At 37.0% G+C, this 72,089-nt stretch overlaps 1 long non-coding RNA gene across 1 annotated transcript; it reads right to left on the bottom strand.

The window, feature by feature from the left end:
* Positions 1-55,652: 55,652 nt before the first annotated feature.
* LOC146442036 (uncharacterized) lies at positions 55,653-60,719 on the bottom strand. The gene is made up of 2 exons (XR_014849554.1): positions 60,574-60,719; positions 55,653-55,875 (listed from the first exon to the last, which is right to left on the bottom strand). It is a non-coding gene; the product is annotated as an uncharacterized LOC146442036 (long non-coding RNA).
* Between the last annotated feature and the right edge of the window lie 11,370 nt (positions 60,720-72,089).

Raw genomic sequence — 72,089 nt, 5'->3', positions numbered from 1 at the left:
GTAGGCATGTCATTTTATCACAGTTTCCCTAAAATTCCCTTAATTCCATGCATAACAAAGTCACCATGGAGTTACAAGAGGATTCATGTAAGGAGGAAGGTCCCAGTCATTCCAATGAGAATATTGTTTGGGTGAAGAGTTCATGGTTTGGCCTTCAAACAAGAATGATCTTTTAGGTAAGATATTAATGAAACTCTGGGTTTGATTGCAGGGTATCTCATAGCCTCTTGGGTGGCCCTGAATAAGGCTCCTTATTTTTCTGTGTCTTGGTTACATACTAGCAATGAATCCTTCTCTCGCAGAAGTGTTCTGAAGAGTTCATTAATATTTGTCAAGTATTTAAATGAAGAACTTACTGAAGAAGAAATAATTCAGAGCTGGGTGCCTGGGTGCACACTATTATTCCTAGCACAAAAGAAAACAAAACAAATCCCTAATTGACTCAGAGTGTTGAGGAAGTGTTCTTCCACGTTCTCCAGATGGGAAAAAAATCTCAGTATATACAAAGTATCAATAGGACAAGCAATTGTGCTTGAAGCAGAAACTTTGACGCTGTGCCTCAACTTAACTAGAACCATCTGCTCGCATGAACAGTAGTAAAAGACTTGGAAAAAAATCCACAAAGCAGAGCTCATGCACAAAAACAGGTGATAAGTAAGTATCACTAGAGTTCAGTTCATTGCAAAGTGATAAGAACAAATTTATCAGATGTACTCAAGAATAGGCAAACAGGTCCAATTAAAAAAAAATCCTCAGCAAGTTTGACCCTGCAATTAATCATCATAGTTTAGCAACGTAACAATTAACTGCATCTTAAGTGATAGTCAGAAGAGCAAAAGGCTTTCTGTGAGATGAAGGCATAACGTGAAAATAAAACTTACTAATTTGATCCCTGGTACCTGCAGCTAGTACCTTGGAAAATAATGTTTGTAATGCCTTGCAGAACCAACATGGCTAGCTCAATTACCAGATTGGACAGAGGTTCCTTTGAAAATTTGGTTTACTGTCACTTTGAAAAGATGCACAGTACGTGATCAGAAGGGAAAGCAAGAGATGTGAATTCTAATATAATGCTCAAATTTTTGATGTGTTTATTACTATTTTCCCTTAGATTGCCTTCAATGTTTTAAATCTTCAGCCTTCGATTTACAGAAAAAAGTATTCATGGAGGTGAGGGAGCAGTCAATATGTATTACAAACCAAAAGTATTTTAAGTTTTAGGTGGATCCTCATGAGATGCAAGTGGCAAGCAAGCTCAAATGAAATGAATACAGAATCTGAATCACATACAATTTACTTCAAGATTCTAGCAATATTGTCAATGTGCTCTGGTACATTTGATTTCGAGTAATATGTTTTATATTTCATTATTCTATTACATTAGAACAGTTACTCTACAATTAATAAGAACTGATTACTTTCTCTAATGAGTCATTGTTTACCACTGTAGACTATTAGTTTAGCTTAAGGTCTTGAGCCTAAAAGCACAATTTTTGCAAAACACTTAAGGCAATCATAAGTCCATAGAAGCCTTCCGTATAACCTATTTTACTGACAAACAATTACATTTTAGATTGAAGAGGTGAAATGATTAAGAATATTTGACTTAGTTGCCATGACAGCATGCATTTTTCATCAGGCAGAGTGTAATTACTACAATTTCAATGATGTAAAATCAAGAAAGATGATAACAAACAGCAGAACCATGGAGATATTGCCATTGCAACCAGGTTGCCATGGCAACAGTGATAATAATCTCAGTGATAGATGTTTTCTCTTGCTCTTTCCATTTTGTACGGTTATAACATTCAGAGCCAGTTTTTACCACAGCTTTTTATAGTTTATTAGACTGTCAAAATAGTTTATGAGATGTTGTTGCAAAGGAAATGACTGAGTTCCGCAGCCTAATAAAAATGCCAAATACTCTGTTTACATACTGCTCCAGCATTTAACAAACATTAAAAAATTGTATGAAAAATGATTTGATATTGTATCTGTATTAATCAATTTGCAAGGCATAAGCTCTGTCACTGAAGGTCAAATGAATACCTTCCAAGCATTACTTTTAGAGAGTCCTTTTAAAGTTTATTCTTGACACCATGCTGCCAACTCCTTTTACCTGAGCTGTGCAAAAGAAGCAGCTCACAGGAAATGCTTCATAATACTAGCAGATAGTTAGCTAGAAAAATCATATTAATGATTTAAATAATTTGGGAACGTTTATTTACTGGAAATCAAAGAATTGGTCAATGAAGATTAAATAATACTTTATTTACTGAACCTCTACCATAGGCAGGGGATACTGCAAAAAAAAGTAAGGTAATGTATGCATGTTTTTTATAGGTGTGTATAAGTATACATACACACAAAATATTGTGTGCATGTGCTATTTTATGCAGTATGTTTGAAGAGTATATATGAAGACAGAGAATAAATAACATCTTCACACTGTTACCTCATATGGTATAGAGATATCAGAAGGCATTGATTAGTAGAGGAAGCATTGAGATTTACCTCTGAAACAGAAACAACCCCTCTTTTCCATTGTTTTAAAGACTGACTTTCTAAATCTGAAACAATAACTCTCAACAATAACTCAATAACTCAGAAATAATAAACTCATAGGGAGCAATGTCATTTTAATTGGAATTTTTAGAATTGTTTGCAAAAGAAATATTTATTATTATTAACTATATCTAAATATCTATTTCTATTAACTAGAAATATCTAGTTAAATATCTATTTCTATTTTTCCCTATCTTTTTCTCCCAAAGCTTAGCAAGAGTCACTATCCATCTCAAAAAATAATTGTGTATATATTTTGAGAAATAAACACATTTAGAATCTGAATAATGACTATTAAAAATTACTGTTCTTCATTGAATTTACCCCAGATTTACATACACAACTGAAAGAATTGCTAGGACTGCAGCTTTTCCTACCACCCAGTTTGGCCAGCTGCCTTATGCATTTGCTCAACTGAGACCTTCACTAGACAACAAAACTCAGAGAGAGGAAGGGAGAGACTCTTAAAATATTGTGGTTAAACAGGTGGATAGGGGGACAGGAAGATGCAGAAGGGACATGAATGATTATGAACTTCTCTGAAGTGTTAATGTGGATTTGTTAATGTGGACCAGCATGGGAGACTGTTGCCATAATACCAAGACACTGATGACTGATAGCATCAGTTTTGGCTATGCTGCTCCCCAAAACTCTTGTGTAAAGGAGTCCAACTTCTTCATCATTTGGACCTGGTTCTGCTCATCCCAAAATATATAGAGGCAAACGTGCATATCATGCTTCCTCAATGAAAATGTATATATTTCCAGTTTCAAGAACTTTTCACTGGTTCTAAAGTCTTTCTTGGGTGTTTGAGACAACTATGACCCACAGTTATCAGTCACTCTTTAGTCTTGGTTATCTCTTTTCAAAATAGAATAAAATAAAGCAAAAGTAATAAAGAAACCCAAATAACTTGTTAATTGAACACTGCTAAGTTCTACTGCTCGCTTTTTCTTTTGGTGCTTATACTTTTGATAAACTAGAGGTTTTCAAATCTTAACTCGTGCTTGGGGGAAAAGAAATGAATAGGCATCTATCTACCCCAAGCCAAATATGAATTTAAATGTATACACCTCATTATAGCTAATGGATAACACATGTTTACATTTGCTATGTTGCTTGGAGAACTTTGCTGTAGATGTTAAATGTGTAACAACATGCATGTGTGGGTGAGAGAGGGTATGAAGGAAGTCTGGTCTCTGAGAAGATCCACTATAAATGTTGACAAATGATACTCATTATCTGAGATTCATACTTGTAGACAAACTCTGAGATGTTTTAAGACTTACTAACTTTGTTGAGACTACAGGACCAATCCTAACAGCACATTTCATATAATTTCTTCAGTTCAGTTTTATCACATTCTGAGACTGGAGCACTTTTTTTTATTTCAAAAAACTTTGCAGTGAGAATAGAGTCCTGGTATTCAAATAAAATTCCCTTGTCTCAATTTCATATTATTACCCTTAATTATGCTTCCTTGAAATTAAATAATTTGGGTTTAAGTCTTGTTGAAGATCAAATACTTGTAGCTCAATATTCTTATTTATGATTTTATTAAACTATATGTACTAGAAGACACAGTTAGCTTAATAGAAACTTTTTGCCTGGATGTCCTTTTACTTTGTGTTCTTATTAATACTAAATATAAATTCTACCAAAAAAAATCCCCAAAAAGGAGTTCAATAAAAATTATCTAATTGGTAGGGTGAGTCAAGGGAAAGAGTAAGAATACTTTAAGCTGCTTTAAATCTTTATTTGAACCTAAGTGTTTTTCAGGATGGTGACATCTCTTTAAATAAGCTTCTCTACCCAAAGATGCCCATTCCTCCATCCAACTCAACATTTCTGCTGCTGCTCTTTAAAGCACTTTCTAGATTCATGGTATCTTTTTTTTTAATAATGTGCAGCCAAACAAACGTACCACCATGCAGCAATCTAACTGGGATGACACAGAAGATGCAGAGATACTGTTACTTGCCTCCTCTACCACATGATGTCTTTGTGCATGCAGCCTAAAATTGCACTGCCCTTTTTCTGGCAGCTGTTACACGTTGCAAACTGATGAATACTTTGCTGTCCACAGTTAATCCTGTGTGTTTCTTGCATCATTATTACTTCTCGGGTTTGCCTCCTTCATCAAGTGAACATTCTTGCATTATGTCTGCCAAATGTTATTATACATTACGCCAAATTTAATTTTTCTCTTTTTTTGTTTATACAGTTAGAGAACACAGTGCTTTTCATATATTTCTTCTTGGCCTCTGAGGTGTTTAAACTTCTTCCAGTCTTTGAATTTCAATAATAGATCTGACTACTAATGACTTAACAAAAATTATAAATAACTTCCAGCGACCATCAATCCTGCTTGTGCCTTGCTAGACTTTCTCCAACTCAATGCATTTCACTTATCATTTCTTTGGTTTTTTTTTTTTTGGTCACTTTTCAAATCTCAGAACAGTCTTCTTTTTCGAGCTTAACTACATTCTCAAGTCTTTGTATCAAATGCTAGGTGTAAATGCTAGCTATCACCCATCCAGTTTTGCAGTTTGAAGAAAATAAAGAATGAAAGAAAAAAAGTTCATCTGTAAAGCCATATGTTTGAGACTTGCCTCATTTTTAAAATTAAATTTCTTATGCATTGGGATTATGTTGGAGATTCTCATATCTTCTGTTTGGAATATACATAAAATTTTCACTAATTGTAATGAACTTTAATTATGGCCTTTAGGGTCTGCCTCTGCTTTCTAACATGGCAGAAAACTCAGCACATACTGCCTATCATTCTGTTGACAGCCTCTTGTAAGGCATGTCCTCAGAGATTTTAAATGGTGAGAGAAAGCCTTTTCCTGGTTTTCCAGACAATGTATGAATTGCACTAATGTGAATAAACAGAGGGAAATTTAGACACAGAAACAGAAATTACAACTTTATTTCTTCTCACGTAACTTTATTACGTGAAAACTTTGCAACTTTATTATTTTTCACGTAAATGAAAATTCAGAGACATTCTGTAAGCTTTAAAAGTTTCTGAGTCTACAGATAGTAAATTGGATTGATCACCTACAAAAGAAGCTGCAAGAGATTTCCCAAGACTGACCTGCATGCCAGGGAATGGCATAACCCTCTGCCCTTCTGCCCCCCAGTTTTTGGTTCTGATTGTCAGTTTTGGAGTAGAGATGAAACAATCCCTTTTTCTGGGTGTCTAAGCCATTGCTTCTTTTGAATGGAATTGCATTATAGAATGTGGGATTATCACTCCCAGCTTCCCTTGAACCGGGAAGGAATTGAAAGCACTGAGTCTCAAGAAGCAGTACCCTTCTTCAAACAGAGGAAATGAAGGTGCCTGAAAAAATGACACAAAGCACTGAAAAAGAGTGTATCCACACCAAAATGGTGATCACAAATTAAAAACTGCAGGCTGCTCTGAGTCGCTCCTACCATGTGAGCCTCTATCCTTGCCTGTGAGAGCTCAGAGTCAGAAATGCTGATGTTGTTTTGCAGAATATTCCCCACCTACATAACACAGTGAAGGAGAGATGCTGTTTGTCCAGGGCAGCCAGTGATCCCTTGGACTTGGTGGCCATGCTGACAACTGATACACCTTGAGGCATTTAAATCTTCTGGCTGTGTGCCAGCACCTTGCTCTATCTAAATGCAGGACACATCTGCTTATGGTGGGTGTGTGACAAAACCTGAGTCACAGTAATTGAGTAAGATAGTGTTGCTAAAGATCTTACAATGGAATTTCTTTTTAGAGAGAATTTCCTCTGTAATTAAAGTTCCCACCTGTCCACTGTCCCTTCTTTTAATTATACCTGATGCCTCTTGTCCCACAAAATGCTGATATATGGAACCACTTATTGTCCCTTAATTTAAAGATTAATTAGTTGTTGCCATTGTGTGCTATCTCATTAGGAACATTGCAGGAAAAAAAAAATCACAATGAAGTGTGACTAGAAATTCTAAAATGTTATAGGTGAAGTTCTCAGTTGATATTGAGCACAGCATTATTGAGCAAAGCATTGCTGATATCACCTATAATAATTTGATGTGCAAGTTTTAAAACCCTCATCCCAATTGCCCAAGATACAGAAGAAAAACGAATTAAAATACAGATTGAAAATGTCTTTTGATATTAAAAATCATTTTCTGAGGAACATTTTAGAGCAATTTTCTGTCTTATGCATTTTATCTTGCCACTTTTCCAATTGACTATTATTTCCTTTGCTCTCATGTGGATATATCCTGAATAACATTCTGGAGTATATTAAGCCATGCAACAGTAAGAAAGAGCTCAAGGAAACTATTGCAGCTTAGTCTGCCCCTCACTCTACTTTGGATTTAAATGACCATGGTATTTAATTTTCAGGGATCCCAGCTCAAATTTCTTCTTCCAACTTATAGAAACTTTCCATGCTTTCCATCTGCTAGCCTCTATAAAATCATACATACCACTGCTAGTTACAAGTGTGTTTTCCAGGCATTTTGTCTTTACTTGTTAAGACTTCTGTATTTTTTTTCCTTTGTTTTTCTATCAGAAAAAACGAAATGCATTTAATGCACAGCCCACAGAAAGTCTTCATCATTGGGATTAAATGCAGTCTGTTTCTTTTTGGATCCTAAAACCCTTGAAAACTTGATCAAATCTATCAGTTATGCAATGTGTACACTTTTTGCTATGTAAAAACCCCCGAATTTGGACAGATTTAGCTGAACTGCTTTTTTTAAAAGACCCCAAATTACTAAAACTGCTTGCTGTGTATTTTTATAAGAAGGTTTTAAATTTTCCATTACTGGTTTTATACTGGTTTTATATTTTTTACATTTGCAAATGATATATCTCTAAACATTTTTACGTAGCACGTAAGCTTTGTTCTGATTTGATGTGTTTTTCACTATCAAAAGTTACCTAGGACAATACACATATTGCAAAGTCTAAATTACTTTCTTTTGAAATTATATGAAACAGCAAAGAAAAAACAAATGGATATCATACAGGACAAGGCAATCAGCCTTTTAGTAGCACTGCATGAGTCACATTTGAATTTATTTCAGTGACTGTTTTTCCTGTTGCTGCTACACATATACTTGTGCTGTGTGTCAGTAGACCATGGATGTAAGTATGCCAAGGGCATCTAGGGAGCAATTTTCAGTGATCATATACCCTTTGCTCTATCCCAGCAATCCAGGATGTCTATGACATGTTGTATTCCCCTGCTGGATGCTTCTGGGGGAAAAGTGAGCACTTCAATACTTCCTGCTAAGATTCACAGCTGACTGGGCAGTCATCTCTGCCCAGTTTCTATAGAAAGCTTCCAAGCAGTTATACTGAGGAAAAGGACAAAAGGAATAGGAAATGAGATGAAAGAAGAAAATGGGTGTGCACCTTTCTGATAGCAAAATTTGCAACATAGAACACACTACAGAAATACTGTAATAGTAATCAGTTGGCCATGCAACCTCTGAATTACATGGATGCAAATTGCTGTGACTATTGCTGGCCCATCGTTATTTTTAGAAAACAAAACATTTCTGAAATTATTCTGAACATTTCTTCTGCCTCTGAGACACTCAAAAGTCTGTTCTCATCCAATTGAATTATACACACTGAAGCACCAAAATCAGCATTTTCCTACGTTTAGGCTGCTACTAGAAAAATGGAGTGAGGTGGATACATCCAGGAAGCAACTCAGGTCACCGCAGACTTAAACCATCATTTTAAAGGTCTTGATCTTTCTTTGCATAGGATATTAGGTTGGGTTGGGCTGATTGTTTCTGGGTGGGTTTTTTTCGCCAGCTGTCTGCAATCTGGATAAGCACTGTTACTGAGGAAACAGTTTGGTACACATTTGCTTCCAGATTTTCTCATAACTTAAAGTTCTATACACTCTGTAGACACAGAGAAGTTAAAATACCAGCACTGCCTAAGGAGAAAATAATTGTGAAGTAAAGGAGTAAGGCTAAAAGGGGGATGTTCATCAAAGGAGCTTAGAGTAGCAACAAATGTTGCAAAAAAAATACCACATTCAAACATTTTGCATGTAAGTCCTATCTCTTTACCCAAGCCTCTCCTTATCACAGTCTTGGCTTCTTCTCACAACCTCTTCCTTTGTCATGGGCACTTTGTAGTGTAAGCTGTTTCTTAAACTGTGCTTAAGACCTTGCCCACAATGATCCTAAATTATTTACCTGGAGAAGGATCAGCTGTCTTCAAAACTGCTAATGATTTTGTAAACACTTCTATCCTATTTGCTTGAAGGCAGTACTACCTGACTTCAGCTTTAAAGCCATTTGCTCACAATAAATTAAAATAATGTACTTAAAGAGCCTCTTCATTAAAGCACTGGAGAGTAAAAGTTCTGTTGAAGAGACATGTTTAACTCTCCCTCTCTTTTAAAACTTCTATTTGTTGCTGATCTCTTCCTAACTCCCACTGTTTATTGTACTAAATATGGTATAGAGATAAAATCATATTCCACTCCATAGGCTTTTTCTAAGATTTCTACATGCAGCAGGAGGTAAACAGAAGAGTTGGATAAAAAGAATTACAATGGGATGTCATTTATATATTAAAATATGTGGAAGAACAGGGAAACAAGAAGAATACACTTAAAAGAAATGAAAATTGAGCTTGACAAGAAATACATAATTCTTTAAATGTTTTTGCCAATCTAAATGTTGGAGTTTACCTCCCATTTCAAAGAAAAATTATACTTAGAAATATTTTTCTTTCACAATAAAATAAAAATAACCTGTGGGAGGTGAAAAGTCATTGTGGAAAAGCATAACAGAGCTTCTGAGACACTATCCCACTCAGACAAGGAAGAGGTAAGCTGTGTATCAGATACCAAGTGGGGGAAGTATGGAGGAGCTTCACCTCAGAAATAACATGGAATCATACAATACTTTGGGTCGGGAGACACATTTAAAGTTCATCTAGTCCAAATATTTCAGCTTCCATCAGAATGTTTCACAGGATTCAGGACTTAATGTAAAATGCTACCATCCTCTTCCCAAGGCTCTGCAGCTCCACATTATGCCCTCACAATCTTGTATGCCAGCCTAAGATACTAGAAGTTATAAACTGGCATATTCAATATTTACCAACAAAAAAGAAGAACTTAATATTATGTGGTCTTACTTTTATTTTATTTTATTTTATTTTATTTTATTTTATATTTTATTTTATTTTATTTTATTTTATTTTATTTTATTTTATTTTATTCAATTCTAATCACTCAGTTTCCCAGTTAGCCCAACCCTCTCCATGGGTTCAAGAAGGACCTTTCACTGCCTCTCCAAGTCACTTATTACTGTTCTCATCTTTTCTAAGTCACTCAACAGCAGGATGAAAACCACTCAATATTGTCCTTTTCTTGTTGTTTGAATTTTTTTTGTCTGCTTGTTTTTTGCAAACCGTAATCATAAAGTCCTATAAAAACAGTTTCTGAAAAGTCTAATTTGTAGATTTTTTCTAAATTATATAAATTGGTCCAAAAGTGCTCAGACTCTTCGAGAAGGAGTACTGAAGTCAGTAAAAACCAGTCTGACAAAACCAGAACTGTTTCTGCAATAGCTCTAAATAAGATCCCACAGGTAGGGATATGGATATCTAGAAAAGCTTTAAGCAAAAATCCAGTTATTTGCATCTCTAAATGAGTTTGAAAACTCAATTGCGTATTATAGGAGAAGAAAGGCTCAATCTCAGATAGCTTGACTCTTTCTCTGCTATTCCACTCCCTGGAACACAGGTCTTCTGAGCTCAGTAGCATCTCATCATAAATCTTAAATCTTTGGTTCTTACATCTTCTGGTTAGATACTGTTACATACTATTTTATATAGTTATTATTCCTGAAAATGGCTTTGGCACTGTGTTGGCCTGACTTCAAGGATTCCTGCTGTTCATTGGGGTGGGGAAGCCAGTAGCTGTACATCTTTGTCTTGCCCAATCCACAAGGATATGCATCATAATACCACACTGGAACAGAAAGAGAGCTCTGAATATTTTGATAAGGAAGGAAACTAGGTGAGTTTCTTAAATAAGTGTTGGCTTGTGTTGTTTCCCCCCTATTGGCTGCACATAGTATGAGTTTGCTCTGTGAGAGAAAGTTTCATTTAAACATTAGTAATGGACATAACTAACTTGTGTTATTTATGTGCCTGGAACCATGGTTATGAAGCAGCATATAGAATGAGTACAGTTATGTGCAAAATGTGGAACAATTAATATTAAAGTAAACTGAAATTAATTATAACAAAATGTAAAAATAATTTTTATGTATTTATCCATTTAATGTATGAGTTTAAACTCAAGAATAAAGATGAGCTTTACAATTAAAATTCAGCCACATTAAGAATCAAAGTTTCTTGTTTTATGAAACTTCTAGAAAATCAGTTTTTTCAAATATAAGACTTCTCCCACATCTGTTTTTTTTTTTTTTCTTCGTTTTATTTAATAGAGATGAGTTTTTTCAAAGTCAGACATATATCTGATTTTGATAATTTCGTATCTTTCTTGAATCTCAAACTCTGTTGTGGGAAGCCTGGTCTCTGTGAGACCAATGGGGAAAAACTCTTCATTTAGCTTGGGGGTCAGATTTCATATTGTCTTCTGCCATGATGCTGCTTTTTAATATAAACAAGTAAATGCTGTGTTAAGTAAATGAAGGACAAGTTAACCAATTATAAAGGCTGTACCAGTAGCATTAGCGATTTTTTAAAATTTTATTTCAGTATTAGATTACATATGAGAACCTTATTAAAAGAACATTACATTTGCAAAGTCAATTTCAGGAAAGTTGCTCAGTGCCAGGACGAGGGCTGCATAAAGAGATTCAGTCATAAGCAATACTATGTTTTAATGCTGCATTAACTGAGAAATGTGTACAACCCTCAGAATTCAAAATCCAGTACAATCTTGGTTTTTTGCAGGTCTATTACCACACACAGACAAATATAAAATCTCAAGAACTATTCAAGTAGGTACTATTTCAAGCCTGAATTTAAATGCTTTTCTCAAGTGATGTCTATGCCTCAGTTCTTTGACAAAAAAAAAAAAAGACAATGCCATTTTTTACTTTAATTTTCCTTTCTCTTGCATATGTTTTATTGAAATTGCAGACTTTGTGGCAAGGACTGTATTTTACTGGGTAGGTCTATTAAAGTGGTGCCCATAATTTAGGTAGTCCTATAATATAGATGAACAAATAAAGAGCAACTTTTTACGGCAACATAGTTTTTCAAGATAAGAACAATGCATCTTAGACCTCAAGAACTATGTTCCAATTCATTCAGTACATGGTACATGCTTAGGGATCTTATGACTTTTTAATGACTTTCCTAGAAGTCACTAGGTAGATAACAAACCTGAAGGTCTGGTTACTGCAATAATGGACAAGGGTTCCACCAACATTTGCTGTTAACAGGGTTATAAAATCTGGTTCTATGTGAAACCTCATAAGCCAGACACTGAATCTAAGCAAGCCTATTAAACAACTATTCATTATTTTAATTCAGCTGGAAATTTCTGAAAAGCTGGTAATGATAGCATACATGCTTATTTATGCCAAAATAAATTGCTGGATATTTCACTGTGTTTCTCTGCATTTACTTTTGTTTAAAATAGGATTTCAATGTTAAACTTCAAAACCAAATTAAAATCCAGGACAGATTCAATGAGCAATTTAATTACCAGTGTTCTGTTCAACTAATTGTCTCATGGAGACAGTGTGCTTAGTCAGAGGAGACTGCAAACAGATGAGTACACAGATAGCAAAGTAAATACATTTTACTGACTTAGCACCTTCCCTAGATTTTTGACAGTTGACTCAGGTTTTACTCCAAGTCTGTCCCTTTGCAAGACCTGAGAACTCCAATCATGCCTGAAACACATCTGAAAATTCAGAAATTCTGCGAAAATTCTGAAAATTTGTCTTTTTCACAGACATTTTTGAAATTCTTGTAAAGGTACCTTTTCTAGAGCAGTCCAGAGACAGAATACAATAACCTGAGAGCTAGACTGAAAATAGATTCTTTCAAGATAACTTTTCTTTTCATAGTGTCTGAATGGGGATACAAAACACCTGAATGGGTCAGGTCCCTGGTCCTTTCTAGGCACTTCCCTATGGACCCAGATCCTGGCTGTTTTGAGCAATATACAAGCATACAAGGTGACTGATCAAGAGATAAAGTATCTTTCCTGATCTACTGTGTCTGACAAAACACAAAGTTTGACAAAACCTATTTGAGGGCATCAGCAGATGGGAGTCTGCAGCCATCAGAGGAACTCTTTGACCTAATTCTGCCAGCAGATGACAGAACCAAACAAAAGAACAAGCACTTCCCCCAGCCTGTAGAGCTGCATGGGGCTGTTGTGACCCAAGGGCAGGACCTGGTGCTTGTTTACTTGAACATCCTACAATCAGCCTTGGCCCATTGATCCAGCCTGTCCAGATCCCTCTGCAGAGCCTTCCTGCCCTCCAGCAGATCAGCACTGCTGCCCAACTTGGTGAGGTCCACAAACAGACTGAGGGTGCCCTTGATCCCCTTTTCTAAATCATCAGTGAAGAAATTAAACAGGACTGGCCCCCGTTCTGAGCCCTGGGGAACACCAATAATGACCAGCTGCCAGCTGGATCTGACTCCATTCACCACCACTCCCTGGGCCCTGCCATCCAGCCAGTTTTTTATCCAGTGAACAGTATACCCACCCAAGCCATGAGCAGCCTGTCTGTCCAGCAGAATGCTGGGAGAGACTGTGTCAAAGGTTTGCTAAAGTACACGAGTACATCCACAGTCTCTCCCTAATCCACTAAGCAGGTCACCTTCCTCTGAGATTTCTCCATGGAAAGCAGTAGCAAGATATAATGGATATATTTCACAGGGAGAACGGGTGGCCTGATAAGGCTAGGGGGACCTGCGTGACAGAGTAGAAATCCTTCAGCATTTTTGCAACATGAGAAGTGCTGTTTTCTTAAAAGTAGTATCTCCTGAGAAAGAGTTGTCAGTAGCCAATTTTCTGCTTGGTAAAAAGAACAGGGAATGTTTGAAATTGTCAAAATATCCCATCTGAATTATTTATAAAGATTTCTTTTCTTGTTAAATAGCAAGCTTTAACTGTCACTTTAGAAAACACACAGGAGAAAGAAAAAATATATAAATCCAAATGATTTTTTTCAAGTAACCAGCAAAACACTTTCATTCATATGAGCCAATAGGGTGGGGTTTCTTTTGTTGTGATTCCCCAGAAATATTGAATAGTCTCCTTTTTTTTTTTTTTTTTTTTTAATCCTTAATGAGCTTGGAAAAACATTTGCCCTCATGAATTTTCACAGGATCAGAAAATTCCTTGTCCTAGAAATCTGCAGATTAGAAGACAGGCAGGTTGAGGATGCTCTGCAAGAGGAGGCAGTGATATTTTTCAGTGTCAGAGTTTATTTGTAACAAGGAGGTAGGTATGATAACAGTTACATTTATTGGGCTTTCAGGCAGAGAGATAGATGTAGATAGATACAGGTAGTTATCACATTATTTTCCAACTTTTACAAAAAGGAGGTATATTTTATACAGCTTATTTACGAATAGCCCAAAGAAAATATGGTTCTCACCCTGAAGAACTAGGACATTCATTTCCAAACACAACCAAATGGGAAATTTTACATAAAGTAGCTCCAAGAGTTCAATCTCAAAGCAGCCTTGAGTGGCTTTGTTTGCTTGTTTGCACGTATTATTGGAATGGAGATTTTCGTCATCTTCTTCTTTCTTAGGCTGGCAGTCACTGACAAAGCTTCACAGAAGGGTTTGTTAAGGGGGATTTGCCTTACAGGGAGGCACGCTGGTAGGAAAACAAGGGTATGAGTAAATATAGGGCTGCATGGCCCTAATCCCTCAATCCTAAAATTGAAAAAAAAAGGACTGTAACGAGTTATTTTTCTAGGAAAGGGAGAGGAGGAAGAAAGAAGGACATGGGGCACACTGCATAGGTGATAATGGAGGATATTTATGACCCAGAAAGCTATTTTTATTCTTCTGCTCCTCCCCCACTCTGTAGAGGCTTTTCCCACAACTGTTTTCTTGAACTATAAAATCCCATACTCTTCTTATCCCCAAGAACATTATTTAATCAGCTCTTTATAGCAACAAATACACATTCCTTCAGTGTAATTCAAGCAGACATTTTGTAATCCAAAACACACCAGAAATAATGTTGCCCATTCCCTTGCATTCAGGAGTCATCTTTTGTGTGATTACGACGAAAAACTGCTGGAAACAAATTGAAAAATGTAATAACCAGTTTGCTTCCCATGATTTACATGAAGAGTACTCTGACAGCACAAGAGCATTACTAATTATGATGATCCAAATCAAACTCCCTTTGAGGCTGGTCTCCATCTCATTGCACCGAACTGTAAGAGAGATATCTAAGAAAATCACCTATTACTTGCTACTTCAATGCAACCACAGCCAGCATTCTACTCTGGGCTAGTGGTGTCTCTCTGACAGCCTCCCAGACTATACAAATTGCTGGTGAGCACTGCGTAAATTCAGCCTGTCATAAACTCTCCATTCTACCTCTGTAATTCAAAAAGATGGAGTATCTGTGATCTCTTACAGGAAAACATTGCTCTGGAAAAACATCTCTCCAGGTGGATGCTACAAACTACCATGCAGTCTCCCTTCTAGATCTGCTGCAATTGACAGATGCTGTGACTCTCACCAAAGAAATAAAGGGCATCCTGGCAGATGGCAAGTCGAATATGAGTCAGCAGTGCCCTGGCAGCCAGGAGGAATAACTGTGTCCTGTGGGGCATCAGGCACAGCATCACCAGCCAGGCAAGGGAGGGGATTGTCCTGCATTCCACTGCACTGGGTGTCACCTCGAGTGCTGGGGGCAGTTTTGGGTGCCACAACATGAAAAAGACATTTAGAGAGTTAGCTATTAAAAAATGCTATTAGAGCATGTCCAAAGGAGGACCATGAGGATGGTGAAGGGCAAATCTTATGGAAAGGCTGAGGTGACTTGGTCTGTTCAGCCTGGAGAAGAGGAGACTGAGGGGAGACTTCATTGTGGTCTTCAACATCCTCAAGAGGGGAAGCAGATGGGCAGGCATTGGTCTCTTCATTCTCATAACCAGTGACAGAACCAGAGAAAATGACATGAAGCTGGGTCAGGGGAGGTTTAGGTTGGATATCAGGAAAAGGTTCTTCACCCAGAGGGTGGCTAGGCACTGGAACAGCTCCCCAGGGAGATGGTCACAGCACCAAGCCTGACAGAGTTCAAGAAGCGTTTGGACAATGCTCTCAGACACATGGTGTGACTCTTGCAGTGTCCTGTGCAGGGCCAGAAGTTGGACTCAAAGATCCTGATGGGTCCCTTCCAACACAGCATATTCTATGATTCTGTGAAATTCGAGCTTCCATACCCATGCACACACCCAAAACATGCCAGCAAATCTTGGAATGGCACAGGAATGCAAATCAAAACCACATCAGGTCTGTTATCAAGGGAGAGGAAGCAGACACTGCACACCACAGCTCCCAGCTCAGATGTTGTCTGTCAAGAACATTTGTTCCTCAGATTTTTCACTCCAGCTCGTCCTCTCTGGAGGGCTGCAGAACATCTACTCTATCCACTGTCCCTCTGCATGCCCCCTTTAGGTTCAATTCTCAAGGTTTTATTTAGGAGTACAATTCACAGACGACTTCCTTTTTAGTAAGTAAATGTTGCAAGATTTTTTCTGATCTGGAGGATTGCTAAGTACACACAGCACTGTAAACAGATTTTCTAGGAGACCATAATGGACTCAGGGCATGCTCATGCCAAAGTGGCACATAATTACCATTATTCTAGAAGATTTTTTACCGATTATTTCTTATCCATATATGTGTTCATAGCTATGCAGTGCAAAGTAACAGAATGACTAGCATTTGAGGAAAAATACACTATTTTCAGATCAGATACTAGCTGTCAAGTTAGATAGAGAATACTGCATCAGAAATTTTACAGCCCAGTTCACAAAAATTTTATGTGTCTGTAATTCATGTTTTTGTGTGAAATAGTTGTTCGAATATGCCATGCACGGTATGCCAAATAACTACATGCATAAAGACCAGTCAAGGATTGTCTTGGGTCAAAGAATGGTCAAATATATTCTAAAGAGAAGAAATACATGAAGTTAAAATGCCCTTTATTGCACTGGCGAAAAATCTGCATGTAAATTCTTAAATTGAGTTTAACTGGATCTCTCTTATTTATTTAAAAAGGAACCCTAAGGCAAACAGACAAAACCACACTTTTTAAAATTTAACTGAGTGTCCCAGAGAGAAGTGAAATAAAACAACCAACAGAGAAGTTAAACAGTTTTAAGAATCTCAGATTTTAGGACCAGATCTTTTGTTTCTCCCATGTTGTCCCTAGAACCCTCTAGATCAAAGACCTCTATTCTCTCTGAAGCCTGAAATGAAGTATAAACTCTGCATATCTCAGAAAAAAAACCAAACAGTTGTTTAAGTTAGTTATTCCTTAGGCAAAATGATAAAGAAATGTCTGGCTCAAAAACAAAGATATCAACCTCAGAAAACCTCAGTCACTTTCCTTTTTTTTTTTTTTTTGGTGAAAAAGGCATTCACATTATGTATAGAAGTATGCAACAGGTTCTAATTAGGAAATTATATATTACTTCTGCTGACCTCAAAGGTTAGATCAGTCTTTGAATTCAAATCACAAATAGGTTGAACTTAATAACACAAAGGCATTTTGAGTGCAGTGGACAAGGAATAAATTAATAATAGGGGATTTATGCTGAATGTGATTTTTTTTACTATAACCATAGCACACACTCAGAGCTACAATAAAAATGCTGTAGCAAACTACATTTTTTCATTTGCAACTGAATAATATTAATCTCATCTGAAAAGTAATGGTTCTAACAAAACTAACTGTAGTGCAAGCAGTCAGCATTTTCTACTCTAGCAGCTCCCAGAAGCACTGTATTTTGGAGGCAGCCTTTGTAGAATAAGATCAAAAATGTAGAGACATCTTCCAAGTCCTGATAAAGGTAGGGGTAACAGATTTAGTGGGTTGATCAGCTTTAACGAAGATAAACCTGTAAACTTGCATTCAAGCAAACTTGAAACTGGCATCACTATGCCCATATACATTTTATTTTCAGCTCTCCAGAATGCAAATACTGTTTTACTGGACTCATCAAGTCTCTGTGTCAATGCCACTGGTCAGCCTTTATCCCACAGATCCTTGCTTTTGGCCCAATACTCTTGAACTATCAGTCAGCTGCTCAGAAAAGTAAAGCTGTCTTTTAACCTTCAGTTATGAAATTAAGAAACATCAGCTTAGTTAGAAAATATTGTACAACTGAATAAAGGAAACATATTTCTGTTAAAAAATATGTTATTTACTGTGATGTTAACGTTGTATACATGTGATGACATTTTTGCTTTTTAAAAGCAGTTGAACAAGACACAGTGAGACAACTGTCAATTTATTAATTTATTCTCAATAGAGAGAGCTCACACAGCCACAATTTGTAATGGAAGCAGCCACATGCTCAAACTTGCTGAGCAGTAAGAATTGTAGGTCAAGTCCATACACTGGTTTACACTGGAAGATGAGGTCTACTGACAACTGTGAGAGCATGCATGTGTTTAAAGTGCTTTCCTGGACAGACGCCACCAGTGCATCCTAGAGGAGTAACATGCTCTTCCTTTCAGGAAGAGAATGACAGACAAAAGTTTCTAAATATGAATATTAATTCTAGATGGTGTCAAATAAGAGGAGCCCAACTCGTAAGAACAGAGATGTCCTGATTTTTATTTTACCAGCTGAGGGACTAGCTCACAACATCCATCCACTTGATCCTAAAAACCTACCCGTCTCTAAGCTCAGTTAATTGAATGCAGAACACTCTATGCTTTTCATTTCTCTTTTTTTCCTTGTTTTAAATTCTTTTTTTTCTTTTCTTTTTGGCAAAGTGCCCTTATTATTTTGTATCCTAAAGCACTGGAGGTTAATAAAGAGAGCAAATGGAGAAGGAGATGGAAAAGGAGTTTGTTTGTACTTCACTCTCCATTGGGCCATTATGTCTAAATCCATTATGTAGTTTACCTGATGCTGTGTTCAGAGCAACTGAATGCTGCAGTTCTTTTTAATACTGGTATTTTTTTAACACAATTTAAATTAAACCCTTTATTAGTCCAGAGAAGGCTGAAAACGAAACAATAGTAGCTCTGGGAGAGTAATTATTTCTGTTCCATTGTCTGAGATGCTAGGGCTTTTGATTAGTTACACTATACAGTACTTAACAGCTAACCAGCCTCACCATGGTTAACAATACATAAGATTTTCCCTGTCCCAGCAGCACTCCAAGTGCTTCTGAAATGTTGGCTCTGTCTTTAATCTTGTTATTCACAAATACCTCTAATTTTCTGGAGTGTGTGTGAAAACTACTGTACTGCCAGCAGCATAGAACATCATGCGTCAGGCTCTGTTGGGAAGGGATCTCTGTAAAATGGATGCATGAAGCTGTGGGTTGTAAGCCATTAAGCTTTCTCAGTACGCTTCTAATGAGCTTATGATAGCCTCACAAAATGACTGCTTTTACTGCAGCCTAGTAAATTACAGTATGTACAAATTAAATCAGTGGGACCCGACGCAAGCTGTTCCTCATCAGGTTCAACACTTCTTTTAAGAAGTGAAAAATTATGACATACTAGAACAGCTATATGTTTCAGTCATGTCATATGCTGAAAGTGTGTAGTATACTCAGCTAATTTCTACAATTATCTGTATAACACTTCTCACTCTGTCCCACAGAAACCAAGTACTTCGTCTCTTAGGCTGTTCCTTCATGTTTCAAAATTGGTGTTGTAATGCATGTGAATAATAAATTTGTCTCGGCTGTTACAAGTTAAATGCCAACAAAGTAGCTCTCTGAGGCCTTGATCCCTCTCCCATGGAGGCTAGTGGCAAAATCCCAACTGATTTTTTTTTGAACACTTGCAACCTTCTGCATTACATTAAAACCACTTTTCTATATTACCTCTTTGGCAGTCACAGGGCACCATTAAAAATGCTCATAGAAGTTATTTCTACATCTTTATGTATTGCCTCGACTCTTTCTTCTGTCAGTTTTATTTTGGTGTGACCTGAGTGGATTAGCTCCTGGTGTTCATCACTCCAAATAACACCCCTATGAAAGAAACCTTTTGGGGCACTGGTGTATATATTAATGGAAACACGTCTCATTTTCTTTCTCCAGCTTTCTCTTTTAGTACCATGGCATCTGAACAATATTAATTACAGTTTGCTAAACAGTCGGAACTGTTTTAAAGTTGCTACTTAAGGTCTGCTGGAAGTGGAACTGACTTGGCCCTGCTGAACCAATTTACCATACCTGAAGACAGCTTTGTGTATATTTTTAATGGAGTAGTCCATGGCATCAACATGTAAATTCTTCAGAAAGTATCCCAAGGTCAATGGTGACATTAATACTCTATAAACATGATGTACATTTGTTAAGAGGTGTGTGCAGAAAGCAAGATGGCTGTTACTACAGGGGCTTCAGTCTGGACAATAACCAGCAGACATCCTGCAGGAAGTGATGCAGTGCAAGCAAGCTGGTGATTCAGAAAAGTTTTCCAAGGGTTGCTCTCAGAAGCATTTCCCAGGCTCTGGGGCACATGCTTCAGCTCTGTCCAAGTGTGCACAGGAAGGAGCAGTGGCTGCTCCTCCCTTCAACACCATTCTCTGGTTTCAGAGGTGTCTTCCATCTGCTCACTCCTTGGCACTCCCAGCTCCGCTCTGCTGTGGTTTAGCTGAATGACTGTGTATGGACAAGGCAAAGGAAAGCTTGGTGAATTTCTAACAGAAGCCTCACCCTCAGGAAGTCCTGTGTGTGTTTCTGGATTCCTACTGAATATTATAAAAATCAGCATACATCCCCAAAGATATTTTGTGTGTATTTATGACCATTTTTAATAGCAGCATGAACTGATGAAGTTGCAGAACAAGGGCAGAATTAGCAACTTCCAGCATCTGAGAAAGAGTAACAGATCCCTTTTCCCACACGAAGTCATGAAATTTAAATACTCATAAAGAGAATGATGGGTTTTACCTTCCAGTTTTCAAGTCTTTTGCTCTCCATTCTCAAGCTTTCCCTAAAATCTCCAGACCTAGAACTCACCGTTAAAAAACTGAAAATATATCATCTTCCTATTCAAGCATCATGAGAAACAATCACAAATAACGCATTACTAATGAACTTTTCTGAAATAAAAATCAAAATAAGTTGGAAAAAATAACAGATACTTCATTAAAGCAATTCTGACTGCAATGAAGGGGAAAGATAAAATTAATATTGTTGCTACATTAGCATATCCCCCACCACACTCAAAATTAATACATGCATGGCAAACTGGAAACCTGTTAAGAAAACCATTTAAGACTGTAAACAAAAAAAACCCCAAACAAACAAACAAGCAAACAAAAGTACCGTTGATTATGCCTATAAGTTAAATTAACTAGTGCAATGAAAATTAATATCAAGTGATTTTAGGAACATCTAGGAAAACTTGGCATGGTATCATTTTCTGCTCTTATTGAAATGATGGCACTTTTCAGCAACTGCATTGCAGATGGCAGCAGTATTTGTAGCAGCTTTCTAGTATCCACAGTATTAAAAAAGTAGGATGTATTAGGTTTGTTAATTTTTCATTTACATATTGATCTGAATACAAATAAAAATATTGGAATATTGACTACTGTGTGACTATTTTATGTATTTATGAAAATACCCGTACATATACACTTACATGGAGAAAATGGGGGGGGGTTCTCTTTTTTTTTATTTGTCTGTCTCTCCACTGCTAGGCTGTGTCTGGCATTAATTGACTTCTGAGAGATCCTGTCCATCACCACATATAATAGGATGTTATATAGTTATAAACAGATAATTCAGCCTGCCCTCCTGCCTTCCTGCCTTTTCCTCCTTCCTTTCTTTCTTCTCACCTTCTTTCCTTTCCTCCTTTCTTCCTTCCTATTTCCTTCCTCAGCTGTGTTTTAAAACCTGGCATCATATACCATGCATATGTGAAACATCAGAGATGATTAGTACGGACAGGAGATCGGAAAATCATGAAGCAGTTCTGAAACCCTGATAGGAAGTGACTCTTCCTAGTTGTTGATTTATTGATGCTGACAACATGAGTTTTTTTCTCATTTTTAAAAAAACTGAAAGTACCTTGGTACTTGGAAAAATACTGAAGCCAAGTAAATAATGGAACAAACCTCACAAACCTCTGTAGGATTGAATGTCCCTGCTCCTGAAAGACCCTGCATGTGTAGCTTTTTTTAAGCTACACATGCAGCTACCCAAACAACAAAATCCAAACAAACAAAAAAAAAACCAAATAGAAAAAAAGAAAAGGTTAAAAATGAAAGGCTTTCAGAGATGCTTCTTTACAAGCATCCAATATAATTTTCAGATGCTTACAAAGATCCAGCCCAGAAGCTATTTTGTTTCTTTAGAACCAGAGCCAGTATTTTTCAACCTCAGTCAAGTCAAGGTCTGCGAATAACACCACCTTTTCAAAAGCTGTCTTCCAATAGCCATACACCAATAAACTGACTAATGAGGACATTTGACATTAAAGTGTCCAGAGAGAGCTGAACACTTGAAGCACTAATTTTAAAGGTGAAAATTTCGTAGAGATTTTCTTTTAACAGGCATAAGATAATTGCCCTTTTTAAACTAGCCCTTCAAAAATCACTTGCAGGCCTGTTTTAAATCCTGTTAACAAACAGAAAGATGTAACTAATGTATCAGTGGATTGTGAAAACTACCAAGAAACTAGAAGATTCCCACACTGTTTACTCTGGTAATTAAGTCCATTTATGATAACAACACAGAAATAAAAATTATGCTATTTTACCCTACAAAAAAGACTAGGAATGAATGTTCTGGAGTAAATTATTAAGGAAAAAATCAAATCAAATAGCTCAAGCTTTCATAGTATTTAAGTGAAGCATAGGATTTTTGAGCACTTAAACATGTTCACAGACAGAAAAGCTCAGAATCATGTGTGTTTGAAAAGGGTCTTGCTCTGGCTTCAGTGGTGACCACCACATATGCTTTCCCCATATTTCACCTCTGGTGGGCTTGGAGCCTCAGGCTCTCATTAGACCAGCAATTCAAGGAGTTCCAGACCATTGAAGTGCAGTTAATATTGCTGGATTTTTAGAGTCCTGGAACTGTCTTGGCCCCGGTCAACTGAGTAGTCCACCAAACTCTTCTCAGGCACATCCTGGGAGTGAGCATGTTCAGGGCAGCTTGCATGTACCCTGCCCTGGATAGCAAGAGGTTTGTGGAGTTGAAGTCAGCCTCTGAACAGGCAGGCCTTTGAACATTACATAGGCAGCCAGCTGGCCTCCTTAAGAAAAAATATTTGATTTGATAGCACAGAGAGGCACTGTAAATAGCTTCCATATACTCAGGCTTGAATGCAGTATCCATTCATCAGCAATTTGAACCTCATCTGTCTTATGGGTAGAAGGATGGCAAGAGACATCATAGTAAAATATATTGTCTAGGTTTCCATGGTACTCCCCATGAGATATTTCTGACAATAATAACCATTTCACCTTTTTGTGTTCAGGTGTCTGAAGAGCATGTTCAGATATTCAGTGTAGCCAAAGGACCCAGCTAAGACCATGTTTGTTCAAAAACATATATATTCTTTAGTTATTGTACTATGGCTTAATTCTGCAGACAGATACAGTAGCAAAGCTCTACAGCTCTCCTTATTCTTCCAAAATGTTTTCCCTAAAGGTGACAGCAGAGAGAAATTTCTGCTGTGTTCTCTACCTCGCTGATAAAGAATCCAGAAAAAATTCCACTGAAATCAGTGCCTGAATTCATTATGTCCAGTGGGTCGATGAATTTGCACATGCAGCCAATGCCGCTGAGAGAGCCAAATTCTCAGCTGGTGTCCATTGACTTTCATGGAGACAGGCCAGGTTGCATTGGCTGGGGATTTTGCCAGAGCTGTTGACAAAAGGACACAGATGAAGAGTCAGCTAAGCGAGGCTTATAGTTAACTTGGCAAATCTAAGAGTAGACAAAGCACCACTACAAGGGATATATTTACTGCAAAGTACACCAGGGGAAAAAAAGTATATTCAGAAGATGAATGTTTCTAATCCTCTTAGAGACCATAATGATATGTCAGAACAAGATTTTCCCATGTGGAAACCATGGTAATGATGCCTTAGTTTTGTCCTAAAAGACTGTCTTTGAATTGCCCCCTTTCTTTCTGCACTAAGATTAATAACCGTAGCAGTAACCCAAGAAAATCACACGCTTTTTGGGAAAAATCACACTCAACAACACAGTAGACCACTTCAGCCATATGAACTTCATGCCTCAAAGTATGGCATATCACTTGTAGGCTGCTGAAAAGTAGGGCAGGGCCCTGTGCTGAGAGCTTCATGTGCAGAACTCCCTCATAAGCAATTTCTCAGTGTTCAGCCTAACAAAGGAAAACAAAGGTGCACTAGAGATTTCATATTGAATGTACATATGAACTTGACTACGAGATAAAATTTCCCAAACCATAAACGTACATATGTCTTTTGATTTTGCATTGACCCTTTTCAAATGAAGACAAACTGAAAATTGCACTGGATAAAACCAGTCATACTGTAGCGCATAACCAACCTGTGTGTTGGGAGTGACAACTTCTCTCAACCTAAACACTGAATGTGGAACAATTTCTGGAAGTTTCTAAGCAGACAGCAGATACTGACATCTATTGGAAACATGATACTGAAGGGAATGGGTATTGGTCTCATCCAACATGGTATGCATGTTGGTGTTGAGAAGCTTAATGTAAAGAAATATATATGCTTGCACTGATTTGTCTTTTATCAGTGAAATAGTGGCTGTTAACAACCTAACCATTTAATACACTGCTGTATTTATTAATGAATATTTAATGAAGCATACATCATTAAAATTAGCCTTTGGTGCAAACAGAGAGGAGGGGCTTGAAAGTGCCATGCCATGCAATCCATGGTAATGGGCTGAGGCATTTACTCACCTCCCTTTTTCCTCTCATTAGGTGTGTGATATTGCTTATGTGAAGTTTCTGCTATAAACAAAAAGTAGCCATATGTACAGGTTATTGTGCCTCTGCTACAAATTAAAGTAGGAGATAGGTTTGCCCCATTTAAAGTACAAGCAGTGCTTTATCGTATTGAAAGTTCAACAGCCTCAAAGAATTAATAAATAGAAAATAATTACGAAATTTGTTTAAAGCCCTCCTTTTCCCTTCATGTCCTATGTGTGTACTACTTAGGCTTTAATGCAGGTTTTTCACAGACGTTTTCCCATTTTTGCGTGGTCTTCCCAGACTTGCATTAAAGTTGCATCCTTATGACTTACATGACACTTCATGATACAAAAAATTGATTTGCTCCTTTTCCCCTCCAGACAGCCACAAAAGGGATCAGGAGCCACAAGCACGTATTTGAAATGTGTCTTGTCTAATGGTGCAGGATCATTCTTGAAATGAGCATCCTGTAAATATTCAACATTTGCAAAAGTCTGCATTCACCACTTTCAGCAGCCAAAATATAGATTCATATGCACAATTTAAGGATGTGTTTTGTTCGAAATCACATCACCAATCAGTTGTAGAATGAATCAGAAGGTAAAACAGCAGTGAACTTGACTTTGTACATGTTAATATGGGCTACACAGATTTTTTTTTTGTCTATTTGCTCTCCAAATAGACTTGCATAAATCTTCACAGATGTTTGTACAAATGGCATAATCTCTGTGTATAATATTTTTGATGGATCCAGTCCCTCTTCTAGTTCTACTTGACTTTACTTATAACCCATCACCATTGTCTTTGTGACTTTATTTGAAAACCAATTATTTTTTAAATAAGTGAATATCAAAGCTCACCAGAAGAGGATATTAGTCCCCAAAAACATTGGTCTTCACTATTATCAACAGTCTTTTGAAAATACGCTGCTTTGAGGTCTCCTAGTTTGACAATAATCCTAGAGCAGCTGCCTTCAATCGAGGCTAAAAGAATAAACAGAAATGTCAATCCTTCCAAAATATTTTTCCTGGAGTTTATTTTTAAAAAATTATTATAGAAAAAGGATTAGGAATAATCCTTTAATTTTTTTAAGTTTTAAACTAAACAAGGGTAGATCCAGACTGGGAACACTTGTCCAGCAAGGTGGTGGATGCTCCATCCCTGAAAACACTCAAGGTCATCTTGGAAGAGGCTCTGAGCAATGTAATCTGGTTGAAAATGCTCCTGTTCATTGAAGGGGGTTGGACTACATGGCCTTCAAAGGTCCCTTCCAACCCAAACTTTTCTGTGAATATCATTCATAAGAATTCACCCTGCAGTTTAAATGCACTGTGAAATAAGCAAGGCACCCATAGTCTTTGATATAGATAATGCTGGTAAGCATTCTTTGTAATGCTCTATACTTTCTAAAAAATATGTAAGTAAAAATACATGCTGAACTGCTAAACTCATAAAATTATTGCAAAACAACTGTCACTCTTAGTTGCAATTAAATGTCATGTTACTGACCTCAAAAACCTCATTTTTATTTTAAACTGAAAGACAGAGCTTTGTAATGGTCAAAGTATTAGACTAAAAAGCAGGAATCACTAAGTTTTCTGGATAGCTTTGAAGACGAGCCTTTCTTTTAGGAAAGAACTGAGCCCCTTTATAATATTTTCCCTATATCTGATACCAATTTCTTGTTGATTTCCCAGCAGTGCAATTCCATTCACTTCAGTAGAAGGCTTTATGATTTATGCTAGCATAAATGAAAATACAATCAGGTTCCGCATTTTAAAGATGGAAATCACAGTTATCATTCTCCCTTTGGGCAATGTAAGGATTAATTAGTATTACTCTGTGCTCATGAGGTGTTTTAAAAATATATAGTAGTAACAATGATAAATATTATTCCTTTTGTGCTGAAAGTTCATGCTGACTTGCAAAAATGTTTCTAAGTCAGGTCAACATAGCAGTAATTTGAGAAGGTGAAGGTCTAACTTCTTGATAATGGAGATTTACAACCTTGTGAGGTTTCTCAACCTTGAAATAATATTAATTATAATAATTCATTCTTTAAATTATACTTATTACTTCTTCCTAGTTAAGAAGTTAATAATAAATCTATTTTAAACATTTTAAATACATCTGAATAAGAAATAACCATATAACTTAAGGTAACCTTCTCTTCCTGAATTCAAAGGCAGTTTTTATTCCATTCTGGCAAAGAGGCCTAAAATTGTGAATTATTAATGCCTGCAACCATTTTAAAGTCTCTTTAGAAAAAAGATAAAAGAGGCCTTGTTGTAAATGACAATTAGATCTACCATCTACACAAGATCATAACCTTATCAAGTGGTAGTAATCTTTGAGAGGAAAAGAAAATGAACAATTTTGAAAAAAAATTGTTAAAATAGACACAGATGTTATCCATCAATTTTCTAATTACTTGAAAGAACAAAATGTCTCTGCACATAAATTTGGACCTGTGGTGAGTTGAAAACACACAAACCTATCAGGATGGTACACAAAATACTGAAATAATGGTTTTTACTGTGAGGGGTCTTTACAAGGATTTTAAACCTGACTATATCAAGTTAACATAAATCTTCCATACTGCAAGTGAATATTAAAAGTCATGAAGAACAAGGCACAACAAACTTGGTGGCCTTCAAACAAGATCTCAAACAAGCCATAAACATCTGCATTTACCTGCTCAACATGGAACTCATCCCAGGACACATCTTTCACCTGCCCACTTTAATTAACTTCATCTTAAGTTAAAGCAATCAGAGATGAAATATGCAACTGTGCATGGGGAATATGCTAAAACCCATATTTTATCATAAAACCTTGTAGTAGTCATCTAAACAGAAATCACAGTTTTGTGTAAAGACATTTGAAAGAGATAAAGTGAACTTTGATATTGTTTGTACCAATACAGGAGATTTGTTCCCAATTGCCTGGCTTTTGTCCATCAATGTGTCAGCTGATGATCGGATGGGTGTTATTTTTTCAATTCTGCCTTTTTGAAATGGGAACCTCACATACCAACAAAGCTTTATATTTGGGATTTGCATAAGTCTTGGGAAGATTTGCATCCACAAGTGAATCTCAAGTCAGGAGTCATGCTCTGAGCTACATTCTGCACAGTTCCCAAGATAGGAGCATTTAATTGCATGTGATGAAGAGCTATAAAGGCAAATTCTGAATCCTATCCTAGTTTCTGAGTCACTGAAAGAAGATAGAGCACACCTGTATAGTTTGTCAGCTGCATGAAGCTAAAAAGCTGAACCTGGACTTTATAGCACTTAAAATGCTTTGCATATCAATCATCTTATTAATGTCAAATTCTTTCTTTTTCAACATTTTTTAGTTTAAAAGGTCCTGCAGATTTTTATAGGCTTCATTAACTAAGGTATGTTTAGACAAACATTTCAAATTTTGCAGACATGCCTACAAAATTTTATGCTGATGCATAAACATACTTAAATGAAATTAATTCTTTCAAGAACATATATGTGTCCATTGTGACTGGGATTAAAGTTGCATTGGGATAGATTTCTTTCGTGCATACTGAAAAGTTTGGGCACTAATGCAGCCTGGACATTTAATAGAGTTCACAGAGAAGGAAAATATGTGCAAAATCAGTTACTGTGGGATGCCTGAACCTTGATCTAGTTAATCTAAAAAACTCCTCCTCGGTTTTCATGCTGCCAATAAGAAACAAACAAACAAATAACAAATAACAATACAGTACAACATAATGAGAAAATCGGACATCCTTCCCCTGCGCTATGGAAAGAGATCTATAGAGGACAGAGTCATGACAGAAAGGATAAAAATTCTACCAACACTCAGAAAGTGAGTGTGGTTTATGACCCCACTGAGAATAGGTGCAGACTTTGCATTTTTTATTCCAATTTCATGGAGAATTTCTGTTACATAACTGATTTCTCCCCCTCTGAATTAGAAAATATATATATATATGAGACAAAAATAAATACTGATCTGTCTGCATTTATTATTGCACTTTTTCCCTAGAAAATGTTAGTTGAAAAAAGATATTTAGCTACAAAATACAATCATAGAGGCTCATGAGGAAGGTAATTCACATGTTGAATGCTTTAGTTATCTTCCATGGCCAAGTTCATCAGCAGGACTATAGTTTCCATGAGCCATTTCTTAAGGCTGGGAAAGAAATAGTGCAGGCATCAGAACTTCTGCCTACATGTTACCCACAGCCACTCCCATCAAGCACCTGAGATGCCATACTAGAAAGGAACTTTAAATCCTAATGTCATAGAGATACAACCCTATATCAGCAGGAATATTTTGTTGTTAGAGTCTAGGTCTGCACACCTGTAATAGCAAACTCCATGGATATTTTGGAAGCTACTGACAGACTCTGTGCTGTTGTGTACTGCACTGTTGCCTGGGCTTTTCTTGTTGCTTGGAAGCCACTTATATGATTAGGTAACTGTACATTCTTCTTCCAGTATTGTCAAATATGGGTTTCACCATATGAAAGAGAAAATTGACAACTAGCTATGGCTGATAGGACTGATAGGCTGATAGGAAAATGAGTGAAGGAGATTGGCAGATCTATTAAATAAGAAAACTTCAGCTGAACACTGTGTTAAATCATTGAAAATATACATGAAGCTTTAAGAATTGGTCATAAACCTCTCCAGGTTGCTGAATGTAATTATTAACTATTGTTATTATTATTCTCTATCCTGTTCTTAAAATTTTATTAAATGGTAGTTCACCCTTTATTACTAGGTATTTAATTAAGTTAACAGATTTATTCCACACATTTTTAATAATTGACCCGTGTCAGGTACCTATAAGGAAAACGCAGGTCTAACATAAAGCTCTTTAGCTTTTAAATGTCAGCAATAGAATGATACACCATTACAACACTTAGCATTTTTCTTATTAACTTCTATACTCTACCTTAGCCCATAAATAAAACAGGAGTTACCCCTAATACATAAGAGAATGAAGTCGAACTCTATTATCAAACGAGTAAGGATATAAGCTAAGAAAAAGAAAAAAGAGAAGAAAAAGCAAACAAATTAAAATAACATGATACACTGATTTATATGACATGTTAATCATCTATTATTTATCCTAAGTGCTTTTTGAGTTCTCATCTAATTTCACTACAGCATCACAGATAGACTTTAGTCACCTTTTCCTGAATGTTAATAATTGATAAGTGATATTTAGCTTGCAAAGCTGATGCATACTCTTTGGAAAGCCATGCATTGCACTGGCTTCTCCCCTTGGATGAAATCTGCTCCATCTGCATAAAATCATTGTATAAAGCTTTGAGGGCTTTGGGAAGCAGAATCCTTCCAACCAATACCTACAGTCCTCACAGCTGATCCTTACATTTTGTTCCTGGCTTATCTTCTTTGTGGCTTTCAACACCCATTTACAGAAAAAGAGTCTTTTTTTCTGTGCATGTTGCTGTTTTGTCTCACCCTTTTTGCTTCCAAGGGCATAGAAAGACACTGAACACTGCAAAGAGTGTGGTGGATGTTTGCACTAATATAAATTTCACTATAAGTGCTTGTAAAATGGATGCCCATAATACTGCCTGTTATTCTGGGAATCACACTGGAAATTACTGATGAGGATTATGAAGTCTCTAATGAGGAGAACTTGGAGTCAACAAAGAGCTATCCAGATTTGCATCAGCTGAGAATGCACCCAGGGGGTTAGGGAAGGCAGGGTGAATATTCAGTGTGGATGTGAACAGTACATTTTATGCTTACACTTGTATTTACAAACTCACAGTATCCTGACTGAACAACAAGGATGTTCAATGAACAACGTTATACAGATTTTCACACTTTGACAAAATGGATTCCATTTTCACCTTTCGACTCAGAGGTGGTTTTGTTTTCTTTGTTATCTCATTCTGGGTATCAGGGAGAGCATAATCACAAAAGTCTTTACAACAGTTTATTGTGATTACCTGCTGCTAAAGTTCTAGATGATTACATAGCTAGGTCTGTCTTGGCAATATTTCAATAACTATATGGACAAAAATCACCTCCAGGAATAAAATTTGTAATGCACAAAAATGTTCTGACTTTCTAGCTGATCTATAACAACTTATGCTACAGAATCCCATTTGTGATATATGTTTTGCTAATAAAATGTTTTGCTTGAATTCCATTTTCCATATATGACAGTAACTACTTAGCTTTATACATTTGCTCTTACTTAAGCCTTTTAATTCCACTGACTTGTCAAAAATTTATAAGCTCAGTGAAGAACAAACTCTTTGTTATAAATATTTCTTTCTCTCTCTCTCTCTCTCTCTCTCTCTCTCTCTGTGGATTTGACTTTAGAGCTTCCCATGTTGACCAAGTCTTACTTGAGTCATACATTCACTAACATTTACTGGCATACTGGCAATACAGAGATTAAATGGCAAGTATATTAATACTACATTTTTTTTTTTTTTGCAAAGAGGCAAATGGTTCACTAATTCTGAAGTAATTGTCTCAATTTATGAAGCTAGTTTTGATATTTTACTGACAAAATTGGAAAGCCTATCAATTAGTCTTTCCTCACTGTTGCTCCTACTAAACAGTCAGTATATTTAGTAATCATTTGCCCAAAACATTTGATTCAAAACATTCATTGTTGACTCTAAATATGAAAATGACTTAATTTCTCAACATGAACTACTATCATAATGGACCAAACCCAGCTTAATTTAGTTGTATAAGTACTCCCATTCAAATAATTTTATCAGTAATGGCTGCAAATGAACCATGAAATTTAGTTGTTTTCCAGTCAAGTATAATCTAGTGGAATATCTCATGTAGTTTTAGACCTTGATATAGATTTTTCTGGTCCAGTTTATTGAGTTGATTCAGAGTGTGTGTGCCAACCTGACAGAAGGATTTGGAGTTAATTCCTATTAATACAGATTAAAATTGGGACAGGAAATATGATCCAGCTCTGTGGAAACTGAGAATGGTTCCCAGAGAAGTTAAATGCTTTCCTTTTCCCTATAGACACTTAAAAAGTTATTTGAGTACTAGAAAATAATTAATTTCAAAAGTTGAAAGGTAATAGTGACAAATAATAGAGTATTCTAAGCCACATAAATATTCTAATGACTATTTCTAAACACGCAGTTAGTAAAAATAGTTTGTTCTCTCTTAAATTTTATGGAGCTTAGTAAGAATATAATTCATGGATCATGTATTTTTGGTCTCATCAAAATACAATATCTGCTGTTTACAAGTTTATATATGTCAGCAATTATTGCATATGATAACAACCAAAATACCATAATATGTACAATTTGTTATACAAATTGGATTAGCTCTCATAAACTGATGGAAGGTAGAACAGGGAAGCCAAAACCAGTCACTGTCAAAATGTTAATACAGCTTGAATTGATTTCTTCAAGAGGGATTAACTTCAGTTGTAATATTATAAGAAGTTACTTTAACATTATTTTTATGGACTACCATAGGATGATTTTTTTTTAGTGTCATCATGGATTATTGAAAGACCAACTCTGCATGTGGAAAACCAGCTTTCTTCATGCCATTTATAAATTTCTGATATTTTACACATAACATGTGTTAAAGCAACTTTACCAAAGTTTTAAGTCATTCCTCTTTGCAATAGGTAATGCCACAGTTACAGCAGCCAGGACAAACTCAGTTCAGTTCCTTGTTGTTTTATTTGTCATTGTTAACACATTTGTCTTCATTAACAGACTAAAATATGGACATGACATATTGTCAATAACATATGTGGTTCCATGACCACAACCTATCTGAGCTTTCCACAAGATTCTTGCCCCCTTCTCTACACTGGCTGGGCAGTGCTCATTTAATAATTATTCAATATTTGTTTATTTGTTTGTTTGCTTCTCTCTTTTCACCTATGGCTCAAAGCTATGTATATACTGAATAAACCAAGCACTAAAAAACAATTCTTTTTTCCCTTGGGAGCATTACTATAGCAAACCTTCCAAATAAGAATCTACTTCTCTGTACAAAACCAGAAGAGTTCAGAAGAGTTTGTTATGCAACAAGTAGCTCACAGATGGGAATTTGAGGCATGTTAAAGTCAACAGTTTGACTTAAATTTAGACTAATTTTTAAATTAACTGTTTTTCAAATTACGTAACAATACATAGAGCTGCTCGTAGCTGATCTCATCTTCTGCCAACTTCTTCCATGGGTGTGAGCCTAACGTAGATCTTCAAGCAAATATTTGCATTGCAGTGGTCAGATTTCTGGCATCCACGTGAAGCTCCCGGGATTTAAAACAGGCAGGGCAAAAGGGAGGTTCGTAAAGAGGGCAGATGATTCTCAGGTTTTGGAAGGGCAGAAGAAAAAGTCATAACTCCAGTGGAAGGTCTCTAAATGGCAGGAAGAGCTCAGCTCACTGAGAGAGTGAATATCAACATGACAGAGTGAAGAACAGGGTGACATCAATGAAAGACAGGAAAGGAATGGCTTTCAACAGGTGACTCAGCATGCATACCCCTAAAAACCAGATAAAAAGCATGAGATGAGTGAGAAACAGGACAGGAATCACAATGCTGCAGCTACTCAAGATAGAAAAGGAAAAAAACATTCATGTATGTGTAGGAGAGCTTTCCAGGAAGGAGGAGAGAGGCTGAGGAAAAAGGTGTGACTTTAAGTGATACAGACTCTCAAGATAGAAATTTCAGACAGTGCTAGGCTATTATGCTACTTCAATTTAATTTGAGCATTTCACATTTCAACAGATGCTGTCACATTTATATTGTGCAAAGGACTAGGAAAGTGTTCTGTTTACCTTGTCTTTGCCATAGTATTTTTTCCTGAAAAGCAGGACAAAGAAAAAGATTACTTCCACAGCAGCTCAAATGACCTTGATGGGTTCTGGAAAACTTTCTGGAGGGTGGGTACTGACAGAGAGAAAATGGGATACTCAAAAAAAGTGTCCTGTCTAAAAAGGGAGCAGTCCCAAATCAGGTCTCAGGCATTCAAGGTAAGAGACTTTCCTGAAAAGTCACAAAGAAGGTCTGTAGTGAGACAGACTGGAGTTTTCCTTGAACTGAAAAATGCTGACTTTCAACACAATATGGAAAAAAGGTAAACACTGTAAAGACATAGTGGTTAGGAGGCTGATTTGTTTCCAAACATCTTCAATCTGTCTCGCTGAGTGCTTCGGAGGCTTCTCCTATTTAGTGAGTAATTTTGCTGTAGTTTGGTTGTTTTTGTTGTTCTTTAAATAAAACATTAGCTTTAGAAATTGCATGTCATTACTGTTTTTTGGCAAGCATCACATCAAAAATGAGAGGAGGGGAAAGTGCTCTGACTTGGCCAAATATGTTTGCCTGGAGCCAGCTGCAATGTGATCCTCCCCAGCATGATATGAGAAGTAATAGGCTAGGAAACTCCGATGAAGTGCATGGTAAAGCAGTGGCAAATGCACTTTTCAAATGCAAAAGTCCCAAAACAACATAGTTCAGTTTACCCTTTAGGGCAGCTGAAAACCTGGAGGTCTGGTCATGACTGCAGTGCACAGTATATTATTGAAAATACATTTTTCCTTGAATGTCATATCCTAGTAGAGTATTATAACAGTTTAATGCCACATAAGGAGATAGGATAAGGAAAGTTAAAAGTGGCTTATCTTTTATTAGAGTTGACTAGGCACAATTCAGATTCCCACACGTTAAGTCAGTAACTAGTTTTTGTTTTGCAGGATAAGAAGAAGAAACAAAGGAGAAGATAAATGGGAAAAATACAAAATTGTGATTATTCCTTTGTATCAGTAGGATGGCAAACTGGTGAACATTAAAGAAAATAGGTTTTTGCCCATTGGTTATTCAAGGAATTTAGATGGTGTACAGCCAGACACAGAAATTGAAGACCAGTAAGGAAATACCAGGACCATGAAGGCATCTAAAATTGTTAACAGAGTTTAATTATCTTATCAAATGTACATACTCACTAGACATTTGCAAACACCAATTGATGAGACATGGGGAAAGAGGAAATTCTAAGAATGGGCTTTGGAAAAGCAGAGATAATAATAAACAAGGCAACAATCCTGAAGTCAAGACTGGAAAGAACCAAACAGAGCTTTGTTGCATTAGACCAAAGTGGACACTGATGAAGGCACTGAGGAGACTATTCAGATAGGCTGCACCGAGCATGTAAGTGAATCTGAAAGGTTGTCCTTTAGTGCTCCACACCCATAAGGACAATTTGTCTTCAGGCCATCATATGCTATTGCTCTGTGAACTAGCAAATACTTCCCCAATAAATGACTCATCTTTATTTCAGTCAAAGTCTTTAGTTGACTCTCCTACCACCTGAGTAGTTGCCAATGCTGGGATCTTCTCTAGTGGGAGAAGATTCCCACTAGAGGAGAAATCAGAACTTCAGGACTAGTATTTGTTTTGCACACATTGGCTTCTTTTAGTTACATGAAACAGTCACTAAACCAAGTACAACAGCAGCATGACACACTGAAGTATTGCTATAATTTCAGAACTAAATGCCAGATCTCTAGAAAGCAGCTTTTCTTGAAGAAGTGTCTTTATGGAGAGAACTGTCTGAGAAAATATTCTTCTTTTTTCCAAAATATTCCAAAAATATTTCTTCTTTTCCTCCCCCCAACCCAGCCCACAAACACCTGAGCAATGCAATATTTCCTCTGAGTCAATATGCTATTCCCAGCACCAAAAAAAAAAAAAAAAAAAATTAGGTGGCTAAGTATAATCATGCCATCCTGTAATGCCTGCTTTAGAAATATATTTCCAGCAGAGAAACATCTCCTAAAGAAGAGACAATTTAATCACTTACCTCAGACTGAATATACAACTTTTTTTTTAAACACTGTCTTGCATTTCAGTATTTATTTTGAAGGTATCAAACTGATTTTATGATCTGAAAGGGATTAATTAATATTCTGCAGAATTTCAAAAATCTTGAGAAGGATTGGAAGAGATTCTCTGGTGTTTGAACAGTTTAATACCTCACTGCATGTTTCAGTCTCCTTCTTACCAATGAACCTCTGAAAGAGTTTTATTATTTTTGTGTTTATAAGATTTTAATGCTCTGGTTTGGATACAAAGCAATTGCTTATCTTGATTGCCAGACTATAGTGATTCTTTCTCCATGTCAGTATTACCTGATTTGACTAATATAGTCTTTATCATGGAATCTCAACATTATTGTCAGGTCTCAGAGCTCAGATTTGGTCCTTTAGATTATGTGATGAGGTTTTTTTATTATGCTCAAAAATGTAATTCAACAAGATTTGAACAAAAAGCATCCATTTGTCCAATTCTATACTTTTGATTCCAGCAAGAGTACAATGGCTCTGTTTTCTAATTTTCCTGCTTTGTTCAACATTAAAAATCAACACTCTGTCTCAGTTCATAGATCTCTTTGTTTCAGCATCCCTTTCTTCAGTGTTGCTTATTCCTTCCTCTGTTGCATGCACACGTTTGGTTAATTTACCCAATTTAACATCCATTGCATCTCCCTTTCATTTAAGTCTCTCCCATGCTGTGAAGAATGACTGTCCAGGTCCATTTTATTTCTCTAAATATTGCTGTAATATCTGTAGGAGCTTCTTATTCCCTAAAGGACACTAAGACAGATGCTGCGTTTTCCATAAAGTCTGTGAATTCTTTTGAGCAGCCTTCACTGGGTTTCTGTGGACTACATGACACTCCTAAATTGCAGCTGTTTTTAAGGATCTGTTCCTCTACAGTGATCTTTTGCTCATCTCTCTCCAATACTGGCAAAAAAGTTAAGACCCAGAAAGAAAGGACTAAAAATTTGAACATTTTACTAGTTTACATTTAGTCTAAAGCAATAGGAGACAGGCTTATAAAGTATTTTGGCACCTACCTCCAATGCAATTCACAGACAAACCTACAGGGGTAGGTTGTTGAGTTTGGTGGGCACATAGCCCTTGAGAGGGCATTAAAAATAGGACACATTTTTCAGAAGCAAAGTGAATCAGTCATTTTTTTGTCATGTTTCTTTGAGCAGAAAGCAGTGTTCTGCTTATTCCTCTTGTCAGTCAGGCAAGCACTGTATGCTGCATGTACAGCTGACTGGATGAGGGGCAGGAAAACGGCTCCTAAATTCCTTAGGAGAGGCAGGCTAGGACAATGAGAAAGTTCAGATCAAATTTCATGGTAATGTGTGTCTGGATTGGAATTTGCCATTTTAGTAGCCTTCCATTCAAGCATGCTTAGTGTGTCCTTATACCTAATATTGACACTGACAGAACAGATAACAATAGCTTCTTTCTGTTTTATGAGTCGATAAAACCAAAACCAGAAAGAATTGAGGAATTTTGTCATAAGGTAATTTTTTCCATCAGCATCTTAAAGTAAAAATATTGTAAAAGTGTTTATCCCAGGCAATGGAAGTCATCATATCTTTTTGTCACTTTATCTTTGAGAAGTTTCTGGTCCAATTCCCAGTAGGTCAGCTTCTACTTCAAATGTCATACCTTTGCTACAATTGCAGAAGAAAACCAGAGGATGATTAAATATGCAGAGCTGAAGACATTAATGGTCAAGGCTGAGTCTGCAAAAGAGAGGAAAATGTGAAATAGTGATACATATCCCCAGTTTGTTTTTATTACTGATGATGTGGGATTTTAGGGCATTTATCTGTCATCTTTCAAGTACCAGATTTTTTTTCAGGAAACCTGTGTAGTTTACATTCTGTACTCATTTTTCTTAAAACATTCTATTGTTTATTTCTTGTACTTGTGGCTCGACCTTGAACTGAGACTTCAGCAAAATATATAGATTATTACCATATAATGTGTATGATGGCCATACACATTTCAGGATGCCCATTCTAAGACTTCTGAAAGAGGCTTTGAATATACTAAATATTTATCCTATGCAATGAGATCCATTTTTAGGGATTTTCAAAAGCTGAGACACACAAAATCATTGGATGCTGTTGTAAATTGTGGTCATATGTTCATAGTTATCTGCCTGTAAAAATATGTTATTGCAAAAGTTTGAATTTTCTATAAATTTTCTGAATAATTTTCTGGAACTTCTCTTATAACATGTAGTAATCTGGATTTACCAAGTAATTAAACATATGGTGATATATTTAGTTATACAAAATATTGTTTGTCAAATTATGTGACCACTGGGCTTCAATGAATGTTTATTGTATGTCTAGATATTGAATTAAGTAGCTGAAGAATTTCATTAGAGAGATTCTAGAAACAATTTGTGTTTTCTAAAACCTGATAACTTTTAACACTTTTAAATTAAACCCCTGTTTCAGTGGCTATATTTAAAGTGTGACTTGAATTCCCTGTAGTTCACCTCAGAGGTTTTTTATTTTTACTCCTGGCTAATAAACTAAGAGGCATACCACTCATACCAGTAAACCCCCAAGCAAGCTGCCCTGTATCATACTTCACACTTCATCAAGATTCTTCCCTGTGTAGTAATACTATTCATAGGGTTTTGTATTTGTTTGCTTTGTTTCTATGGTTATTTTTCCACTTATATTAGGAAGTGTGATTGGTTTTTCTCAGCTTCAAATCTGCACTAGAACATTTTGAGTTGTCCAGAAAATCACTTAAAGCTCTTAGTGGTCAAATAGAGCTGAGTGAACAGACACGTAATTTATCTACATCTGTCTGAATGAGGTGAAAACAGTCTTTCAGACTCAGGGAGAAATATACAGAAATGTTTCACCTCCTAAAACGTTTTTTTTTTTTTAATGGTTTTGTTATTTCTTTTATAAATGGCATGCAACTAGCATTGTAGGAACCATGACTGTCCTTAAAAATATCCTACCTTGCATAATTTTCTATAAAATACCTACACAGAAAATCTCAAATTTAAGAAGTCACTTACTCTTTCTCACCCATCCCATGTTCCATTTCAATCTATCCTGTGTTATGCCTACAAAGCCAGAGGAGTCAAACAGCACTGTAGGACTCTGACAACTGAGCAGCAAATCGAGTTCCAAAAGCATGAACTCAGCATGATGGTTGAGAAAATGCCATTGCAGCTGTGTCCCTTCCATAGCTTCATTGAATGACTGGAAACTCTAACTACTCCCATCACTGTAGCATGATCTCTGTCACACTAGGATTATGACTCAAGTAACAGGGATGCGTAAGGGATGTGAAGGACAAAACAACCGGATCACAGCTTTTAGAATTTAATGAGGAATTCATGTGCTTTGCAAGCAAAATGAGATTTTCCTCTTCCGTGTACCACTAAATAAGGTCTATATCCATAGATAAAGCATGGTGAAGGCTGCTCAGTCACAGTGAAGTGGACACTGTTTCAGCCACAGTTTCTTGAATCATTTAACCATTAGCATGCTTCACATCCTTTGGACTGTGCCAGCTCCTACTCCCCAAAATGGTACAATGTCTCAGATCTGCACATGTCTGCAAATGGCTGTGCAGTCTTCTTATGAAGCTGCCCTGTTTAGGAAGGAAGGGAACTAAGCATGAAGAAGCATGTGGTGCCACACCACATGGCTGTGGGGAAGGGAGCAGATGTTACCTACACTACTGAGCTACAGTTGTGAAGTCATGCATAATGAAGTTTTCTTTTGGTTTTACCTTCTATTCACAGTGATTTATTTTGTCCATTCCTAAATTGATAAGGAATCAAATACTTATTAAAGAATTAATTAAAATTTTCCTGTCAAGTAGAAGTGAAATATACTTTGAGACTGCCACCACCTGGACAATCAGAAAGATACAGAGAAGTTAAGCTCAGGAAGCAAAAAGGATGCAGATAGACAAGCTTCTTCAAATCCTGTGAGAGAGACATTCTCTGGTTTCACTACCTGCCAGCTTATCAAACCTGCCTTAGAGGTGTGGAATATCATAGAATTAACCGTCAAATGGTTTAGATTGGAAGAAACCTTAACACTCATCTCATTATAACGCCCTGCTCTGGGCAGGGAGACCTTCCACTAGACCAAGCTGCTCAAAGCATTCAATCTGGCCTTGAACACTTCCAGGGATGGGACATCCACAGCTTTTCTGGGCAACCCGTTCCAGTGCCTCATCACCCTCTGAGTAAAGAAATTATTTCTAACATCTAATCTAAATCTCTCCTCTTGTAGCTTAAAGCCATTCCCCCTTTTCCTATCACTATCTGCCTGTGTAAAAAGTATATCCCCTTTTTTTTCTATAAAATCCTTTTAAGTTATTGGAAGGCCACAATGAGATCTCCCCAGAACCCCCTATTTCCCAGGCTGAACAACTCAGCACTCTCAGCCTTTCTTCCCAGGTTGGATTCTCCATCCCTCTGACCATCTACATGGCCCTCCTCTGGACCACCCTAACAGGTTCACATCTTTCCTGTGCTGCGGACCCCAGATCCAGATGTTGTACTCCAGGGGGTGTCACACGAGGGCAGAGTAGAGGGACAGAATCACCTCCCTTGACCTGCTGGTCACACCTGTTTTGGTGGAGCCCAGATGTGGTTGACCTTCTGGGCTGTGAGTACACACTGTTTAATCACATCCAGATTTTCACCCACCAGAACTTCCAAGTCTTTCCCTGGGGCTGCTATGAGTCAGGAGTGCCCTGGCAGCTGGGAGGCCCAAGCCTGTCCTGGGGTGCCTCAGGCACAGCATGGCCAACTGGTCAAGGGTGGGGATTGTCCCTCTCTGCTCTGCACTGGGGTGGCCTCACCTTCAGTATTATGTGCAGTTTTGGGTGCCACAATATAAAAAAGACATTAAGCTATTAGAGAATATCCAAAGGAGGGCAACAAAGATAGTGAAGTGCGTTGAGGAGAAATTGTATGAGGAACAGCTGAGGTCGCTTGGTCTGTTCAGCCTGGAGGAGACTGAGAGGAGACCTCATCACAGTCTGCAGCTTCCTTGTGATGGGAAGATGAAGGGCAGGCACTGATCTCTTCTCTGTGGTGCCCAGTGACCTGAGTGACAGCCTGAAGCTGTGTCAGGGGAGGTTTAGGTTGGATATTAGTAAAAACATTCTTCACGCAGTTGGTGGTTGGGCATTGGAACAGGCTCCCTAGGGAAGTGATCACAGCACCAAACCTGATAGAGTCCAAGAAGCATTTGATCAATGCTCTCAGGCACATGGTGTGACTCTTGGAGTGTCCTGTGTAGGGCCGAGAGTTGGACTCAATTGATCTTTTGGTCCTTTCCAACTCAGCTTAACCTGTGCTTCTGTGATTCTGAGTATTTCTCCCAGTCTGTACTTGTCTTGGCTTAAGGCAGTTTAAAGACGTGCACACCCTAAAATGAGTTACCTCCCCTTAGTTTCAACCAATGTTTTTGCACCAGTAAGGAGAAATAAGAATAGATATGGGTGAAAAAAAACCAGTTTACTGAACAGTGAAAGAGCAACAGGAAATAACCCATGTCCTGCCAGTGAAATGCTGTTTCTGGCTGTGGTGCTGGGTCTGAAAGAGAGAATAACAATATTTTTGGCACAGATAAATAGGAAATGCAATAAACTTTTGGGTTACCCATGACAGTATTCATGCTTGGGATTGCCCTGAATTAGGTGCAGCATCTTGTACTTGGACTTATTCAGCTTCATGATGTTCTCATGGGCCCACATCTCAAGTTTGTCCAGCTCCCCCTGGGTGGCATCCTGTCCTTCTGTTGTGTCAGCTGCACTGCTCAGCTTCATGTCATCTGCAAGCTCTCTGAGGGTGCACTTGATCTCATAGTCTATGTCATCAGTAAAGATATTAAAGAGCCCCAGTCCCAGAACAGAGCCCTGAGGGACACCACTCATTTCAGGGAGTTCACCTAAATCTAAATCCTCCACCATTCTCAGTCAGGGTAAAAATAAATCTAGCAATAGCACCCAGAAGACCTGAGGAAATAATGATAGAAGTGGTTGCATTCAACACTATAGATCTGAGAATTGTCTCCTCTCTGTCTCCTCTAGTGGCCTCCTCTATAACCTGAACAGGTAAACAACAGCTGCAGGATGTTAAGAGTCACTAACAGCTCAGTCCTGTGTTTCAGGTATTAAATTACTCAAGCCCAGAGAGACTTATTTTTGTTCTGATTTTAGACATGTTGACTAAATAAATCTCATGTTGACAAGAATGAGACCAAATTGGAAGCTAATTTGTTGCTGCCTGACATCAGGAACAATATAACTTGCCCATTGATGCCACACAAAGAACTTTATTCTGAAATAAAACATTTCCATAAAAAGCCATCCTCCTCATGTAATTAGGAAATATAAAGGGCAAAGTGAGAATTTGAGTTTAAATGGTGAAATAGAATAAATCCTGTTTACAACCCTTACAACAAAAGTTTTACTGTAACACAAAAGAAATGGAGAATTCTGTTTCAGAAGTATTCTGAAAGCATGTCATCTCAGAGCTATAAATAATGAATTGTTTCTATATGCTAAGGAAGTAAAAAATGTCAACATAGTTTGGCAATTTCAAACAATGTGCAAGACTTTATCCTTCACAGAAAATGCATAATTAATAATACCCCAAAACATGATCTACAACCGGAACATATTTCAGCTACAGAAAATCCCAGACTGATGTGTTTAAAGAAAAGAACTTTATTTCTTTGATTCAAATCTTGAGAGATGTGATACATTATCCTTGGCCTCAGCACGGAAAAGCACTTAAATTTCTACCTGTCTGGAAGTATGGAAGTCACCCTCTTTATGTTGAGTTGAATAACAGTTGGCACTATGGCCCACATGGAATAACTTAAGAAGTATTAGAACACATATGAGATCAGGTATGAATTGTGGAAAATTTCAATTACTCAAATATTGATTGGATCAATGCCTCACTAGGAGGAAATGTAGAGATAACATTTTCAAATGTAGTGAGTAGCCACTCCCAAGAAAATTTAAGTCTTAGAATTCCAGAAAAGATGCTGTTCTAAATTTGGTAGTAGTAGCAGTAGTTGTAGTGCACACAATACCTCAAAAAGTACTAGGGGACATAGCCTTTCTATAATAGGAACCACAATACAATTAGCTTTAACATTATAGGGTAGAAAGTATGTTAAATAAATACAGCATGTGGCTCTGCAATTTCAAGGAAAAGGATTATGAAAAAAAAAAAGACATTATAAGAAGAAACAACAAAAGAAACAACCAAAAAAAAAAAAAAAGAGTAAAACCCCCAAATCCAAAAACCAACATTTCAAAGAGGTAGATGGTTAAAACAGCCTCAAGTCTGAAGAAATAGTGTAATGAGAAAAGGGTGAAACACATGCCACCATTCGAAAAGAAAGGAAAGCACCACAAAAAGGGGTGCCATAGGATCAGGGCAAAAGCTTTGAAGGCAATCACAGGGAAAAGTTTTTAAGAAAATGAGAGCTTGCCAAAATGAGGAGAAACCCATAAGAAAATTACAGGTTAAACACAAGTAGGAAATTGAGAGCTCTAAAAATAATTTCAAGTATACCTTACAAAGGATTTTCAAACTGATAAGAGAAGTTCTTTAAATACTTCAGACACTGTGGAATTGGTGGGAATACTGATGACAAGCGTGTAAAAACCTCACTCATCTGAGAAAGGCAACAGCAGAAAAGCTCGGTGAATTCCTCTATGAAGGCAACCCTGCATGGGAAATGGTCTTTGAAGCTGAGCAGTGAGAGAAGGTAGATCCATTTGAAATAATTATAACTTGAGTACAAGACCAAATGGATTAGCTGGAAGTCAGTAGGTCAGCCAGTCCAGGTCATCCAAGGCTGGCCTTCATGTGAAACTGCACAAGTGCCACCTCAGGCATGTGGCTGCGGGGCTACACACAGCCCCTGTGACAGGTGGCAGATGGATTGTCAACATGAGTCCCTTAGAAGAATAAGGCCCCAGAAGGGTATCCTGGAAACTCCACACTGCAGGGATATCTGTCCTAGCAAAGCTGGTGGAATATACGTTAAAGAATGGGATCAAAGACTTTTTCAGTGTATATTAAAGAACATGATCACTGAGCAGGCCAGATATAGTTACCTGGGCAAGAATCAGTGTGGCTTCTGTTTAGGAAAATCCTATCTCCCTGATGTGCCATAGATCCATATGGATCTTTCTTCATTTTCCCCAAGGGTCCTAAAAGAAAGAGGATGTGAATGTGACACATTTCCAGATGAGTTTTAATTCTTCTGGGAAGTAAGGTGCTGTGGCAATTGCAAGAAATTCCAGAAGGACTTAATAAAATTGAGTGAGAAAAACCATGACAGATGAGCTTCAATATAGATAAAAATACCTAGGAAAAATTTCTACAAGAATGTAGTTGTACTGCAAACTGGGAGAGAGATTTTGCAGTCATTCACTGACATTCACTGCCTGAAATAATTGGCTTAATGGGCAGGAGCAGCCAGAGGAGACAACAAGGTGTTTTGCATCAGCAAGAAGAATCTTGAGAAGAAAGAACATCATTTTGCCACATCAGAACTCATATCTTCAGTTAAATGTGCACTTCTTTTTCTTGAATTTCAGGAAGGAAGAAGAATTTAAGAAGGTAGAGAAGGTGTCAGACAAAATGACCAAGGAGGAAGAGCAGCTCTCCTTGCTCGTAGGGACCAGGGCTCTTCAGTTTGAAGAAAAGATAGATGGATATGAGGTTTACAAATTCATTAAAACAGGGGATAAGCTGAATGGGGAAGTGTTCTTGCAGTCCTGCAACAGGAGAACAAGAGAAGGTGATAAAAACATCAGAACCTCTATTTAAATCGGTTTATAAAAGAGCTTCCTTACACAGGCAGCTTGGAATTTACTACTAGAGAACATAGTGGAAGCAGAGAGTGTCATTAGGATCGAAAGTGAAGTAGAAAAAGTAATAGACCACAGCTTCATGATATGGAGTATGATGTGGCATAAGGACAGGGAGGAGGGAACTATGTTGTGCACATAAATTTCATTTCTACATGAAATCAAAATACTGTCAAAGTCCATAATTCCATGAATATATGCACACCTGGGAACAAGAAAAAGCTCCCAGCTTCCCTCTCCCACAGGGAGCTTAAGTAACTTTCTCTTAAATGTTCCAGAGCCCTGCAGCAGATTTAATAAAATATCTCCTATATGTGAACATATGAAGGCTTGCTCAAATCAGTTATCCAACAGGGACTTTTAAGCTTGTGTCATACCTACATTTTATCTGTCTTGAGAAAGGAATAAAGTTCATTCTGAAAGAAACTCTTTACCACAGCCGTTTCTACACAAGTGACAGTCAGTATAATGCTAAGTATAAATATTATTACATGGACTATGTTTCCATTACTCTTGGGCAGTACTTTCACTGATCATTATTCATCATTACTAACAGCATTTCCAACATGCCAGGCATTGCATCAAGAGGACATTTTTAATAAACTTTCCATTCTGTCCCTATAAACAAATTTTAAAAGTTGTAATAAATGAAGAATTATGGCTGCTTTGGTGTTTATAATGTGAAGCTCAGAATTTCCATATATCTTTGATGGTGCCCAAAATATAACCAAATTATAATGCCCAAAGGGGAGTCAGAGATGAGTCTGTAACTCTGTCAACTCTATGCCATGTACCTATTTCATATATCAAATTCCTTTCAAGTTCCTCTAACACTAGTCTTTTATGAAACTATCCTTATCTCTGCCTTATTGCTGTCTTCGCACAAAGTGGAAAAGAAACAGCCTCTATGTCTAGTACTATTTTCAAGGTTTTCAGCCAAAAAACATGTGTTTTCTAGAGGTAAAATAAACTAGTAAATAAAGCACCACAGAGAGAGGACCTGTGAGGCTGATGTTCACTTTGAGCTTGCAGCAATGTTTGCTTTCTGATTAGATGCTACCCAGTTAATTAGCACTGCTGCTTCTTTCCAGTGGAAGACTTTGGAATGGACAGAGCATGAACTTTGGAGTAGGGTATTTCAACTTCATCTAAAGCTACCTTGTAGCACAGTCGTTGTAGGGGTTTTTTTGTGTGTGGAGGAGGTTTTGTGTGTGTGTTGGGGTTTCCCTTTTTCCTTTGTTTGGGTTTTTGGCAGGGGTTGTTTGCAGGTTTGTTGTTGTTGTTTGGGTCTTGGATTTTGTTTCGTTTTGTTTTTTTCTGAAGTGCTTATGTTCTTAGAGAGAACTTTCAAACACTCTTTATTGTGATCGATGATAATTATTATTGTTGTCTAGCAAACCTACAGATAGACAAAGGAGGGCTTTGCTAAGCTCAGTGATGTGCGACAAACACAGTATAATCCATGCCTCGCAGAATTAGGTTGTATAGAGCATGTGGATAAAATAGTTTATGCTACACAAAATTGCCAGAAACAAAGAAAGAATATGGACAAGCACATGCAGTGAAGTTCAGTGTTCCTTGTATATAATTACACCCATTGACAGAACAGAGCTTCCTAGTAGAGGCTCCAGAGTATCCTTGATACCAAGTTGACATTAATGAACTTGTCAGTGGACCTTCACGGATGTGCAAGAGGAGCTTGCCTCAAACTTCCTGCATTGGAAAAGTAGGATATAAGTAGTTACATCAAAGTAAAGGCAATCTGCAGCTGTTGTCTGTTTGCTGCTTACCCCAGGCTGCTGCAGGTCTGCTGTAAATCATCCCAGTTTCAGCAGAGCATCTGTTAGTGTTACGATAATGCAAAGTGGCAAAGAGCCAGCTCCAGTGTGTGTCACCTTCCAGACAGCAGCATATTTGGTGGTGGACATTTTCCATTTTGTTTGACTTATCTGGACTGAACTGTATTGCAGCAATGGCACATGTGCAAAGAAAGTTGTATGCTGAGAAAGACTATGAAGCAAACCCTAACATTTTACTATTCAGAGAGTTGAATGTATGACAAGAAACTATGAAAGACACAAGGGAAGACCCTGGTACATCTACTTTTGCTTCCCTCACAGTGCAAAACTCAGAAAATAGCTTTTTTTTTTTTTAGCTGAGCATATAAACAGATTTATTGCCTTCTCACAGGGCATTAACAGTGGGCAATGCTGAGTTAAGCTACAGAGAAGTAGGCTCATGCCCTAAGCATACCTCATCAGGTATAATCCATTACCCGTAAACATGCGATCTTTGTTAAATTATGCCTCCCTTTCAACTTTCTTACATGTGTTTTAGTGAGACAGGGAGAACCACAGCAAAATCTCTTCCACCCCACACCCCCAAATTGCACTGCTGCTTCTTCATCTACGAGTTCACAAGTGTGTGGTTCTTGGAAGAAAGCTCCCTCTCTAAGGAATAACTTGGAGCAATATCCATCAATATGCTGTAGTTGATGACACTGTTACACCCTGCTGTTATATGTCTCCATTATAACTTTACTTTTTAATTTATCTAGTAACAGAACCCCACCAGAGAGAGGAATTTCCCTTTGATTATGATGTTACACATCATGTGTCAGCCACATTCTGAACCAGGAAACCTGACAGCTAGGTAAGCCTTGAAGCTCTGTGCAGGTCAGCTCTAGCTGCTCTCTTGGGATTATTCAATTCCCTTGTGGACTGAACAGCCATATGTGGCCTTTTGTCAGAGGATATTGATATATTCAGTGGCCAAAAGTGGACCAATATAGTGATGAGAATAAAGCTGTTTTGTAATTAAGCAGTTTAAAGGCTAGATATTTTTCAAGCATGCCCTTTGCTGACCAATGAACAACACCACCACACAGGGGATATAGCCAGCAATATAATTGACAATGTTCTAGAGTTACTGATATTTCATTTTTATTTCAGTAAAACTTTTTTCCATATATGATTGTCCACTGCAACATCAGAAATGCCAGTTAATAAAAATACTTTTCTGGAGCTAATTGATTTTGCATGTGGAGTAGTGCACATAGACTTAAAAGTGCTTTCCTTCCTGGTGAGCATTCATGTTACAGACTTGAGCAAACAGGAATAGTTTTCCTTCAACTTCATTTTTGGCACAATGTCTTCACTTAACCAAACTGCACTAGACTTGCAGGCTTATAAATCTTGACTACCCCCTCTAACTACACACAAGCTTATTGTACATGTATTTCAGAGACTGTGCCTAGTGCACTCCAAGCAGCTCATAATTGGAGTTATTTTCTAAGATCTTTTCTTCTATTATAACTGATAAATGAAAGATTAGATATTTTGCATATTCTTGGGGAAAAACTTTTTACTTTGAACTTAAAATCTTTAGAAAGTTGAGGAACAATGGAGAAAAAATAATAACAGCTAACCAAGATGAGGGAAAATAATTGAAGTGCTAAGCATCTGGTTTTGTCAGAAAATAGATAAGTTACAACTAGAAAAAACTTCAGATATCTTATGATAATTACTATGAAAATCTGAACAGAAAAAGTCAGCAGAGTCAACTTTTCTGGGAACTTCAAACACACTTTGAAGAAAGTCTGTTTTCATCCTTGATCTGAGCGAAAGAAAAATCTAGTAATTGAGTTTAAGATTAGAAATGAGCATTACATTTAAAAATGTTTAAATGTGTAAACTGTCTCTAGGTGATGAAACTTCTTTGGTAATATAAAATGAGATTTTTTTTCTTTAATATGGTATTTTCCTTTAACCTAGTCCATAATGATTACTGTTTAGTCTGCCCACATGGAATTGTTATACCATCACTCATTCTTTAGAAAAATAAAAATCAAGATAAAACAATTCCAGATTTTTTTTTCCTGAGAGGCAAGGAATAAGATTTGTAGCTCATCAGAGGTTCTTCCCTCCCCCATTTCTGTTTCTCTTCTTTTTCTAACATGAAACCTGTCAGCTGTAGCCATTTTAACTGCTTCAGGAAGTATCATCTCACCAACTCACAAAAAAAGGCTTCCTCATCACTCATCCTTCTATAGCATAAACTGCACTTTTTTTTTCCCCTGAGAATTTCAGATACACTATTTTTTTTCCTGAAATATAACATTCCAGAATATGGAACTAGCTTCTTGATGCACAAGTGCTGCTTGATATAAAGTTTTGATCTAAAACTAGGATGCATTCTCCATCTTACCAAATATACACATATATCCTGGCAAGGCCAATTTTACATCAGAAAGATCATTGGCAAGAAAGTAGAATTAATGCATAGGTAGTAAATATAAAAATTACTGCTAATGTCATGATAAAAACCCAACCAAACCAAAGCAAAACAAACAAAACAGCACACACACAGCCCAAACAAAAGAAATTGAGAGGAAACAAGGTTCCACATCTCCAATGAACAGGCAGTGATTTGTTTCATTTGGCAGTGTCACCAGAAAATTCAGTGGGGTGGGATGCCTTCAAGAATGTAGCCACACCACCCAAGGATGTATAATTTAGAATGTATTTACTTAGCAGGGCAGGTATACCAGATGAGTGGCAATTTTTATCTTACAACACATAGTACATTGTGGCGGCTACTTCTGAAGTCATAACCAGAAGTGCTTTAAATGCCACAGGAAAGTTCTTTCAGTGGGGAGAAGGGCTGTTTTGAGCTACACAGGAGATGAATTTGGGCTTCTGGAAGTCGACTCAGGCGAGGGGACGAGATGAGGTCTCTTCAGCTTTATTGGGGTTACATCGGGGATAGGAAAGTTTGGAGAAAGATCTGAAGAGCCCTGAACAAAGGCTCTACAACAGGTTATAAGGGCACATAACTAGGCGGGTTTACAAGTTTTCAGAACAAATAGAAAAGTGAATACAAGTAATTTACAGTCTAAACTTACCAATGTCTAACAATGAGATATGCATGCGTCGAGTGGTTGGAGAGAGATAACGGCCTATACTATCTGTAATACTTTTCTGGGAGGTTGCTGGGATAATCCATCTCTTCTTCACTTTCTTCTGGCACTTCTCCCATTTCATCCCAATCCTCCACATTCTCAAGGGCACTGAGTTCTATCTCAGCTGCTTGGGCCGTAACAGTACATGCCCAAAATAAAGCAGCCCCTCTGCCCAGTTTAGACAAGCACAGGAGCAGAAGCATCTCCCCGCCTGTTGACATGCCCATGACCTCCTGTTTGGCTTGCACATCTGCTGGTGTCTCTTTGTCTCTAGTTTCCCTATGATCTTGGATATCTGCACACGTCATTCCCCCAACAATGGACATATTTTAAGCTGTTTTATTCCCTTCTAATTTAGATTGCTTTCATATGTCACCAGAGGCCTTGCTGGTTATGTAGCTTTGCACCAATCTCTTTGACTTTCTCCAGACCTAAGTCCAAGCAGCAGTTGCCACTGTGCTTCTTCTCACCCTCTGGCATCCTGCCCCAAATGAGGTGCAAAAGCTGTGAACTCAGCAATAGTTGCCAAGGCAAATTTTGTAGTCTGTTACTGTATTTCTAACTCATCTGAAATTAATCCATTTGACTAAAGCTGGGCGGGAGTAGTAGAGAACATGTATTTGAAGACATAATTTTCAGGGCAGGCTTCACCCCGTGATTCAACAAGCCCACGTAGTGATGTAAAGTCTGAAACCACCACAAGCCACCTACACTTACTGTATCTGTGTACTACATTTGTATGTAGAAAAGGCTGTTTCCTTATCTCCAAACTCCACAGTAATCTTGAGCTTTCACAATAAAATTATTTCTGTTGCAACTGGAATAAGCTCTACATTGTGGGAGAACTTATTGCGCTGGAGGGAGACTCTTAGGGTAGCTTGGATCTATGGGAATTGCATGTTTGTGCAGTCCTTTAAAATACTTGTCATAGTGTGTAAAAAGAGAGAAATGACCTGACAGGAAGTAACAACAACTGCTCACTAAATTCAAAGCTGGGGGTTTCTTTTTGGTATGTGGCATTGAATTAACAACATTTTCCTAATGTTAGTATACTTCATAATTTATTCAGATACCATCTGCCTAGCACTATCTTGATCCCAAAAAGGTGAAGTGTATGGTTACAACAAGGTGCAAATGTACCACATTACACATACTCTTTTCCTACATACCTGTGGTATGAATTTATTTATAATTTAGAAGGCCTGAAGACTTCTCAAAGATTTGTAGAGAATGAAGGATACTGAGGTTAATCTTTGGGTTTAGTACTGCCAGTCTATTATGAGTCTTTCTCCTTTATTCTCATTTCTTCTCTTTGGATTCCCAATATGATAGACTTTTAGAAAAAAATCCCTTTTGACTTAAAAATATTTCTATGTACACAAATACTTCTATGTCCATGTTGCCTTCATATTTCATGACTCATTCCTCTAAAGCTTTTTCTTGCTTTACATCTCAACAGTTTTGATGTAGTAAGAAAAGTAAAAGGAGCAGTGTTTCCATAGTATAAAATTAGTGGGTTGTTGGAGAGCAGAAGATGATCTAAATACATATGGAATGGGCCAGAGTAGATCAGGTTACAAGTCCATTTAGTACCACATCCTGCTCTAATTTAGGAAGAAGGGTGAGACTGATGTAGGCTGATATGATTCATTAACACACTTCAACTTCCTTAAACTTAGGTCTTTCAGAGCTCAATTCTACTTATAAAATATCTCTAATAACCCTAAATTCATCCATTCTCTTCTTGAAGCCATGTAAGCTTCTAAATCAACTTCTAAATCAATGAATCAACTGAGAGAATATTTTTATGTGCTCTGATGTCCAAGTGCAAAAAAAACCAACCAACCAAGTGGGAAAAATAACACTATAATAGCATATTTTGCTTCATTTATGAAATATACAATACATAGTCACATACAATTTCAAAATAAGTCATAACATTTTTATAAAATCCATTTAAAAATATTGAAAATTGTCACCAGTGAATTTGGTTTATACAATATTCTTTTGGCTCTGATGCTTCCACAGAAATTGTCCTATAATCTGAATTAGCTCCACCTGATACTTAGGATAAACAAATAAAAGTCAAAACATCCCTTGTCCTAGCATTTTCAGAGATTTATATCTCAGAAATATTTACATATGTTGTATATAGAATTGTAAGCCCAAAGCATTCAGAGCTTGTGCTGTATGGAGCTGGCATCAATGAGAAACAAGGTAAGAGCCAGTGCCTGCTCCACATGAGTGGGATGTTAGAGATTTAATAATGCTACATATTACATGAGAAAATATCTGATAATAAGGGTGCCAATGAGCAATTCATGTTAAAATCTTAAAGGGTCAATTCACAGATGAACTGAAAATCTCCGCTCCTTAAAAAACTCTAGTTTCTCTCCCATTATAAAACTTTTGAACTTGGATGTCTCACAGCTGTCACAGTCATTTGGTTTGATTAATGCATTCTCCTTTGGGACAGCACATAAAATATTGCCAACACACCCCAGTGCTTAGGAGCACAAGGAACTCTTCACAAAGACAAAATTTACTGTACCTTCTTATCAGCTTCATAAAGTGGCAGAAACTGTCCATGGTGTTGTTTACAATACACTATCAACTCAAAAATAAAGTTACATACTTATATACTGATACAAATGGTAGGTTTTGGGGTTTTTTTTTAATTACTCAGGCCTGGTACCTTCATAGTACCCATTTTCCACATGACATTATACACCACAATAAAGGCTCCACCACTTTATCCTGGAGACTTTCCACAAGTTCTCAAAGCAAGTAGCATTAACCCTTCAGTTTAAAAACAAAAACCTGCACCTTTGGATAAAAATTTTTCATGAGTGACTTGGTTAGAAATTGCAATAGTAGCCCAAAAATATCTGAATGTGATGTTAGGAAACAGAGAACTTGTAGCACATGCCACTCATCAAATCACTGGTAATAATAAATCCCAGGACCCATAAATTGTAAGAAATACAGTAAAAATATCAGTTAAAATGTCTTTCAGTTCTTTGAAAAATTGTTCTTGATATGAAGAGGGTAAAAAATTTCTACACTGCAATAAATTGCATCTCAGTACTACTGAATAGTCCATAAAATAGTTAAGAGCAGGAAATGTTGGCAAGCTGTTTTCTTGCATCAGTCTTCAAAGACTAAAGCACCTCCCCAAAAGCACCTTCCAGAGGTGTCTTCTGTGTCCCCTGCCCCTCATCTTTGCTCCTTAGTGCATCAGCCAGTCTTATACTACATGTAGGAAAGTGAATCCCTTTCCTAGATAACTTAGAATTTTGTTTTTTGAGGCAGAACCAATCAGTTTGGCCCTTTTTTCTGTCTCGCTCACATCAAACTCATCTCTACATGGGGAAAAGGAAGATTGTCAAAGAAGTTAATTGTGTTTTCTGGGCGTTCAGCTCCACATTCCTCTTCTGGTCCATTCAAGCTGTCTGTTGCAGGCAACAATTTAAAGTGGTTCACAAGTGCCAAACCTATTCAGGACATAACTGCAACACAGTCTAATCTCTTTCTCAGTATTATCTCTTGATCTCAGCCGCTGTATTATCTAAAACTTTAGAAGGGTGTAATTTTTCTGCTGACCTTTTAGTATAAACTTGAGAGATTTTTAGAATCTGAGTGTTCATTGCCAGTACACAAAAAAGGAGAATGTTGGCCTTGCAATGGGGAACATGTCAAAAGGCAAGATATTTATGAGTTTGTTGGGGTTTCTGGTCAGGTAATTGTGTATTTTAGGCAAACAACTTTCTCTGTAAGCTTTACACTCAGAACATGGAAGGTGAGGCATTTGCAAACAGAGTGCATGTGGAGTTTTTCAAAGTGTAAAAAATGAGGGATTTTTACCATTTGGTCAGGTGTTATTTTAAAAAGCTTTGTTCTATTGAAAAGAAAGGAAATCTCTCTCCAGTGGAAATTTTCATGTTTAGCAAAATTATTATAGGGTGCTGAATATATTAGGAGTCTGTGGAAGAAACTATTGGATTGATTCATGTTGTGTGGGCTAAGCATACATTAGAAAAATGCTGTAAAGTTGTTATGTGAGATTTCACAATTTCTTTTGTGGTGAAATTGCCTCATGTACACATATAGTTAGGGTATCTTAAATGGAAATTTGCGACGAAGTGATTATGGTAAAAAATAAAAGAAGTAAATATGATAGTATATGTGTCATATTATGCAAAATGAAGTAAAAACAAATTAAATTTCTATCTTTTGGCTCAGTACTTTGCCATATGTTGTCTGAAACCTGTTGAGATTTGAGATTTGACTGTTATAAGTAATGAAGAGAAAATGAATTCACCAGAGACACTAACAAAGGGTTTGGCCCTGCATTGCTGATCTACAGTATCTGGCTATCCCAAACTTTCTATGAAACTTTGGAGCAGGTGATCCAAAATATTATATTAGGAAAGAGTAAATTCATTGATTTCAGTGGTTTGATATTTTTCTGCTAAAACCAAGAATAAAATGCTTATGTTAAATATGAGCTATCTATTAGAAAATCCTGCCTTAGTCATTGTGAACTTAAAAAACAAAGGTTTTTCTAAGGACATGCATCAACATTTTGTGCTATCTTTCTAAGCATTTAGAATAGCAATTCATCTAACTTTTTTATTTCCTAACCTCAAGATATAATAAACTTCTATTTTAATTAATTCTGAAAGCAAGGCTGGTATACAACTTCTGAAGTCCAGTGTACAGAAACAATAAGCTGCAAACTAAGATATTCACACTTTTTTGAAGGAGACAAAAAGTCCAAAATCTATGGACTGGCTGAAGCCTCTCCTCTTTGCTTTAACCAGTCATTATTTCTCAGTAGCAACTACTCAATGTGTCATTCTATACTGAGTGAATTCCAATCAATTACAAGTGATTGCACATCACTATGCATCAATCAGAGGATAATTCTTGATTCAATGAGATGCAATGGGTGATGTCAATTATGTTTTGTTGATGCTCTTTGATTACATATTCTTTTGCAAATAATGTAGCACTGGAGTTTTAACACGTGGGCTAACCTGGCTATTCTACATTTCACAGGTTATGTCTAAAGTCATGAACATGAACAGAAATAGCAAAATATTGCCTCTACAGTGCATAAAAATTAGCAATAATACCAGGACACACTATGAGAGATTGTATTAAGACATAGAGGGATGAAAGGATCCACTGGAATACAATCTGAGGAAAAAGGAAGGAGAGATATAATTTCTGCCTATTTTTGTCTTTTTTTCTTTAAACTTGAACTATAAGTCAGTTTTTTGGCTCCTTTTTTGGCATCATCTGGTTCTATACTTGTTAAAACATTCTTCATACAAGCGTTTCCTAAAGGAGTGTGTGTGTTGTTCATTGAAGCCTCAAATGTGCACTTCATATCTGCATTTTGTGTACTTAATCCTGTGACGCTCATCAAACAGTCTAGTGCCAATGGAGGGTAGACTCAAGCTATGCCAGTCTTATGGGAACAGCCCAAGTGTATTACCCACAGCTCCTGACAAGGCAAGCCCTCAGTGAAGGAGGTGTTGCAGTCAACAACAGACTTAAGTGTGCTTGAGCTAAGCAAAGGCTACTTATCAGGCCAGGGAGAAGTACTTCAGTGTGTACGTGCAGAGATATTTCTTCTTTATTTATTTTCTCCTCTGAATTCTATGCATTTTGAGGACATGGAATAACAAGCTTAACCTAGAGAATTTTTTTGGGTTTTCTCCAGGTAGCTTCCTTCGACTGGATGAAATGGAACAATGAACATGTTATGGGTTTACTGTTTTAGTGTGATATGTGGGCAACAGAACTGCAGTCCAGAAGCACAGCCAAAGAGAAGAGCCATTATGTCCATTGATCCAGAGAGAAGTGAAGATAATCTGTGTGCTTGAATAGCAGCCACAGCAGTGTAAATTACTACTGTCTTTCTAATCATAACTGAAGGGTAGAAGCAGTGCATAGAATCCAGTGAGATCTACTTCAGTGCTTATTCAAAGAAAAACAGCCTTGAATTGGTGTTGTGCACTGAGAGAGTGCTTTTATAACCAAACTGATGTCTGTCACCAAGTAATGCTCAAATGAATGTAACTTCCTTTCACAGAAGGATTTATTCAGATATTAGTCTTTTAGTGGGTTAATTTTGTGGGGGTTTTTCCGATTTGTGAAAAAAAAATATCCACTCTACAGAGAAAAGCTAAATCAAGTAGATTTTAGACTGAGAGGAAAGAAGAGGCATACAAAAAAGACTGACATGTCAAATGCTGGCATAAAATCTGTGCCTTTATATAGATTAAACATTCTGTAAAGAGACAGTAAATTACAAAATGAAATAGGAGATGAGGATGATCAGCAGATGTAAAGGCTTAAGTCCAGAGTGTTCCTAGAAACACAAAACTGACACCTTCTTGCCAGCACAGTTGGTACAGTTTGTACTTCTGTCATTCTGGGATAGAGGAAAATCACCATAGGCCTTTCCAGACACCTGCAACACAAACAAATTATATAACATAATGATGTAATATTAATATGACATAAAGGTTAATGCAAGCAAAAAGAAGACCTCTGCAGAAGACTGGTTTCCAAAAATTAATCTCTTACTGAATAATGAGAGACTCTGGCAGTCACACTGAGATTCTCACTCTTGTTTCCATCGTGAAGGGATCCAATGCAAATTCAGGACTGTGAAGGAGATTTGAGGTTCCCCAGAACCCATGAGCTCAAAATATTCCCAGCTATGAGGAGACCCCCCAGTATATAAGTCTCCAACCAATAACCACTGTGATGCACAAAAAGTAGGAAATAAAAATAGTAAAAACATACTGAAATTTCTGGCACAAGAAGCTGGGTATCAGCTTCTACAACTGTGGCTAACTTGAAGTCCTGAAATAAGCCAGAGTGGGATATCACTGCAGCACAGGCAAGAGTAGAGTGAGTTAAGCAAAAGCAAACCAGGCTTCTTCTTAACTATGTTTCTGGAGCTGCCAGTTCTGGCATCTAGAAAAGTTAATTTATTTCTGCCAAAATATTCATTTAGCAGATTAAAATCTCTTTGTGAGAAGACAATCAGAATTGAGTAAGAAAAGGTTTTTGAGGGTCAGTGTGGAACCTGTGCTGAAACTATGCCAACCTTCAATGTCTGAGCACTCTTAATTAAATGGCTTGTCACTCTATCAACCAGTTGCTTTCCAGCAGTGAATTATACAACGTCAAAAAGTAACAGTAAAAATTTAGACCTGCAAAGATTGATAGGAGTCTTTTGTGCCTGTAGGCAACCAGTCTCAAGCTTTTGACTTAGATCAAGCAGGTCTTGTCCTGCACATCCAGCAAATTACAGGATAGTTTGGCACAGCTAATCTCCTTTCCCTTCATTTGGCATTTTGGGAAGCATATTCATGGGTTTTTTCTCATTTCAAGTTTTATAATAGATCCTTTACCAGGCAACAGCTATGAAAGATGATTTTACAACAATCTAAATACTGTCATGTATCTTATTTGGCCATGGAATGTGTCTGCAGACTGTGCTGATTACGGCCTCTCAAAAGGTCCAAGGAGTATGATCTGGGAAAAATGCAATTAGTCCTTCTGTTCTCTAGCATAGTTCTTATCAGATTGGAGTAGTTTGCTTTTTTGGCATTGGACGGATGGAGAGTCCCTGGATAGAAGTGAAAGTTAGTGTTATAAAATGAATTAGAAAAATCTAGACAACGCTAGGTTCATCTCCATATTATTAAGAGACAAAAACAGCAGGGCAGGAAAGTTTTCCTCATTTGCCAGCAGCCAAACTGTGGCCAATTTGGATCCTCTTCTTCTCTGATGGAATCTCTGCAGTCACATTTCAGGCTTAAAAATCACTTAATTTTTATTTTGTAAATGCTTATTTGTGCCTTAAATGTGCTAAATGAAGCACTTTCAAAATAAGAGAAGATTTACAAGCCTTAGAGATAATCACAATGACTGGTGCCTTGCCCAGGAGAGCTGGAAATTCAAATGAGTTATTGGAAACATTAGTTATTGGACATGACCAAAGAGAGCATAGCCTAGCATAGGAATGACTCCAAATCCTCTTGCATAATGGAAAATATTGTATAGCCAGTTCCAACTGTGAAAGGGTAAAAGAAAAAGTCACACTTGGCTCACAAGCATGTTAAAACCAACCTGCTTACTTTGAGTTTTGTGTTTCTGAAATGAAGCACTGAACTGTTGACTATAATAACAACCAGAGGATAAAAATTCCCATGTTCCTTTGAAAATACTTTGAAAATAGCTTAGATTTTTTATGTGTATTTGATCTAGGGTGAAACTCCTCTGTGTTTGTGTAAAGACATGAGTACTATTTTCTCTGAAAAACAGAGAACAAATTTAAAATACATTTTCCCCAGGAGAAAATGTTTCACTTCTAAAAGAAAAAGTAGGATTTCCAACTTTTGATACCTGTCATTAATATAAAAATTAAATAAATCAAAATCAGTAACAAAACATGTCAAATTTTGCATTTTCAAGGCAATATGATTTTCCACAGATCTCATAGCAGTACATTAAATGTATAATTTGTCCCTACCAGCCTCGTACTCTACTCTAGAATACACAGTAACTGGTTCAAGCATCTTGAACATTTTAAATTTGAAGTATGAGCAGCATATAATTAAACAAGTGCCTATGTCAGCAGGGAAATCTCCATTGAAGTGAGGATCTGATCACACTAGCAGTTAATTTTGCAACTGTTTTCATGAATAGAAATGCTTCTGGTTATACAAGCCTGAAAGCTGCTTCTATTCAAGTCACTGGGACTATTGGAATCATTGAAACTTCAGCAGAAATAGAACCTAAGTCATTATTATTTGAACTGCCAGCAATTCTTGAAATGCTAGTGTCTTATTCCTTTCTGTAAAATTAAATTTTTGGAAGAGTGAAAAGTGAGTAACTTGGACACACAAATTGGACAAAGAATTTTATAGTACTAGGAGCTGTCCTAGTGGGATTTCATGCCCTTTTTGACCTAGAGAGATTTAGCAGACAGTGTATTTACTTGTTCGAAAAGAATGTTGATTTTAAGAAGGCAGTACATGATTTTACTGAACATCCACATTAGAAATTCTCTTTGTTTACAAGTTGTCCTGAGACTGTAATGCAAACTGTAAGTGTTGATCTGAAATGGAAAGCATCAATACTCAAAAAAGGCTGAGGTATTTTGGTTTTGATGGGGCATCACTGAGTTGAAAAAGCAGAATAGTATTGCTCCCCCCATAATTTCATCTTAGGCAAGTGAGCTAAATTTAGCAAATAAACTTGATACAAGGTTCTCCACGCTTGTCAAAATATGGTGGCAATTAAAGTGGCATCTATTCTGTACCTCATTTTTTTAAGGAATATATTTTTCAAGGTTTTGACAGTTAAAAACTATTCAGATTATTTATGACATTTCCAATGAGTTAGTAACATTTTTTATTGCATTGCATTTTGCATAATATAATTTGTCACTGCTTCTTTATTAAGCTTGTTTTATATTCATAGTTGTCCCACAACACTATATTTTCCTCTTTGTCAGCTCAGAACTTCATTATGAAGGATGAGGTTTTATCGTTTCCTAGTGATGCAAATGTCTACAGTGAATAAGTGTCATTATGCAGGAACAGAAATTTAGTTTTCCTCCATTAAGCAGCCAGGCTAATGACTCAACAAGTTTATAGCCCACCACAAAATTTGATAGCTTGGTGTGAGTTAAACAAATGATGGTTACATATTTATATGAAAATGAAAGTGGCTTTTTGGAGTCTGATGTTGTATTTTTCTCATTTAAAGCCTAGACTTCCCTTTTTAATTTAAAGAAGGGACATTCTCAGTTACAACTTAGGATGAGCATGCCTTCTGTTTCTTATGTCTGACATGACTCCAGTATGACAACACCATCATAGGGAGACAAAATAATATTTCATGGCCAACTTTCAAATCCCACTGACACCCATGGAAACATCCCCATTTAATGCCTTTGAATTCTCACTATTTCTCATTATATGCAGAAAAAACCAGCTATTCATCATAAATATTACATCCAGCTGAAGATGATATATGCCCTATCCTGAGCAATCGAATGTTTCCACCCGGGTGTGACACTCACTAAACACTGTCTCAGGTCCAGTGGACCACTATATCAGCAAAAACACTGCCAAGCTCTTTCTTTTCTTTATAAAATCAGTTTTAAGTAATTAATAGAATGTGTGAAAATGACCTATTTGTCTGTCTAACTCATCTCCCCTCCAGAACAAATTTGTCCCCATGGCATGTTTTTTCAATGCTTTGCCTAATCTAACTCCAAATATTCAGCATTTCCCATTGGAGACTGTTTCTCAGTTAAAGGGATCATGTTGTCAAGATTCTTATTCAGATAGTAGGCTAAAATTTAATTTTTTTCCTAATTTCAGTCTATTTCCCCTGGGGCCAGATTCCCAGCTGCCATAAACAGTCAGAGCTTGTTTGGGCAGTACACACCAGCCAAAAATCTGGTCAGGGTTTTCCCTTCCTACTATGCTAACAATTTTTTTCTCCTCTGCTACATTATACTATTAATCATAGTGTTCACACTTATTCATTGCATTCTTCAATAATGCTTTCAAATCCCGTTTTTCTAATACCATATTGCTTGCTGTGTCAATCATTCCATTCCATAATCCATTTATTAATCCATACTTCATGTTGAGATAAAATCAGCTGCTAAACTAGATGAGACTTCTCCATAGTGATGGTAGAACAGCCTGCATGATCATAAGAGAGGATTTGTACTGAGGGCAATGAAGTAAGATCCTAACTTTGATAAACTTTGTTTCTATTTTCAGATAAAAGCAAACAGAATCAATAGTATGATATGTTTTTGTTGAAGGGGTTTTTTTTTGAAGTACAAAAATATACATCTCGGTATTTGTAAATGAAAACTGGCTGCTGCTGCAGAACATCTCCATTCTTACAGTGGTGCTTCCTACCTATGATCTGCTGTGTGCACTGGCAGACTCATATTACTTGCTGATGTAAAATTACCACTAGTTTGTAAATCCAATAGTTCCACAACAGATGGATAATTTTGAAATAGGATTGTGGAATCAGGGTGGGAATACATTGGCACAAACAGGTTTCGTTACTGAACTGTCCCTAGATTACCACTCACATTTTCTTCTTTGTAGGTACTTACCACAGAATCATCAAGGCTGGAGGAGACCTTCAAGATCATTTAGTCCAACCATCAACTCATTGTCACCTGAAGCACCCTTAAATCATATCCCCAAGTGCCACATCTAGACGCCTCTTGAACATTTCCAGAGATGGTGAGTCCACAACTTCCCTGGAGGTGGAGAAATTAACTTTTGTTAACTGCTGGACTACCCTATCACTGCAGCAACCCAGAAGGTCAAAACAAAACAAAGCAAAACAATCTTTTCCATTGGCAGAGTTCTGTGGTAATGAGGTGACGCTTAAGAGATATTTTAAAAGTAGCCAATGTTTCCTATTCTAAATTAATCTCCTGTGCCTTTAGACATGACAAATTGATCTCCTCGAAACCAGAAATTCTTGAAATTTCCAAATCCAAATCAAAATAGCTATTTTGCTCTACCAGTTCTCAGCTCTTTTGGACCAGTAGATAAAGGTTTTTTTCTTTCCAACGTTTCTTAGAAAGTGACAAAACAAGAAAGCTTTTGAGTATTGTTGAGCACATATTTACTTTTAGCTGTTTTTTGTTCAAGTCACTTGACACGCTGCCATGGCCCAGGCCTGCTGAATCTATTATTGCTCATGCCATCTATCATGTTTTATAGTCAGGGCTTAAGAAGATGACACATATTTATGGAGGAGTGTCTAGGAGACTGTCTCATTGAAGACCTCCCACCGTGTTGTTAAGATCCCACTGTCAAACTGACTCATAAAAGAAACTTGAGCCCAGCACTCAGTCACTAGTAAAGTACTGAAGCCTGGCAAACGGGATCACTGTTGTGATGTGGCCAACCTCTTTTGAAAATCAGAGGTAGATTTGATTTTTGAAGAGAGAACAAAAATATCATCAAACAACACGCAATGGACTTTTTTGTATGTGATAAGTATCACTAGCAGGAGCTTAGAGTTTACATTACCTATTAGAAATACAGCAAAAGCAATGTCTATAAATCATAACTCTGTACAATTCAATGATACTTGAATGCCCTGACAATGCTTATGTCTAACATAATACAGAGGTTCATCCATAACTGGAGTTTCTGTGACAATATCAGGCAGAGTAGAATTTTGAGATATGTTCATGAGACCACATATAATTACTCTTTGGTTCTATGAACATCTTCAGCCGTTGTGCCATTAGTGTTGTGATCCCAAATAGTATTTCAAGGGTTTGAACAATGTGCCCCTAATGTATATCCATGGCATTGAGAAGTACATTAGATAAAATTTCAAACTATTGGTTCTGTAGCATCTTGTGAGCAGTAGCTCATTTGATCATGTTCCAGACTGTAGGCTTAGATCAGTGACATTCTTCTTGCAACAGTAAAAATAAATCTCCCAGGTAGAACGTATAATGTTAGTTTTTATGGAACAAGAAAAAAAAGCATGCACTGGCTCACAAGTTCGCTTTCAGTTAGTTCTACATATTAACAATCATGAAAATGAGGTTTGCGGCCTCAGGCACTGAATTCAATCACTTCATCTTTCCATGTAGCAACCCTATTTTTGCTTCCCTCCAGGCATGCACTCACAGGGCAATCATGCTGAATTCTCAATTCAAGTATGAATGGTTAGCTAAGCTTTTCTCTCAACAAACCATATTATAGAAAATTTAGGAAAAATCAGGCAGTGACAGAGAAGCACAAAAGCTAGATTTTGTTAATATAATAGCTCTAGGGTGTGAAATAAGGAAATCTAGCAGCTGATCAATCCTAATCCATGATACAGAAGGCATGCTTTATGTGATCTTCTAACATGTTACATATCATGTGTGAAGTGAGACAATGGCTCCACCTCTATAACTTAAACTCAGGAGTCCAATAATAAAGTTGAAAATGCAATTAGAATTTTTAGTATAAGTTTTAGCAGATAGATGACAGATATGCTAGAAAAAATGTACCTCCAATTGAGGTTGAAATATTAGTGAAACATTCCCACGAATGATACTGTCCTGGGCTGCCAAGGATTCCAGTTTCTTTTTTCAGAGTTGGATTTGTTTTTCATGTGAATAAAAGGCCATGTAAGTTATCACAAAGAGCTATAATTCACTGTCGATGCCAAATAGATGATAAACACTACTGTCATGTTGAGTGTCAAAACAGGTAGAAAGAGACACCAAGGTTTAAGGCCCTAAAAACTCCATGAAGGACACAAAAAATCACTGACCCAAAAAATTCTCTTGATCAGTAATATAACTCTTTTGATTTTCTAGTATTGTTTTTAACCATAGTATATTGTAAGATGAGAATAGTTGTAAAATCAATTATTGGTGTAATAATGTGAGAACAAAATATAACATTAATAATACATTTTGTATGTGCTATAACAACATTACAAACATTCTACATGTGCTATTACATAACTTCAGTGGGGCTTTTCGCTACAGAATTAGTTTCTATTTCATTGATCAAGAAATCAAGGTCCAGAAAGACAATGTGATGCTTTTCAGAAATGCAGAGCTTCCCCACCCAAATGAATTGTTTTTGGTTCTGTTCCCATACATCAAGTGTTCAGCTCATTAAAATGTTCCACCATCACAATTCACTGACCTTGTGGACAATTTTTGAAGATGATAATGACTTGTTCAGCACTAGCATTGATCTGTCAGGTATGATCTCTTTGAGTTAAAAGATCTATAAATATGGCTTAATCATTCAAAGGGCTTAATTAGCTAGTGCATCACTGCAGTTTTATATTGATGTAATATAATTTGGTTTATATGAGTTTAGTAAGAATCATACAGTGATTCAGTATTTACTAGCTAGTCTGTGAAGAATCTCAGAATCATCAGACCCTGTTTTCAAAGACGCTGCTATCTAGTTCCCATGGGCTGCACGAATGTCATCTAGGGCTTGTTGCTAGTCAGCATTTCTGCAGCTTGGCATGCTGTTGTAAAGACTGCATGTACAACAGGTCTAGACTGGCATATATGTACAAAAATACCAAAGTGCAAAAATAAATCCACACAAGAAACTTGTTACTGGCACTCACACGTACTCACATCTCTGGAAAACTGACTTACAAAGGTGTTTTTTCTTTCCAAAGTCTTTAGTCAAATGTAAGTATGTTAGGGAGATCACTCTTCTTTTCCTGCTGCCTCCTGTGTGAATAGTCAGAAAATCAGTCTCTCATTTACCTTTGGAAAAACTAAAATTATGTGATTGTGTTCATAATCTTCATACTTCAATTAATTTTCATGGGAATATTTGCTACTTAAATATTACACAAGCTGTTCATAGTTTAATGACTGTTTGCTCCTGCTCACAAAATTTCAAGGTTAGTGCAAGGTCAAGCTGCACTTCGCTGAAGAAGCTAGTTATAAATTTCACTAATGTATTTCATCATGTGATGTTTTTCTGTACCAACTGATGATTGTTCTGGAGTAGAAAAGGGTTAGCTAAACACACATGATACATGGATTACCACTGAATTTACTTTCTTAGATAAAATATATCTATTGCTACTTCTGTGCATCTCTTTCCTAATGCTATATTTGAACTAAGAACTGAATTCTTGCTTAAATGTAATGAAACTTTAGCCTGATGGCAATTAATAAAATGGGTTTCCTTGTGAGAACTTTAGTTGCTTCTGGTAGTTTCTGGATATATTTTTGGTGAGCAGGTTTTTTTACCTGTTTACTAACAGATGGGATTTTGACTATTAACTGTTTCCTGATATCCTGGTTCTTGATTAGAAAGAATTCATACCTTTAGTCTCTATCTGCCTGCCGAGTAGAGGGCAGCCAAGGGGGAGACATTTGTTTACTTAGCAAGGGTGGGTACAGCAAACTGACCCTTTGGGAGCTTGTGTGGAGGGCATCAGAAATGGCTTCCAAAAATGTGAGAGCAGCAATGGTGGTTATGGGCCAAAGTGCTCAGTCCCCAGCCTTGAACAGTGAAATTAGCCCTGGAAAACCAGAAACCACAATCCAGGTTTAGCTCTGGAGGGAGGCTGCTGCTGCACAGGTCTCAGGCAGCATCAGTCTCAAGTATCTTTAGATCTTTGTTATGAAAACTAAAAAGTATGAACCCATGGCTCTCCATTTCATTGAATGGAGGATATACAAGGAAAAAAAGAACCAGCCCCTAAAATGATCAAAGGGTGAGCAGGCAATGATCAATTGTTAATGACTGCTATTGTATTCATATTTGTATTGTATTTGTAATAACTGTCTATATGCACAGACATGTTTGTCTAACATGTTACTCTTCCCCATGGATGTGCCAAGCCAAAAGTACAGCATTACAAAGTGCCATATGCTGCCAGCCATGCCTGCATCTTGCAAAGCTAATTCTGAATTAAAGTCTGCTCATGCCATCACCTGGACATGATGAGGTAGAGAGAGGTATCCAAGATGAGAAGTGTCCCTGAGGCAGATGCTCTGTTAGTGATGGAGCATGGACAGACTGACTTTTCTGCTAGAGTCTTCATGTGCTCTAGATTTCAGGGAGTTAAATCCTGAAGAGAAACAGGAAATATTGATTTGCTAAATGGCCCTTTGGCTTGCCTGTTTTCCATTTCTGATTGTTGTTCAATGGTTCAGGACCAAATTAATTATTTTAGAATAATGGTTTCTTTATTTGCATGGTAAAATACTTTAAAAGATTCTGTAGACATTTTGGATAATAATGCTCATGCATTTTCCCCCTAGTAATGTCAATTCAACTGACCATAGTGCTTAGAAAGAGTAAAAAATTTTTATTGAGTTAATAATACACAAATTGAAGCATTTCTAAATAGTATTCATTTAATAATCAAAGTCACATTATGACCTGTCTGGTCAATTGTCCATGAATTATGGAGAATTAAAATAAGCCTTGATAGGATAGGCTGTAAACACCAACACAAGCTGCAATGGGGCAAGATCATATCCACAGCACAAGAAATGAATCGAGTGTAAATAGCAATGTCTGAAGTTTTTCATTATATTTCTGTCTTTTAAATATTTACCTGGAATGCTGCCATCATTCTCACCAAATGATTTGGAGGACCTTTTCCTTTATAATTTGTATTAGATGTTCCAGCTCCAGGAAGAAAAAGTTGACTAAACTTGTTTAGGAGGAAGAAAGAAGTATGTAAAGTTTAAAATAGTGGCAGTGTCTTCCATGAAGACACACACTAGAAGCAGCCAGGTATGGGGCCAGATCAGAGATTCCCCTAGAAGAGATGCTGGAACAGCAGCATATGCCTACATGCTCTCTGCCACAGCTATGTGCAGTAGGTGCCTATTTATACAATAAAAGTTCTGACTCAAATGTTCACTGAAAGAGCTCTTTGAATTTTTTCCCCAGTCACATGCGCTGTACACTCATGATCAAATGGTGTAGAGTTGGCCTTGTGCCTCCGAGAGCCTGTGAACCAGTGGAGTCAGGTTGTGAAAAGGTCCCCTTAGAACGTTTCACTGACAAATGCTTGCACTGCCTCCAGCAGAAAATCACTAGCCTAACTACTGGCTTTCTGTCATCATTGCTAAGCAAACCCTGAGAGACCATTTTAGGTTTGTGTTTAAGGTAAAAAAGATGTTAGCTTTGATGCGAAAAGTTGAGCTTTATTCTCTAAAACAGCAATCTTCATGCACTGAAAAAAAAGAATCTCAAAGTCATTAAAGCAAATAGATTACAATTAGATAGTGTAATCGAAATTATTTCATCTGGAAATCACTATACATTAACCCAAAAGGAACTGAGGTATTGTTTATAGGCAGGTTGTAACCCATGATAGTTCTTCTCAGATTAATAGCACCTCATCTCTGAAAGAATATTCATCATCATTAATAGCATGGGCCCCAGGCTTCTGCCATCATTGCATTTCTGATTATTGAGGACTCATAAAGATACATGTGCTGTGAATAACGAACTTAACCAGTCTTCAGCCAAACTTACAAAGATTGGAAGTTGAAGATTTGGGTGGTCTGAACAAGTCTCAGTTATTTGAGATTTTAATGTATTATTCAATTTTTTAATATCCTTTAACTTAATTGACAACAGAAACCACTGCACAGTAATATATATATATATACATGTATAGATAAATATGTATGTTATGAAGTATATATATTTTTATTAGCTATTTGATAAGACTTCAAGTGTGGCTTTTCGCTATGCAGTACAAGGCCTTTTGCATCTGGACAACTAGAACTGGAGAAGACCACAAGCTGTATTTCTCTGTGTCTCACAATAACTTCAGCTAAATAAATAGGTGTTTGCACTGAGATATTGTTTAACCAATTCCACGGACTATTCAGTTGTGAAATTTAGATTAGGCATCAAAGCAAACTTTAGCTCATCTCCAGGCAGAGTAATTTCCTCTAGCGCTCTAGGCTACATCTCTAGTCAGTTAGAAGCAGCCAATAACTATAGCATTTTTTATCCATGTAAACATAGTCTTTTTTATAGACAACAAGAAAATCTAATGGGCATTGACTGTTCATCTTTCCTATTAACTGAGAACAAGTCTTTAGTGGCTTTTAAAACTAGGCTGGTAAGTTTTTACAAGTCTAAAATAAATATTTTATTTTCTTCGGTGTATGTGTTTTAAAAAATTAATTTATAAATTAATTGCACTTGTCATTCATATAAAAATGTACTATGTATTACACATAACTGTATGAAAAATATTTTTTCTAAGTAAGGGAGTCACAGTTTTAAATTAGCTGAGTACAAAGCTTTCATTTAGCTCCCTGGTGTCTATGACAGAGTATTTAATTACCAGATCACCAGTGATATTTCTCACAGAATAGATGATACTGTCTGACTAAGGAGCTATTCAACTCTGCCTTTTTCCAGTGTGTGGATCTGTTGCCATCTCCAGCACTGTCCCAGGCTCTCAATTGCCAGAGAGAGCCTTGACAGCAGGGAAAAGCCATCTCTTTTCCCCCATCACAGCTTCAGGGATGGAACAGTTTTTTTGCTGTAGATTAAGAAAAACACATAAGTGGCTAATACCTGTCATGAGGAATATTAGCCAGAATGCATAGAAGTTGGCAAATAAATAAGCAACGTCTTATGACTGTTTCCAATACTTTAACAACAAAAAGGACTATGAGTCCTTACTGCAGTCTATTCTCTGTACACAATAATTCAGTGCAGAAAAAGTAGGGCCTGCAGTGAGGATGTGGTTTTCTGACTTCCGAGCAGGAAGTCAGGTCGTGGCTGAGATAATTAAGGGAAGCCTCTGAACGAGACAGCAGACCAAGCTAAAGGACAGGGGTCTTTACCTTACTTATTATAAGTGTCTTTACTGGTAGAGGAAAAGCCTGAACCCCAGGTTTTGCCACAGAACATTCACTGGTTAATGTTTAAATAATATCCAGATTGTTAAGCACTTTTGAAAGCCAGTTGGAAATTGCAGCTGCCACCAGCTACTAGGGGAATCTTCTCTGTTTGCCTTCAAGGCTATCTCTACTCAAGTGGAATGGAGAGGGTGTAGATAAAAATGCTTACCAAATGAAAGACCTTACTGTTGTAGCTCAGTCAATCAGAAATCTGTCTCCCGGAGGAGAAGTAGGTTTTCTTCTGATATATCTGTATTACAAAGGAACTAGGGGTAATGTCAGTATCATAAAGACGAGGAAACTATTAATAGAATGAACTCATGTGTCAAAGATGCATCTACATATGAGAAAGACAAATAAAAGTATTTTTCTGTCCCAAATGAAACACAAGTGGGCTTGTGGGTGCTATTGGTCATCATGGCAACTACACCTTGGTAAATGAAAAAACATATGAATCATGTATTTCTTAATCAAAAAGCCTGAAGATTGCATTTCTTTGAGGCTTTGGGGAAAAAAAAAAGTAGAAATTAGAAAATAATCAGGCAATCACTAAAAGCTGTAGAAGGAATCAAGAAGGAAGTTAGGACACTGCTGCTGAATATTACCTACAAATCAGCCACTTGGGTTTTTTAAATGATATGTGAGGGTCACAAGCCATGGAAACAACAATTTGCAAGCACTGCACAAGGAAGAGCATGCCTGATGCCCCCCAACCCCAGATCCATGGTGCATATAGAGGTGCATGGGTTGTACTCTGAGTGCATGAAGATTGGCCACGACATGTCCAAGGATTCCACAGATGGAAGCAGGCTCAGGTCAGATGAAATGTCCAGAAGACTTAAACCTAGCCCAGTGGCCAAAATATCAAAATAAGCCAGTTAAAAATGAAAGTTATTGAAAAAAACATGATGGGAGGTAAAAGGAAATAGTGGAGCAAGGAAGGAATCAAGAAGTACTTCGAATCCTAATTTAAGGAACAAAATTAAAAAAAAATGTAGACAAACATCTTGGTTTATATTTCCAAGCTCTTTAACTTTCCTGGGGTGGCAGAGCCTCTCATGCATTTTTGTTGCTGTTTATGCACAGAAAACTTCCCTTCCTTGTCTACATTCTGGCTCCCCACTAACAAAAACTACCTAAAGTGATTTATTTCCTGTGTGAGTTCAAAATTTTTTCTTTCCTTTATGACAATATTTTGTGGATTTTCGAGGACAGGGCCACATTTGGACGCATCTATATTTGTCATTTGTCTAAAAGTTTCAGCATTAAAAACCCTAAGTTCACCTAATAATATCAGGTTTAACATGATAAAACCCAAATGATCCCATATGCCTTTGTGCTCGACTTTGTGCTCATCATCACTTTTTTGGTCTACGTGGTTGTTTGAGCAAAGGAAATATTCAAGGCCTATATTTGGTCTTTTACTTCAGTCTTTATGCCAGTCTTGATGAAAAATGTTTCATTAGTGTAATGTAGTCTGTCCTGAATTAACTTGCAAGTGTAAGAGCTTTTGATGGTCTTGAATTTGCTCAGTGACTGTTCAGGTAATGTAGCTGTGGCCGCCAATGCAGGAAAAAATACTGATATCTGTATAAACTATTTTTTAAATCCCACACTAACTACATGCAAAGACATGAGAACACACTCCAAAATTGAGTTTGCTTGTCTTCGGCAAAGAATTTCCTCACTCAGCCCAAACCTATACAAAACTGTTCTGGAAAAGTAAAATTTCAATACAGGCCTTAAACATATAGTCTTGAAAACCCCAAAATATTTCCACAAACAGCTGAAAAGTTGGCTGACAGCCTAAGAAAGACTGAAATAAGCTGTTAATTAATGTGTAAATGAAATAAACTGTGATTCCTCTGTCAGCCATAATGTTAATCTGAAATTTATTTCCTCTTTTTTTCTGGTTGAGCATTGCTCAGAGTACCCCCACAAAACAATTGCATATGATTTCCAGTTCCCATATCAAGTTTTGTAGGCTTTCCACTTCTGCATCATCAGTTTTTCTTGAATTATTCAGTTCCTTCAGTTAATGGCTACCAGCATGCTGTACATGCAAGAGTATTGTGTTATAGCTTCATTTACTTCATTCCATGTCCTAGTCATTTTTAAATTTAGATTTTTCTAAATGCTTTTCTAAATTTGTGTTGATGCCTGGTAAACAAGCTGTGAAGGATCAGTCACCATTAACACAATCTGTCTATCCTGCACCAGAGAGCCCTTGAAGAGAATTTCCAGTGTGACACTGCAGGGTGTCTTGGCTTTTTGGAATGTTACAAAGCAAACTGTAAACAGTCTTCATTATGCCAGCACAAGCAACAGCTTTGGTACCATTTTCGGCTGAATCTGCTTCACAAAGATTCAGAGAATGACAGTTGTTTAGGAATAGTAGGCGCTGTTTACCATCTTGCTTTAACACACTGTAGTTTTCTTAAAGAACTTATATAACAAATGAATTGCATTTATCATATCATTCTGGTTTTCAGCCTTATGATAAGAATCATTCCAAAAATAATCAAGTCTGTTTTAACTCATCTTTCCACTATAACTTCAATAGTTCTGAAAATGCTCCTCAGTAGCATACCTTTTCTAGGTAGAATAGATTCATCATCACCCTCAAAGACAACTAGCCCATCTGATCTGCTTTCAAGTGAATAAGAAATATTTCTGGTGAATTCTGTCTTTCTCTTCAGGAGCTGACACTGATGACTCAACCTCACAGTCACTTCTTGGCTTCACAGATAATCATCTTAGGCTGATGTTCATACATTTTCCTTGAAGAGGGCTATATGTTCTTGTATTGTTCTGCATCACTACGTGTGGTATGTCTCTGTTTCAAGACTGTCAAGGATCAGGTGAGTCACATTTCTGAAGACACGTTTTTATCCAGATTTTTTCATCACCCTAAGGTCTAGTTTGAATTTCCTAAATAAAATTGTCATAGTTATAAGGGAGCCATAAAACCCAAGGAAGAGGACTGGTTTCTTCGTATGGGACAACATGGGAATATGACCCTCCTATTCTTCTTTACATCACCAGCTGAATAGGATGATTGGATAACTGAAATCTATTCTATTTTTACATGCCATGTTTAAATGCATAATGCCCATATGTTAGCTGAAGGACACAGAACTGCTTCCCATCTTTTGAGTCTCTACATATTTGAGCTTCAGCTCCACTCCTGCTCCATTTTTGGTGGAGTCCTATCCCTGAGCATTGATTGTGTGGGTAGGGAAGGTGGATATTCAGGCAGCAGAAGTGTTTTGATACAATCCAGTCAACTTCTCAGTCTAGATGATCATACAAATCCAGCTCCTGAATGATCAAGATGTGCATACCCAGCCACCCATCTCCTGTACAGCTTAAACAGACGCCATCAGCCTTCCTCTCTTGTAGTCCTGAAATATGTCACAATACAGATATTAAAACTGTAGTGGCAAGAATACAACATAAGCACTCTTACCTTTCACAGTATTTAAGCATTTCTTGCTGAGTTACCAAAACGAGTTCAAAACTTAACAAACGACCCTGGAATTCATGCTGTACTTTTTGGTTTTTTTCCCCTGCCATTCTGTCTAGCATATTTGTTGCCAAAAATCGTTGTCAATGACAGGTTGTAAAAACCTTTAGTTGATTTGGAGAAGCACACTAATGGCAAAGCTAAGCTTGGACCATTCTGCCCTCGATCCTCTGTTCTAACTGTGCACTATGCATAAACTCTGACATTATGATGTATGAGAAGCTTCAGACAATGAACAGAATGCTCTTTTGGAAGAGTAAACTATTTTCCTTCTACTATGTATGTATTTGACTAACAATAATTTTAACTACAGAACAGTGAACACTAAACTTATGCTCATATTTTATTGCTTGCATTGCAGTTGCATAGGTTTTATGGCACTATTATTCAACATATTCAGCTAATAGAAGTTTCAGATGCATAACTTACCTGTGATTTTGCTTTAAATTAAATCTAGTAATTCAAATTTTTCTAGCTTCTCATTTTTCATTAAATCCATACAATTCTTTAAAATCTAATAATGTAAGCATTTTGCAACCATTTGAGAATTGGGGTTACATTGTTAAAACACTGTGCAAATTATTCATTTGATCAGACTAATATAACTTTAATGTTATAGGCACTTTTAAAATTTTGAGATTGTAATTCAGCTACCAGAAACCCATAACCAATTGTCTTCATATGGTTCTGGGTGACTGCT

This window comes from Lichenostomus cassidix, chromosome 2, assembly GCF_008360975.1.
Source record: "Lichenostomus cassidix isolate B80296 chromosome 2, HeHo_3.0, whole genome shotgun sequence".
Classification (NCBI taxonomy): Eukaryota; Metazoa; Chordata; class Aves; order Passeriformes; family Meliphagidae; genus Lichenostomus; species Lichenostomus cassidix.
Note: the sequence above shows the minus strand (reverse complement) of the source record. Positions and strands in the feature narration are given on the sequence as shown.